The sequence below is a fragment of the Coenobita brevimanus genome, chromosome 55, assembly GCF_032717465.1.
Source record: "Coenobita brevimanus isolate Jiangsu-jjx chromosome 55, ASM3271746v2, whole genome shotgun sequence".
In the NCBI taxonomy this organism is placed as follows: Eukaryota; Metazoa; Arthropoda; class Malacostraca; order Decapoda; family Coenobitidae; genus Coenobita; species Coenobita brevimanus.
Window position 1 is genome coordinate 10,999,572 of NC_137008.1, and position 72,089 is coordinate 11,071,660.

Consider the following 72,089-nt stretch of genomic DNA (forward strand, 5'->3'; position numbering starts at 1 on the left):
GTTCGCTGGTGATGCACTTTCTGTGGATTCCCTCTCATATTGGTCTCACAGCTAACAACACCGCTGACCTCCTTGCAAGGACTGCCTATAGACTGGATCCGCCCACTGTGGATGTTACTAATGCCTCCCCCATTTGCTACAACCAGATAAATAAGGAAAACAGCCCGCACCCCTATTCTCCACCATAGAAATGCTGAGAGGGCTCACAGTGCGTCTATCCAACATTAGAATCACATTCTCTCTCGTCCCCACAGATATCGTCGCAGTGGAATTATGGTTCGTCAACATAATGTGGTGTGTGCCCTCCTCTGACTGGGCTACCGACCTGTGTGGCAGGTGGCTGGGGCGGGCAATGCACCTCATTTCTCCTCCTTTAACTGTGTGATGCACCCAGTGCCAACACCCTTGACCATTATTGCCTGCAGTGTCCACTTGTCTCTGATTTAATATCACACGGACTCACATTAGTGGACACTTGTAAACATTTGTTGGAAGATGATAACCTAGATGTTATTCTCATGCGTCATCCACACTTTGGTGGGTGTTAATTTTTTATACCTCGACAGTGTGTCCTGCGTGGCACGAGTTCCCCTGTACTCACGTCTCATATGGCCGCATGGCACTGTAATAGGTTTGTTGCCTTCGGGCATAATAATATATCAAATCAAATCAACCTAGTATTGTATCAACCAATCAGCAGTAACCTTCAAACTGTTTCTGGGTTCCTCGTGACTAACTTAAGTGAATGGGGTTTACTGAACAAAACCTCATTAGATTCTTTTTGCACATTTGTTGTAAAAAGATTGTCTGGACCTCATTAAAGAAAACTAGACCCTTTGAGCTGACTTTGAAGGTTTTAGAGTTTTGTGAGTGCCGGACAAGAAGGCAATAATAAAAATGCAATATATCACTCATTTAAAGAGCATTGTTCAGAACTACATGCTGCGCTCATACCCTCAAAGGCCACAAAACCAAAATCACTTGAACCAAAATAGTCTGGTAATTAGAATGCTACTGTAATATGGATCTTGGCCAGATTATCGAAGTTGGGTCATGTAGGACTATAGGTATACCATCAGGAGCTGTGGTTATTAAAAAGTTCCCAAAATGACTGGCTAATTTATTGAAAGACGCCCATGCTATATTTTTGGAGTCTAATTGATCCCTGTCTTTCCTAATTTCGTTGGAAAACAAGTAAGGGAGCATCCATTTACCCTATGCCATTATATTTTGCTGAGTTAAGGAGTTCACGGATTTGTACACATAAAGCAGCCTTCTCACCATTCTCTTCATTAGTCTCCATTCTAGCGATAGGAAACTGTGAGCACTAGTCAGCACATTCAAGCATTTGGATGGATCATCAAAACAGCAAAATGTATTTCTCCATACATCCATTCCCTTACTATGCATACTACGCTGTTGCATTATAAAAAACAAAGAGAAATCCCGCATACAAGAGGGCCAAAAGTAGTCAGAACCAGAATGATTTGGATTTCAAGGAAAGCGAAATCTCTGATAAAGGTGGGTAACAGAAATAAAGAAAACAGGGTGGCATCACGATGGAAAGAGAACCCTACAGATTTTTTAGCTATGTAAATAGTTTGAAACCTTCAAAGGTAGTAGTAGACCACTGAAGGACTAATCAGGTGAAATACAAATCTTAGATTTGGATATGGCCAACAGTCTAACCAACTATTTTACTTTGGTTTTTACGATACAATGTGCTCATGACACGGCAAGACCAGTTCCGACCTATAAGGGTGGAGATTCGGTCAACCGCAGATCTACACCTGAGGAGGTGGCAAGAAGAGCTGACAAGATAAATAGTCACAAGTCACCTGGTCAATATAAAATCTACCCAAGAGTTCTTAAAGAGGTGCACATCAGGCAGCTCATTTGCTTGTAGAAATCTTCAGCAAATCACTCGAAACAGAAGAAGTGTCAGAATTCTTGCAGTTAGCAAATGCAAACTATATACAGTATATAAGTTGGGGGAACAAGAATGTTTTGGGAATTACCATCCAAATAGCCTGACCTCTGTTACAATAAAACTGGAAACAGGAACAATTGTAGACGGAAATGTCGAGCACGTGGAAAACTATGACCTGATTATGAACTCCCAGCATGGGTTCAGAGGACATAGGCCCCGTATAGTAGTTCATGGCTAACTAATTTGCTGTATGTTTTCCAGAATTTATTTAGCAAATATGACGAATAAAGAATTAGCTCTCCATTTCTTAGACTTTCCAAATGAATTCGACAAAGTGTCTCTCCGGAGACCAATATTAAAAGTGCATGCACTCAGTACTGATAGGGAAATTACACACAGAATAGAAAGCTTAATTAAAGATAGGAAACAAGTAGTGATCAATGGAATTTCTTCCAAATGAGCTTTAGTTACTTCTGGTGTTACACATGGGTCAGTCCTTGGTCCACTCATGTTCATCATTTAAATCACTGAGATAGGTGTTGGTGTGTTATATGCAATCTCAAAGTTTACAGGTGAAGACAAACTTAGAGCATATCTGAGCAGTCTTGAAGGGGCTGGAAAACTCCAGGCAAACTTCTGTAGAGTAGGGGAGTGGTCTGAGACATGGCAAATATGGCAAATGACACTTAAATTCGAGCTTCGCAAGGTGATGCATACTGGCCACGCAAATCCCAGGTCCTACTACTGACTTTCAGAAAGAACTCTGATGATGATTGATCTCGAATGTTGGTACACGGCTCAATAGTGACCTAATATTCTCCAAACATTGCATCAAACCAGAGAAAAAGGCTCAGAAGTTGCCAGGCTTCATCCAGACACAGTTTCATTATACGAATGGAGAGTTTGTTCTTCCACTTTACTGTATAATTCCTAAATACGGTCGCTTCTGGACATGCGGTGCAGCTGTGGTCATCCATACTTATGAGACATGGATCGTCTTGAAAGAGTCCAAGCTAGATATACAAAACTTATTCCTTCCATCGGGAGACTGAGTTATCAGGATTGCCTGTAGGTTCTGGGTTTGTTTTCCTTAGAAACTCATTGACTCTGAGGTCAGCTCATTCAAGTGTTAAAAATACTGATCAAGCTTGGTAATCTTGACCATAGAAAACTGTTTAGTCTCACCACAACCTCAACATGCAACCATTGGTGGACGTTGGAACTACTGTAATAAGATTATGCCCAGCTTATGCAAAAACTTTTTCACGTCTAAGATCTGCTCCACTCGGAAATGACTCCCAGTGCTTTCTGTTAATAGCACTACGGTAGAGCAATTTAAAAGAAACCTCGATAAGATCTTATACGCAAGAGAATTAGTGTGTCACGGGTATGCACTCCCAAGCAAATACAAAGTTTTTCCCGGGAATGGACCACAAGGTAACTGAGATGCAAAATGTTCCTTGTAAATCTGTGTGTGTGTGTGTGTGTGTGTGTGTGTGTGTGTGTGTGTGTGTGTGTGTGTGTGTGTGTGTGTGTGTGCGTGTGCGTGTGTGCACGCGCAAAGTACCTCCACCTCTCGTTTTCCAATCATATCTTTCAAAAGGATGGTGAGTTAGAGAAAGAACAAAATGTTGAAGCGGTTATTTTCGAGCGAAGCTTACAAAGAGAGTAAAGAAAAGCTATGTCTTGCCCGGGTACTCCATCTGTGTCAACTGACAGCCAACTCTCACCACTTTCCCGCGTTGACTTAAATGGCACCCGAGTTAAGCAAATTGACGTTTCCTGAGGTAAGGTTGTACTTCATTACCCTTGCGTGTATATATCTCTCCATTTAAGATCCTATCTAAAACCCCATGTAAATCGTATCTCATATCCGTCTATTTTGTCAATGTATTACAGATCATCACGTTGCTCCGTCTTGCTTTCGTTATTCATTTTCTCCTTTTACAGACTCTTCCAATCTCTTGTGTCACCTGTTGAAGTGTACCTAATATGTCAGTGACCAAAGCATAATTCATCACTTCCGGGTTGTTAAAATCAGAGGGGTGATAAACAGTATGAATATACAGCAGCTAAGACGTTTTAACCCAGAATCCCTTGAGTGTGTGGTTAATTCAAGTCATTTCCTTCATCAATGATTGTCTATACACATGATGCATAAAACACCGTGAAACGTATGCCTGTAACCTGAAGTCCTGAGATCACATAAAAATATTACATTCCGAGACAGGGAAATTTAAATCATCTTCGTGTACTGTAGTTGTACACTTGAAATTTGTATTGACTAAAAATGACAAGCTTTATATTTCTGTGTACGATTACAGGCCGAGCCGTGTTTGAGTATACTGTATATTCAGAGACCTCAGTCTGACTATTAAAAGACATTAAAAAATTGAACTTAAATGTACTGTGCTTCCTGCATGTTAGATTAGGTCCCGACTGTAATTTCTGTAACTTTTTTTTTACCTAATGTCTTTATTCTCCCCCCCCCCCCAATCCTTCTAATTGAGTGGCAAGGCTCAAAGTAGCTTTTTTGTTTGTTTGTTTGTTTCCATCAGATACATATATTACATTTTCCTACATTACTTCTAAATAAAGAAAAATATTTATATCCAACTACTAACAGGTAAGAGCTGAAAGCTTAATAAGAGTATCCGACATGGAGTTTTCGTTAGTAGCGTTATTGAGAGGACAACAGATCTTAGAAGTGTTTGTCACAGTGGAAGAATTTGGAGTTGTATATTGAAGTAATCAGTAAAGCGATATTTTCGTCAGTGTTGGCCTATAAAAGGTACCGTCAGATATGTCTGCCCCAAGTTTGTATCTTGCAGATTGGAAGCTATGCATCTAAGGCATCAGACATTAAACTGCGAAACCATCAGATCTTCACTGGAGTACCAGGTATGTCTAAGCAAGTAACTGTATTAAAATATGATTCTTAATGAATGCTTTTACCGGTAAGTCATTCTTGTCACTGGTAACAATAGATATAAATGACAAAATCTAGCACGTCAGTTCATATTCCAGTGCCCTTGAGAATTATGGAAAGACCACAACATCCAGCTAACGACCACTTAATATGCGGCAAGACCTCACAGGCGAAATTGTTGAAATTAAGATTCAAGAAAAAGTACCTAGTGCTGATCCACACTACCTACTGTAAACCAGTTTTCACAAAATGAAAGCGTGTGTTATGTTTTGAGCTGCGTGTGTGTGTGTGTGTGTGTGTGTGTGTGTGTGTGTGTGTGTGTGTGTGTGTGTGTGTACGTGTGGGGGGTGAAGGTATAGCCTGTGAGATAGCCTATAAGGAAACCTACTGTTCTGAGTGGAACAACACGTCAAACACCAAGGTCGCAAGGCTTGGTTAAACGTTAATGTATTATCAACAGTTGTTATCTAAATCAGGGTGCAGTCACAGTGAGAGGGAACCAAACATATTCAGACGCAAACTGTCCTATTGTTAGGGCAGGATAAAACCTCTAAGTATTACGCCTTGTTTCACGGACCATGATGTGCACAGAACTGTTTTTTTAATTCCCACACATAATGTAACTGTCAACGAGAAACGGAATGACCAGAAAGTGAATAAATAAACTTTGATTTTCTTCCCATTTTAATCCCAGACTACATGATCGAACAGTTTGCATCAGAAAAGGTACTTTCTGGTCTCTGTGTGATTGCACCCTTATACCAGGCTTGGGGGAGAGATTGAAAGTGAGGCAAAATAGAAGATATTCAGTTTTGACGGGATTCAGTCATAAGCCAAAACCACATCGTAAGGTCAGTGTTCGATCCGTGTGGTTGAGTAATGATAGAATATACCGTTTTTATCCCATTTTACCCAACTTGGTGTTGTTGGCTTGAAGGTCAGAGTCGACATGTCTTTTTCTAATAGGTCGAAGGTCAAAGTTACTATGCAAGGTCAGTTTAAATCGTTTTTGTTACAATTACACCAACCATTGTGGGAGTTTAATATATGGTTGAGTGCTCAGAATAGCTGATTGCGAAGTTGCCGGTTCGTTAGCGCCAGCATCACTTGACTCAGGTGTTCATGCACACTTTCTGGGTTGGCAGGAAAAATAAGTACCCTGAGTCACAGCCAGGAGAGATAACAGTGATAACCTATATGATGCAATGGCTTTATATCCCATGATATTGGATGAAAAACCCGCCACAGCTTGAAAGGCCTATGATGAGGAGATGAGCACGGAGCTAAGCACTTCATGGCATCTGCTCCCACCTTTACCTTTACCTTACATTGAAAGGTAATGGCAACAAGGAAGTATCAAAGCCAAGGTGACAGGGCAAGGTTAACACAGAGTTCTGATCTGATTTGAGCATAACTTGGTGGAAGGGTTACGAGTTAGGCAACAACAAAAAGATTCAGTTTTGAGGACAATCAGTCTGAGGTCAGGGTTAGAGGACAAGGTCATATTCTGGTCCATCAGGGTCTTTGTGTGAACAAAATAACTAACACAATTTTGATCTGATCTACATTAAACCTGGTGGATGACTTTTTGAGAACATTGGGTCAAGTTCAAGGTCAAATGGCAATGACAGTGTTAACAGTTTATCCAATTTAGGTTAAACTTTTTGGAATGGATTAGATTAATGATATATTCTATTTTGAGAATTATTAGCCAAAAGTCAAGGTTACAAGGAAAGGTCAAAGATGAAGGTTACCGGGCAAAGCCAATTCAAAGTGTTTTGATGAAATTTGGACCAAAGTTGGTTCAGGGTTGAAGGTTAGGCTAGGATTAAGTAACTAGAATTTGAAAGTACTTTGTTGCGAGTCGAGGCCACAGAATAACATCAAATACTAAGACCACATACCAGTTGGCCGGTGTGGGTTATTGCAATCTCCGACTGGTCCTTCTTGTAGTTCATTCATTTTGTTTGTTTTGGCTCAAGTAATATGTTTTGTCAGCAGCAGAGACTAGGGAATACGATTCGACATGTTCTTATCTTTGACTATCCATTTCCAGTGCCGCTAGGCATATTGCCTCAGTGATTGTTGTGTGGTTAGTACGCTTAACCACCAAGCTGCCGACCCTATAGTGCCAGACGTCCAATCCCGTTGCTGGTAGCTAGTGCCTCGCGGTTTAGATATCCATTCACCGTCAGTGGGTTAGAAGAAAATTTTTGGTAATCTCGACTGTGCAGTGACCTTGTATTCTAGGACAGAGGGTGAACAATCCACGACAGTCCTTAAGGTTCGAGTTACGGAAATAAGCTCCATGGATAAGTGCAATGTGGTATCTGCCTCAATGTTCTCTACTTGACAAGTGAAGATCAAGGAAAGAAACGCTGTTGCCAATGAGATGACCTTAAAGACAAAACCTTCAGACAAAATTAGGTATAGTAATATGAAGACAACAAGAGATAGCCTACGTATCACCCCACCTGTTGCATTCTGGCAACAAATACAAATTAAGTAGCAGTGTCTGTGAAACAGCTCAAATTTCCTGTAAGTATGTACAAAGAGTTTGTAAGTCCAATAAGAGTCTGGCAGTCATCAGATTAGAAAAAAAAAATGACACAAGAAACTCTTACATTAAATATACAGTATAATTATCGAATAAATCATGAAGACAGTAAAAATGTAGCATAAAAATTACAGAAACAGTATGAACACAATACACAGAAAGAAAGGGAAAAGCAGTTAGATGAAAGAAAAATGAAAACGTAAGGAGGATTTTTTTAATGGCAAGAAAACAGAGATGGAAATGAGAAACTGGAAAGGTAAAAATACCAGAGAATAATAAGAAAGATATGGAAAAATGGGTAGACTCATGTTGGACGGGTAAAAAAAAAAAAAAAAAAAAAAAAAAAAAAAAACAGGGAACGCGAGGTGAATAGAAAAGTTGGTAGAAGGCTGAAAGCGATTTCCGATTCCACGCTGGAGAAAAAAACAAAAAAAACAGCTTCAGTACTTACTACACAGTAAAGGTGCACGCCATGAAAGTGTTTTCGTGTTGAAGGTCCGGGGTCATTTATGGAAAAAATAAAAAAAAGGAAAGGAATTAGTATGCACGATACTATTAAAGTAAAATGCTTTCGAACTGACGCGTTCGTTCGTTGAAAGATTCCCTGCACATATAGTGCAGGCCGGGCCATACATTAGCCCGGTCAGTGGTGTATGGACTGATTAAAAAACAATAAGTGGGGAGGACAGGACCTGGGGATTGCCCAGCACACACGTCCTGTCTCCTGACTGGCTTTGTGGTGTGTGTGTTCGAACTGATGAAGAAAAGGATGTTTTATACTTTTAAAACTGAATACTCACTGCTGCTGAGAGTTCATATTCCTTTCTGTACAATATTCTTCCATTCAAACGGGAAATAATTTGAGAAGAAGAAAAGGAAAACAATCATAAGGGACGAATCGTTCTATTAACAGTTAGTGCAGTGGTTCCCAATCTTTTTGTAATCGCGGCCCGTTTCTCGAAACCTCGAAACATACAATCAGCCTTTCAGTTTTAGAAATTTTTCTTAGAGGGAAAGCGGCGGAAAGCGAAAACAATAATTAGGTCATCAGTTTTTACAACATTTACTACAATATTCCTTGCACATTATAAAATTCGGGGCAATTTTAGTTTGTTAGTCACCTTGCACATTTGTTTCTCACTGCCATCCATCGACACACAATCCATGATCGTCATCACTAATACATCATCTCTTCAAACATGCTAATTGGATGGCTGGGGATGCATCTGAGTAGCAAGTCTTGGCAGGGTGTTTGTGAGAGTCAATCTCATGTCATTCTCTACATCCAAGCTGTTCCTAGTCTTCGTTTTGCTTTGGACAAGGGCTAAAAATCTGGCTTCGCAGAGGCAGGTGGTGGCATGTGGAAGAAGAACAGGGAAGGCCAGCATGCAGATTTGGGGATATGAATGGCAGGTCACTCGCCGGTGAGTCGTTCTGTAGATCCAAGAATTCACCTTGGACTTCGCCGGAGATGATGGATACATTTCAATGTAGCAGAGAAAGTGTTTCTTATCAGCGCCTTCCCTTTTCCTGTGAGCTCTGGGAAGTGTTGCTGGAATTCCTTTTCTAGGACCTCGAGGCTTCCGGTAGTCTCGTCCTTCAGGAACTGATCTAGTTCGCCCTCAGACGCATCCATCACTTCAGGGAGTTTTCCAGACATGCAATGTTCCCGAGGCTGACTTTCCGACGGCAGTTCTGCAGTTTCAGTATGAAGGCTCGAAGATTGTCTTAAAATAAAAGTACACATGTTTCGCTTCTCTGAAGTTTCAAATTCAGCTTGTTCAGCTTGTTGAAAGTGTCTGCTAGTTACGCAGCTCGTTTATTCCACGTTTCATCATTGAAGTGTGCCAGAAGATCTCTGTTTTCACGCACTCCCAGAAAGAACCTGATTTCATCTTTCATCTCTAGGACACGATTCACAACGTTCCCGTTCGACAACCAGCGTACTGCCATGTAGAAGAGAAGGGCCTCACGGCCAGCATGCATGTCTTTGCGGAGTGCCCCAGCTTTCATGTAATTCACAGTTTTGATCACAGAACCTAGTACTTCATGTGAAGACGCAGGGAGGGTCTTACTGATTAGAGGATATCGATGGATCATGCAGTGAATGGCCTTAGTTTGGGGAGCTAGCTTCTTCACTCTTATCAAGAATCATGATTTCGATCCTAGCATTGCTGGTGCTTCGTCCATACAAACCTCGCACACATTTCCCCATTCCAGACCATCAGTATTAAAACAGGTAGAGACATTTTCCATTTTGTCATCAGCTTTTGTAGTGGTTTCAAGTGCACTACAGAACAGGAATTCTTCATTGGTATCGTATAAATGAATGCCCCTCACGAAGACAAGCCACTGAGAAAATGAACTCATGTCCGTTGATTCGTCGAGTTGGAAAGACAACAAACGGAGAGGTTTTGATTTAATCCCAAACCTGCTCCTTCACATTCACAGCCATGTGAGAAATACGCCTCTGAAGAGTATTATTTGCCAGAGGTACTTGCTTTATCTTCTTCAAGCTGGCTTCCCAGAGAACAAGCTTCACCATCTTCAATAAGTAGGGCTTGATAAATGTTTCTCCAATTAAGTAAGGCTTTCTTTTTTTTATTTGTCAGTTTCCAGGGCAACTTCACTCGAGGCCTTCACTGCTGCTGCACTCTGTAGCTAAAAAGATCCACTGCTTTCGAAAGAAATGAATTTCGAGGTTTTGTCAGAGTATATCAGGCTTATTATAATAAACAACTCTGTATCATGATTATGACAAAATTATATATAATGTAACTAAACTAACACATTAATCACGAAATCACTTGATATGATGAATTCCGCAAGGGTTACTATTAATGCATGACAGACACTTCCATAACTTCCCCTAGGAAACCTAAAGCTTCCATACGCATCGACGGATAGAGGTCAGGGGATTTCTAGAATCAGTTCACACATACAAGTACCAAATCAAAATTAGGCACAAGCAATAATAGCGTAACCGTAATACATCGAATAGAGCGAGTGAAAACTATAGCCTACTCCGCCGGAACAACATTGTCTTATGTTCTAGGTTACTGGCGTATTAGTGAAATGAAAGTTTTGATAATGTTCCTGCTGCTGTACCAAGTTCATCTCCCTAGGTTACCAAGTTCTCCCCAGGCTTGTCGATCCACCAGCCAGCACTCTGCACTCGCAGTCCACCTCTCGCCGAGGCAACACCTCCACCGCTGTTCCTGGCGGGACCAGCTCTCCACAGCAGCCGTTTCGGCTGGGGGTCGGGCCTGTCCTATCCACCTTCAGGAGTGCCCTGGTCAGCCCACCAGGAGATGTAGGCCGTCCGCCCTTTCCATGGCCGACCGCCATTCCTCCGCCACTACCTTGACCGGGGTTGTGCCCTTCGTGTCCACCAGGACCGGGCCTACCCTCCACGCTTCCACCTGCTGCTGTGGAGAGCTGGAGCGAGTCAGATGGGGGTTGAGGGCAGTGTTCGGGACTTCGACCTGAGCTTCGGCGCCCTACCATCGGCGCCGTTTTGTCCGTCACGCTCTCGTCCCTCTCTGCCCTCTGTTTAACATCGGAGCAGCCGGCCGCATACCACCACCGAGTCGTTTGGGGGTTTCTACCTGAGCATGCCGGCGCCCTCTCCATCGGCGCCGTGCTGTCTACCGCTCTCCCCCTCGCCTCCTCGATCATCGGGTAGTCTCCATCATCGCCTCGTTCCCTTCCTCTGCCGCCCTTGCCCTGTCTGCACGTCTTCGTCCCTGCTATGCTCCTTAATAGGAGCTTGTTTCCGCATTTTCGCCTGACGGGCTCCTTGTTTGCCCGTTCCCCACCATGCTGTGGGGAGAATATCCCACAACAACAACAAAGCACTCTGCGACCACCTGAGGGGTTACAACCCACAGGCTGGGAACCCATGACCTAGAGGTTGTACCATATTTTGTAAAGGGTGGTCACACACAGATCTCTTCCACAGCGATGTCGTCCATCACGTCTCCCACGCCCCAGCTAGTACAACCCTATCCCTCATATATATTTTTTAAATTTGTTATTCTTTTTTTTTTTTATAGGACCGGTAAGAAGAGAACAAGAGGTTGTACACAGAATTTCTAGTGGGATGAAAAAAATAATTGTATTAGAGTACATATACTGTACATGGTGTTATTTAATTTCATCGCCAGTTAAGTTAATCGATTACTATTGTAGCACCTTCTCTGTATACCTCCTGCGTTCGAGGTGTTTGTGTGTGAATATGTGGTGTTTTTGCGTTCCAGGTAGCTAAAGTTAAACAAACTGTTACTATTTAGTTAGTATACTGATGAGTTGGTGGAGGTTCCCTCAGTTTTTTAAGGCTTCAAGGAACCGGCTATGTTGCTTATTTACGTTTCTGTCCAGCTGTTACACGTGGTTTATGCTCATATCATTGTTTTCTTCATGTTTTTACCAGAGATTATTTGTCGTTTCTTTAAAGCAGGTGATGAGTTTGACTTGCAGTCTGTGAGTGTTGCACCGCTGTGCTCCTGGTATGTGGACATCTCTGGTTTGGTGACATATATCAGGGATGCCTCATGTACTGTAGGATTCCCAGCATTCCCATCCTGAAGATCGTGTGCGTTGGTATGGTGGAGTAATGCATTTTTCGAAAGAATCATAATTTTTACAATGGAGAATTTTAATTCCTCACAGAAAAAAATGTTTTGATAGCATTTTTTACCGCTTTCCATTGCGCTATGTGTAGTTTATATACTTCACTTTCGGTCTGTGGGGAATTAAAAGGTGAACTAAAATTTGGCAACTATTCCAATGTTTCCCCTCTATCATTGCTTCACCGGTGTTTCTTCTTCTTAGTGCTAACAGTGTCAGATTACCTATGCTATTTTTTTTTCACCTTCTTTCATATTTATTTAGTCTGCGTGTCTTCCGTTGTACTACGCACTAATTTTCGGGCACAGTGCCGTTAGTTTGTGGTAGGTGGGGGCGCTCACCATCCATTCACTCGATGTAGTGCTGCTCTCGGGTGTCTGCCCTTTCCTCTCTTCCATCCTTCTTTCCTTCCATCCTCTTCTGTCTTTCTTTCCTCCATTCTTTCCTCTTCCTTCTGCCTACAGGTGACTTTACGCACCTTCTTCAGTCTTTCTTTCCTTCATTCTTTCCTCTTCCTTCTGCCTGTGGGTGACTCTACACTGAGTGACAAGCCTAATGGTTTCCTGTACACCAGGAAACCATTTACTACGCTGGGTGGTAACCACATAACCAAATTTTGTCTCCTGGTGGTTTAGTGAGTAATTACAGCGGTCCAATCGGATTGAGCCGGTGAAAGTTTATATCTCAGAGGTGATTGGGGTTTATTGCTCACATAATGCCACTCAGGGATGAGTAAGGCTGGTCACTCTCATCTTAAATATCAGGATCAACTTGCCCAGCCCCGGGCTCCTACGCTCCTCATGGTGCAACGTAGGATTGGATGATGGATGGATGGATGGATGGATGGATGTATAGTACCGGTATTTACGACGATCTGGGTGGCTTCATCGGCACAGGAAATATCCATACACATTATCCTTTGGTTTGGGCGAATCAGCCATGTAGGTGCTAAAACAGTATTTAAAAGGGTAAGGCTGGTAAGGTTAATGTTTAATATGAGATTGCTGATGTACGTTGTACTAGGAAGTTGCTTAATAGCTTTTCTGTGATTACTGAGAGGCCTCGGTGTAACAGTTTATATATGAGATCCTTTGCCCAAACATTATCAAATGTCTAACTAGTGTCTAGTTATATGAACGTAAAATTAATTCTTTGTCCTGCAGTTATTGCTATTTTCCCGCGCCTATCGTGATCGCTGAAGTTTTTCTTCTCCCATTGCGGAAACACCGCCTTAATCTCAGGCTTATTATCCTCTAGAATATTTTGCCTGGGACCTCCATGACAGAGATAGACCTGTAGTTATAGGAATCGGTGTCTGATTCACTTGGTTTGTGAATCACACTGATCGATGCTTCTTTAACTGTCTATCGAAGTATGCAGTATTTAGCACAGGTTTGGATATTGTGAGCAGGAGGTTCATATATATTTTGTTTTTCCCGCCTAAGACCGTTTTTTTTTTTTTTTTTTTTATTAATCGTTACTAGTAATTAAGTCGTCAGTATTTTCCATGAAAGGTATGAGAGTGAGTTGGTTTGTGATAGTCTATCTGAATTCACGGTAGGATGCGGTGTGATTCTGTGGTTAAGATCGGCTAACAGTTTACCATTTGCTGTTTTTACCTAGGCCATACTTTGTGTTGTCCTAGGGTGATATCCTAAATACTGCCATCCAGAGTCTCCTGAATTCGCGGGCAAATATATAATTACCCTCTTTTCTTTGATCGATTATCTTTACTTACCTTATACAGTATCGCAGTTTTCCTAATGAACAAATTATTCTCTGCCAGAAATCTTTATTTCTTTGTATTGATTGGCTGAGTCTTTTATGTGTTTCCCAAGTGTTTATTTTTTCTGTTTTACGTCTGACTATGGATATCTGCTGGAGATCCTTGCTTTCCTAATAAATATCGAATGTCCATCTTGTTTGTGTGCGTGATCCGGCATTGTGGTGAAAGAGTGTTGGGCATATAGTATAATTATCATCACTTGCTGCTGGGTAAAAGAGGGTTTTGTATACGGCTGTCAGTCCTGCGCGTGTTTGTGGTTTCTTAACTGCGCTATTTCAGGTATCTAGTGCATGTCTATTTCCTTTCAAAGTTTGGGAATTCGGAGTCCATCACGCTTTTATTGATGTCCCAGTTTGCATTTTTCGTGTTGAGTTGCCGCGTAGAGGAGATGAAGATCGGAATGCCAACCAAACTGAAAATAAGCTTAACCTGTGTTATGTGGGTGTTATGGAAGTCTTTACCATTTGATATAATATTCCTATGCCTAGGATGGTGTGAGCTGAGTGTGCTATATATGAAATGAATTTGGATTCTGTGTTCAGATAAATAACTTGAGGTTAGGTTCATAAAGTTTTTCACGATACGTAATAGTCAGAGAGCTCTGATCAGAGCTCCTGTTATAATTGAGATGGCCGCACCCTCATGTAATTCACGACTTCGGTTTTTTGGTAGGAAGTGAATCCTGGATATTTTTTAATAACTCATGTCGAAAGCCATGACTATTTATAAAATGACATCTGGGATTCTTGCAAGCATATACTAATAAGTAAAGTTTATGTTAGTAACTTTTTTCCAGTGATGAACGATATGTTGAAATACTTTTAGAGATGATACATAACTTGTTACCATTAGGATCTTGTCATATTTTATGCTCTTCCTCTGTGAGATTTTGCCCTGGTCCTATCTGATTTTCTTGCAAGCACCTCCGACACAGAGACACAGTGTTTCTCATATCAGTGATGGAGCCATGGGGTGTGAAACTGTTTCGTGGCTGGGAGGTGTAGTTAGAGTCTAATGCTACATGTTGCTCTAAATGCATCGTTCTTTCGGGCCTCTGGTCGCTGACAGTCAAATGCTACTAATCTTTAGGCATATGGTGGAACGGCGAGGGGATTGGAAGGCCTTTGAGAGTGTGTGTTTACTGGGGTGGTGGATATGGATGCTAAAAGAAAATAAGTTCTCGTACTTGTGTGTGTGTGTGTGTGTGTGTGTGTGTGTGTGTGTGTGTGTGTGTGTGTGTGTGTGTGTGTGTGTGTGTGTGTGTGTGTGTGTGTGTGTGTGTGTTTCCTGTTAGACTGTTCGCTTGAAGAAAGTCTGTGATCATGCGTTCGCATGTAGGTTGTGGTTGTCTCTTTCATAGTAACTGCCACCAAAGCAGCAACTTTGAATCCGTTCCTTCGAGCATACTGTTGCTTTTAGGTAACTGGGAGAACGACAGACTTGTGTCACTTCATGTTGACTTTCTTTGCTTTGATGACTGCTTCTCTCTCTGGACAGTTCTTCATTCATTCGTGATTACCTCGGCATAGGATGCATTATCTCCCTTTCCTTTACCTTCGTACCGCAAGTGTTTTTCATGTTCACATACAGAACACACTCTGTATTTGTGTAGATGTTTACATTCGTTGGTGATGTGGGTTTTACGTGGCAGCATCTGTAACACGCTGTAAAACGGATGCATTGTTCCATGTCTATTTGATAGGTTGCACTGATCAGAGGGTATACTTTGAGACTTTGCTTGCATACTTCCGTGGCAGCCCCTTGTGTCATAAACGGGACCTTGAGATGTTGTTTCTTGAAAATCAGGTGATTTTTCCTTACTTTGGCTAATGTCTGTTCCATTTTAGTAATTTGTTGACATCATAGAGCTCGCAGTCATTGTTAGCTCTAATGTATCTCCTACGTTCTAAATTTGGAGGGTTTGGCAGGGAGAACCCGTGGCTCTCTAGGGAACAACAGCTTCTTTGTTGAAGAGTTTGTCATAGGACTTATTATCTGCAATATACAGGTTTAGTGCTCCATAACTCGTTTATGTGTGCAACCACTGATAATCATGTCTGCTAGCTCCCTCAGTATTCTTTCTTGGAGGCTTGGTGGAGTTTCTTTGTATTTACGTTTTACTTTCACTCTCGATGGGCATCATCCTGACATGCTGTATACTTATAATGGGCTAGGCCGCCCCCATGCAGATCCCTATGCCGGCAAGGGAAAGAGGGCCGGAACTTAATATGTCACGTACAGCAAGATTGAAGATTTTAAAGCCAACAAGGTTTGTTCATCTGTCAGAAGGAGAGTACTAGTACTAGGAAAGCAAGAGGAAGAAAAGTGCCCTGTGCAAGGTTATGGGTAGGTGTTTTGAGCAGGTAAAATTAGCTTTTACTGGATGCATCAGCCCTCCGGGGAGAAAGAGAGAGAGAGAGAGAGAGAGAGAGAGAGAGAGAGAGAGAGAGAGAGAGAGTCAAGAATGAAAAAAAAAATATTATCCATAATTTACAGTAACTAGTATCATACAACCCTCCAGTACCGTAATGTGCAGTGCAATAAGACGGTTACCTGAAAACTAAAATATTCATGTTATGTTAAAGCAAGCAAGTATTACCACAACTTGTAAAACCAGTAGGACTAAAAGTTAAAATCGAAATTTAATCGTATAGGAATAGTGCACAGGCTTTACACAAAATACCCAGATACACATAGCCTAATAAAATATGGTGAATCATTATTCAGGCAAGTCATGGTTTAACTCATCAGGGTTTTCCTAGAAGTAATCATTAAACAAATATAGCAGGAATGAGTACATAACTCTCTAAGTTTTTCTTAAAAGCGAACACACTGCATGCCTCCTTTATATGCCAGGATAAAGCATTCCCTAATTTAGGACTCCTATCTAGTATAGAACATGAACCTTAATAATTGATTCTTGGTTTAAAAAGGAGTTTTATTGCCTTATGTTTACTTCATAAATGTTCCTAACCGTTAGAAGTGTAAAAAGCTAATTAGGAAACCTCTCTCACAACATGTTAAATATCTTTATACAGTGCTCAAAAATACATTTCTGAGATACTTTTAATCATTGTACTTTCTCTAAGAGTGGAGTAATGTGGTCAAAATTAAATATACCACCTGCTATCTGGCAGCAAAGTTTTAGTTTCTTTACTCAGCTGAGTTTCGTTGCATTAGTAGTTCATCAGATTGAGATAACATCATTAATAAGATTGAGAGCAGTGTTTAACTACTTTATTTCTGATTTCTTTAATGAGCACATCCTGTTTACTGTTTATATACTTTGGGATCCAGAGACTGTGACTCATTTCCGTTGTGTGTCCCTTATATATAGGTCAATCAAAATACATAATTTCTTCACGCAGAGACTAAGTTAAATATGCACATCTCCAACTTGAATTGTCGTGTTTTAGATATTCTTGATTTGAGTACACTTGTGCCATTAAACATGCACTGATTTTTTTCATTTCATGTTTAGCATGAGACCATGTTTAGTAGTGTTTTACCCAGCTTAATATCTGTTCTACTCTATGATCGAGGTATGGTATGTTTTCATTGATACCCTTGTTGATAAACTTGGTGTCATCGGCTTACTGTATAAGCAAACAATCTTTTACATACTGAAAGAGATCATTGACATATACAGTATATTAAGAAGGACTGAACCTGTGGCATGCCGAATGACGCTTACAGTTTTGATGATAAAGTATTTCCAAAATGAACAGACTGAATTCTGTTACATAGTTAATCTTGAAATCATTGTGAGCCTATGATAAGTCGACTAAACTTTTGCATTAGTAATTCATAACTAACACTTGAAGACCTTTGATAAATAGAGTGTAGGCCGCAGAATTATTTTATCCATATTAATATAAAACTTATTACATGCATACATGAGTGCATTTTTCAAGAAAAGTCCGTGTGTAACGTTATGCTGGCTGTTGCCCAGGAGATTCTGTGATTCAAGATAGTCATCGAATTGGTTAGCTACAGTTTTTAATAATATTTTTGATACCTTTGACAAAGATATGGGCCTATACTTACATCATTAGAGAGAGAGAGAGAGAGAGAGAGAGAGAGAGAGAGAGAGAGAGAGAGAGAGAGAGAGAGGAGGGAGAGGGCGGTTACTATGATGTGGCCATTCCCCATAACAGCTGGAAGCGAGGGGGGGGGGGAGGGCCAGGGGGGGGATGAAGGAAATGATGAGAGAACGAGGAGGAGAATGAAACGAGTGAGGGAAAGTGTGCGATAATGTCCCAGTCTTTTCGATGAATTTCTGTGATAGTCAGTATCGTCTGTTTAACCCACTGGGGTCATCTGGATATATTAAAATATTTTCTCTAGGCAACCACAATATGATTTTGTTTGACTCTGAGGAATTCTAGTTTTCCGATTGTTGACCACTGCCTCAAGTAATCTTGGGAGTGCTGGATGTTTTCTCAGGTGAATAAAATAGATTTAGCCTGAATAGTGCACCCAACTGTGCTCATGGCAACGATGTGGTTATGATAATGCAGAGGAGCAGGTTCAGCTTAAAGGAGAAGGAAAAGGATAAACGAAAAATAGGAAGAAATGAAGAGAGACAGAAATCTCTGAAACGTGTAGGAAAGTAAACAGGAGAGATGAGTTAAAAGAAGTGAAACAGAGGAATGTGTATTTTGAACTATAGGCATAGGGGGAAGTAAGGAGTCACATGTTTCCAAAGGAAGCAAACAATAAGGAAAATAGTAATAGTATGGAGAAAACTCTTTTACAGCCAAGTATGGCAAAACAAGTGGCTGAATAAGATGTGATGCAAACAAACAAAAGCTCAGCTCAGCAGTATCTAGTTCCAGCGACTCCGTACTGTACAGCAATGCGGTTTGGTAATTCTCCTTGAAAGAAATCATGAGAATTGACAAATTCACTAAATTAAAAAGCGGCTGAAGTGTCAGTTCAGATGTAGACTGACGAATTAACGGCCAAGCTGTTAGGGTGGTGTTGGCGTTCGTTAATTGCAGGAAGGCCTATTGCTAAACAGCAGCAATGAGAAAGCATAGTATCAGAAGAAAAACGTGGAAGAACCGACAGGGAAAATAACATTAACGAATAATAACCAAGTATCAACGAAGGAAAATATTTATTTCTAGGCTAAATGTGTTTTCCTAAATTGATAAGCAAAAGTTAACGGATGTAGTACATAAAATAAGGTGGATACTTGGGTATAATTCAGACTCATCTGCAGTACATTCTCACTCTTCATGTACTAACAGTATGCAAACTACAGTTTTTTCTATTTTGTGCGATTTACTATTCATTAAACTGAGTATAATACCTTGTATCTTTAATCTATACTTTATACGATAATAACTATTTTAGTCATGCATGGAGGGAGTTGAAATTTGCGCTTATATGATGGTTTTGGGTGAGCATTCAAATTGTAATAGGAAAGTCGTTTAAAATCCACCCGAGAGCTACTATTATCAAAGACTTGGTAAATTGCACGGGTAGCACAAAACTGATATCGGTGACCGAGATGAAGTCACACCACTGAGAACTAGACTAATAAACGTAACTTGCTGTTATTGTACTTCGTCACAGGATCTTTGGTCACTAAAGTCAGATTGGACTTGGTGCTTGAAGTGAATAACTTTTCAGTTATTAGTTACGCTCGTCAGTTCGGCGTCGTATCTTCTAACATATATTTTAGGACAAAAGTATTCTATTTGGGAGATATATTCCCTCCACCAACGGGGTTGGAGGAGGTTAAGCATTCATCCCTGTTTGTTGCTTGCCGGATTCGAAAGATTCGGCAAGCAAGTTGGTAAGTTAAGTATGTCTGTCTGTCTGTCTGCCTGTTTGTTTGCTCTCTACAGGTTACAGTTTTGCGCCAATCGCTTGGAAAAAAAAAATCAAAAGGAAGATATCCATAATCCCTGGAAGCCTATTGTTTTTCATCAAAATCGGTCAAAGGCCCTGGGCTAGGTGGGGAGTTGAAGCCCCTCAATGGCCGTAAGTCCGGAAATCGTCGAGATCCAGTGGCCGAGGCACCATCTTTTTCAGATTTCTAAAAATCTATATTTTTTCTTACCTAACTGAAGAGAAACGTCTGGCACACCTGGCAATGCAATTTTTAGCCCCTAAACCAATCCTGTGCTTCGTAATGAAGCGCGAAATTTTTCGCAAATGACTGCCTACACGCCGGTGTAAACAAAGCAGACACAGTCGGATCCATCTGGCAAGCGTTCTACTTCCTACACAGTGTAGAAAAATAACCAAACAATCGAATCCATCAGGCGAGGGGGGAAGAGGGGGGAAATGGGGAGTGGAAAAGAGGGGAGGGGAAGAGGGAAGGGGGGAGAGGGGAGGGGAGAAGAGGGGAGGGGGAAAGAGGGGAGGGGGAAAAGGGGAAGGGGAGAAGAAAGAGAGGGTTTAGAGGGAAGGGGAGAAGAAAGGAGGGAGGAAGAGGGAGAAGGGGAATGGTGGGGAGGGGAAGAGTGAGGAAGAAGGGGGCAGCGGTAGACGGCGGAGAAGAGGGGTTGGATCCATCCGGCAAGCTCTCTCCCTATGTTTTTTTGTTTTGTTTTTTTAAATAATAGAACATGGTAAGCAAAAAACAAATGAATAAAAAACTAATCCATACACCAGATTATTGGCATCGTTAGTTCATAATAAATCTGTAACAGTAGGACTTGAACAGCTGTAGGTTGAAGTTTGGGCGGAAACAACTCCAGGGAAGCAAGTTCAAGAGAGATACAGTTAGATGAATAAAAGAATTCTGATAGGCAGAAGTTCTGCAAAATGGCTGAGTGGCTTTCCAGTCATGAGAACTACCAGATGCCTGTGTAGCACGAGGGAAGGCATGGAGAGGTGGCACAATGGACGCAACTTCATCTGAGCATTTGCCATAAAGGTATCTGTAGAATAATGCAAGTGAGGCAACATTCCTTCTTACTTGTAAGGGGGGTAGTTTATTTGTAATTGCAGGGTTATTAATAATTCCAACAGCTTTGTTCTGAATTTAGTCTAGTTGTTTTAGTCCAACCTCTCCACGTTCATTCCACAAAGGTGAGCATTATTCTAGTTGGGAGCGCAAATGACTCTTACAAATTATAGCCAACTGCTTATCAGTGAAGAAATCACGGACTCTGTACAGCAATCCAAGTTTCTTTGAGGTGCTTTTTATATGTGATCTGACATGAGAGGTTTAGCTGAGGGCATTGTTAAGTGAAACACCGAGAATTTCAGTACCTTTGGAGATGGGAATATTAATAGCATTGAAGGTCATATAAGAATCTAGCAATCTCTGTCTATTAGTAAATTGTATATATTTGGTTTTACTAGCATTAAATGAGACAAGGTTGTCCCTATTCAGTAAATTATGTCTTGATTTAGGGAGATTGCCACACAGAGCTGAGAGTCAGAGATATGAAACTTTGTGATGGGCGCTTGAGTATGAATGAACTGTGAAGTGTTGAATCGTCTGCATATGAATGCATGGGATTGTAAGTGACATAAGTTGCCATTAAAATGATTGGGAAAAGGGTTGGCGCCAGAACTGATCCTTGTGACACATTAGTGTTAACTGAGTGAAAACTGGATTATACATCATCTATTTTTACTCTTATTTTTCTGTAGCTATGAGGAAAGCAGAGGAACAAAAGACGTTCGTCCATAGCAAGGGAGTTTGGATAGCAGGGAACGGTGCCATACTCTGTTGAAAACCTTAGAAATATCAAAGTCTACTGCATGAGTTTCTCCATGTTGGTCAACTGAGTGATGGATGGTATAGGTCAGGATAATGAGTATACTGTGGATCTTTTGTGACAAAAACCATATTGTCTCTCACTAAGTTGTTGGATTCAAGGTGTTGCAGTTTGTGCTTATTAACTACAGTTTCAAATAATTTACCAAGAGAAGACATGATAGCTATTGGTCTGTAATCACTGAGGTCAGAGGAACTTCCTTTCTTTGGAATTGGGTGGATATTGGCATCTTTCCATGAATTAGGGAATGAAGAAGTACGTATGCATGGTCTGCATAATTTAGCTAGAACATAGGCAAGTTCTGAGGAGCACTTTTTCAATACAATTGAGGGAATTCCATCTGGGCCTGGAGCATTTTTGGTTGGTAAATTGTCTAGGATGGATTCAACGTATCTAGTCTGTATTTTAAGTGGTACACTTTCGGAAGACTCAAGTTCTAGTACTAGGGCGTTCTGGCTGACATCCTTTAAGGTAGAATTTCTGGTTAATGTACTGGCAAGGATAATCACTCTTCCACGAAGGTCACTTGTAATGTTACCGTTTTAAGATTTTAGTGGGGGAATGGGTGATGCCTTGTTTAAGTTATTATTGAAAGAATTGAGAGTTGACCAGAACATTTTATTGCCATTAGGATTGTTAAGTAGTTTTGATGCTTGGTTTTGTAGAAAGTTTGATGTAGCGAGATTTATTACTGCTTTTGCATGGTTTCTAACAATGCTAAATCGACAAGGTGATTCAGATGTTTTTTGTTTTAAGTAAGAGTTATATGCTAAAGAATTTTGGGCCTTTGCTCTGGCACAGTTGTTTGTCCAAAAGATGCCTCAAAACGTTATTGATGGATTTCAATAAAATTTTGTGGATATGTGGGCCATGAGAGAAGGAAGAGTTGATAAAATTTTTATGATGATCTGAGTTCGAGTCCCGTTTCTTCTCCACAAGATACTTCTGAAACTTTTTGATGAATTATATTTTCTGGATATGTGGGTCATGGGCCAAGGGCGAGTTGATAAAGATGTTGAAGTGATCTGAGTCGTCTGGTATAGGCGTTGGCGGAGGTATGCGCTTTCTGAGTGGTCTCTGCTTTCAAATAATGTCGATTAATTTCAATTTGGCAAAGATCCCTTTCAGCTGAGCTAATTCAAGAAATAGTGAGACTGGAAGTCAGATCTGACGAGTTTCCAACGAGATTCATCCCTGCCTCAACTAAGACTCGGTGAAAATCATGCAACCTAAACTCTGTCATCAAGCAATGAGAGTGTGCCACTTCTGTCGGACGAAAACTAACCAAATATAATGGGTCATTCACCGCTTCAGTGATATTCGTTTTTTTCTAAAGAGATATACCTGCCTAATGGTGGGAAAATAAACATAATACGTAATCGAGTGAGGGGTTCACTTCCAAATTTTACATTATATGTGATAAACTGAATATTTGTGGGAAAAAATGGATCACGTAAAAAAGGTACAAAATATGAAAACCAATTAACTAGCCTTGTTAGATCTGGATAACTCAAGTGTTTAATTTCACCAAAATCCATAAGGTTATACGAAACTGATAATAAACCATGGGAATGTGTGAGTGGCATCGTCAACTCTTTGATGGCCACATATATCTCATATTGTCTTCCACCAAACACTAGACGATTTTCTCAAGGTAAATGGTGAAAAGGAATCAAAGTAGCTTGTTTAAAAAGAATATATGATAGTTCAGTGGAGCTATTTTCATTTATATGCAAAACCGGGAAGAGGTGGTGTACGTTACAGAAAGCAAATTCATCGTATTCGGTTTTGTTTATTGTTTGATAAGCCTGGCTGCGGATAGCATCAGTGTTCATAAAAACATCACGGTATCACAGTGCCGGGAGTTTCTCAGCTGGATTAGTCGTACTGATATTAGATTTTTTTATTTTATGCCAGGAAGAAGGAACCAAAGGCCATGAGCCCGCAATAACAGTTCCCTCCAAACAAAAAACAAAGTACAAGAAAGAGCCTAATTCAAGATCCATTCATTTCGAGATGCCTGGACACACTGCGTTTGAAAGACTGGAGCTCATAGGCAGCAGGAAATACAGACAGAGGGAGACAGTTCCAGAGTTGACATTGTTGCATAAATGAAGGACTGGAAGTAACGGTTAACTCTTGCATTAGAGAGTTGGACAGAAAAGGGACGAGAGTTTGCTGCTAGACGGGTGCTACGCGCCCGTCGTAGAGGTGGAGGAATGCAAGCAGACAGTTCAGAGGAGCAGTGACCATTAAAGTAGAGATAGAAAAGAGATAAAGATGCAACAGTGCGGCGAAGAGACAGAGTTGAAGGGGGTCAGTAAGAGGAGGAGAGTTAATGAGACGAAAAGCCTTTGACTCCACCCTATTGAGAAGAGCTGTATATGGGGAGCCTCCCCACACATGAGAGTTGTACTCCACACAGGGGTGGATAAAACCCCTGTATAGAGTCAACAATTGTGCAGGGGTAAAGAAAGAACTGAGTCGGCTTAGCATACCCAGTCTCTTCGAAGCAGATTTTACAAGAGATGTAATATGATCTTTCCAAGATAAGTCCCAAGTAAATGAAACCCCAAGTAACTTAACTGGGGACTAATACAATTTAGGTCTCTCCTCCCCTCTTTCTAGAGAGAGAGAGAGAGAGAGAGAGAGGAACTAGGATGTTATGATATATTTCTGGGAGAGGCAACGAGGGATATGTGGAACTATCTACGATCCTCCTGTTAAATGGGTGGAGAGATGCAAATTCGACGCCCATCCAGGACCCAAAATTCCACGCTTTTCCACGAGCCATTCCGTGGTGAGTAGCTATTCAATGCAAGGGGACATCGGTTCACTGTATGGGCCAGCCCTGCAGTGACGGCTCCTTGCCTGCGGTTAATGGGTCTGCTGGGCAAAACAATACCAGTTCATAAGAACGAAATCAAAATGTAGTAAAGGGCTTGAATTCTTTTGGCAGGAGTAATACTTCTTGAAGGATACGATTTTTTCCAGTTATTTTTGGAAACTTGTGATTAAAAAATTTTGGTGTCTTACCTTCTTAAACATACTGATTGGAACACTGAGGTGTAAAAAAATATGTAGAATGCAAACTTGTAAGTGTTCAGAAAGGAATAGAAATAAATTCGTTGGACATAACAGGGAAAGAAAAGAAGCACTGTGATGGTGCAGAAGTCCCACCGTACCGTGGGTCTGAAAACTGGTTCATAGTATCGGTTAGCCGGTGTGGTATGTATTTCGTGGTAATGTTAAAACAAGGGAAATAACCACGTAGACGTAATGAATTAAAAAACTTGCCTCACTTCTGATTTGTATATAGCATACCTCGTAACCTTACCCTACTTCGAACTGGATGAGCGCGGCGGGACTGTTTTGACCGATTCATCTCAAAACCGAATTACTTCATCCTTACCTGACACTCAGTCCATCCACCAAGTTTGGTTTAGATGGGATCAAGAATGTTTCATTTGACTTTGCCTTGTGACGTTCGCCTTTGTCCTGTTTTTCTTTAGTTTTACAGATGGTGTTGAGAGGAAGAAAGAGCAATTTCAAAAATATATATACTCCATACACCAGATTACAAATGTCTTCCATTCATTGTTCCGAAAAATATCATGCATTCTTGGTTAGGCAAACTTAAGCTATTCCCCTAACTCCGAAAGAATTTACAAGGAAGGGCAGAAAATTTACCTTGCCAGGGGCCCTTTACCTTTAACCGAGTGTTCTAACATTTTTATCACTTTATCTGTTCCTGTCCTACAGCCACATCAACAAACAATGGTAAAAGTAGCGTACAAACTGTCTGAGTTGCCCTTGTCCTTAGCTTTTTTTTCCACGGCTAATTTTGGCTAATAATTAGTCATCTGTTCCTTCCTAATATATTGACAGACAGAAGGGATAGATGGACACGCAATCTGGACAAAACCATAACACACTCCCACATTCGGGCATATGTGTAATGTGTGGTAAAGAGAGGTATAGTACAGGGATTAGGGAACAAGCGAAAATACAGATATGTTCAGTTTCTCTCTGTGGAAAAGCAAAAATGGTCAAGGGGAGTTTACATCGTTCGTGAAGCAAGAAAAGATGAATGGCCAGCACAGCTACCCAGAGATAGAGGCAGAGAAAATAAGGACAAGATGGAGAGAATTTGCAAATTTGTTTGGGCTGGATACAACAGCATAACAGGCGATTGGAAGAGGCTCCATCTTATAATCGACTGTCTCAGGCTTTTGTTGATGATGATTATGATGGTGGCAATTTAAACCATCGAAAGTGTTACCACCATTTATATCCTCTTTTTCCACCTCTCCCTGTCTCCCGCTTCTCCCGCCTTAACCCCGGAATTCTGGTGATACAAAACACTGAGGCGCGAGAAGCGGAAAACTGACGGCTAACAAATAACTGCTACCGAAATATTCCCCAATTTTTTTTTTTTTTTTTTTGGGGGGGGGGGCTTGCAAAACGCTGCCCGTGAGCCTGAGGCGCCGTATGGACATGAGTTGGAAGGCTGTTACATTACCATAGTTACTTATTTTGTGCTGATTGACGTCAGGATAAAGTTCATCGTGCTTAAGTGATCCAGAGTGCATAATAGCTATTAATAATATTTAAAAAAAAACAAGTAGACAGCAATTAAAAAGTTCATACCACCTTCAACGCCTATGCCAGACAAGTCAGATCACCAGCAAAATTTGATCAGCTTCCATTCCTCTGCCGAGGCTCATGATCCATGTATTCACAAGTTATCATTGAAATCCGTCAATGACTTTTTGCGATAGTTTGTGGACAAGCAAAGTAAAACACTCCTGAATCGGGACTCGAGCTCAGATCACAACCAGAATTTAATCGGCTCATCCTTGGCCATGACCCATGTATCCACAGAATTTCACTGAAATCCGTCAATAATTTTTTGAGATATCTTGTAAAGAAGCTGACAAACAGAGATGAATACATAACCCCCTGCTAGTTTCGTTGGCAGAGGTAACTACAGGATATCTCATAAATCTAGTATTGTGCAGAATGCAATATATATATATATATATATATATATATATATATATATATATATATATATATATATATATATATATATATATATGTACCCCCTCCACAATATGTCTACCCCCGATGTATATATGTCCCCCCCAAATGCATACATGCTCCCACTAAATTTGCTAGGTCAGCATGCTTTCCCACGCCTGAAGACGGCGTTATTGCATCAGTTCTTAGCAGACAGCCGACACGGGCAGACTGTTTTACTGTGAGCTTGTAATAAACTCCTTATCTAGCTGTTTGTACACGGAGTTTCTATCACCAAAGTATTGCAAGTTACATTTGGTAGCAGCGGTGTTTTGAACCATTACATTCTGACCGCCTCCTTGGATTTTTAGTGATACAACAAGATACACGACGACTCGCATCTGCCAGCCTCGCCCCTCCTCCCTGCCTCTATACCTTGGCTGTGCTTTTCGAATGTACCATTTTTGTCACCAGTGCTCACCTCTCAAACCACCGCACCCATACGCCTTGTTCCTGACCGCATGTGTCACCGTCGCCGACCTACACAGCTGTTGCACCTGTTCCCAGCACCTGTTCCGAACTCATCACAGCTCCTGCCCCCACGGTGCCACTTATCATTGTCTGCCCGCTGTCTGCCCACCACCATTCTCTGCATTTGCAATTCACCAGCTCTACACCTGCCTTGCGCCGACGTCTGCCCTCCTAACCCACCACCGGCCTCCACCGTCGCCCGCATCTGGTCTGCATTACGGAGCCTCCTAAGACCGCCACTCCCTGCTGGTGATTCATCGCAGCGTCTCTTCTCCTCTCCGCCCAGCTGTCTCTCCACCGCCTCCCCGCCCCGTCGCCCTGCCCCGCCCCAGCCCCGCTACGCCCAGCCACCCTGCACGTCATCCATCTCAACACTCCCGTTTCTCCTGTGTAACTATAGTATATCTTTCCTTTCTATAGAGATTATTCTCGATTTTCTCTACAGATTGGTTATTGTAAATATTCCATCTCATTTCCATTACCCCGTTTTCATCTTCATCTACGTTATTTATTATCCATCTCATCCTTCGCATTTTATTTAAACCATTCATCTCCGCACCTGCATTCATATTTTCACACCTAGTGTATTCCATTCTCTCATTGTTATTTATACATTTCCACCTACGTATCCATCTGCATCCTTTCTTCTTCCATTGCTGCATTAAATGTCATACTTTCCACGTCAACCGCTTACCACCAGCCCTCTCGACCCGGAAACATCACCTGCTCATACCTCGTCTGCCGACTCTAACACAATCACTCATTTACGAAGTGGCAAAGAGTACCACCGCCCTGTACCTGAGACTCCCGTTTCACTTCCTGCATAATCACTTACTACCCGTCCTACCCTCGTAAATCCAGATACTTCCTCCTCTACTCCTGCCTCTACTCTCCCTTCTTCTTCCTCTACTCCTTCCACTGTCGTTACTTCTCCTGCCTCCCTTCATACCCCGTCTTCCTCGCTCTTAACTGCCACTGCCTTCTCTCTCTCCCACACCTCTCCTGCCGCCATTTCTACACTTCCAGCCATGGCCAACCCTCCACAGTCTATCTATCTCGATGATGCCAATTTGGTCGGTCTATGATTTCCTCAGAGAAGTCGAAATAGAAATAAATAATAGACAAATTACCGAGGAATCGCTCAAAGTAGCTTACCTCCTCGGTCACTTGCACCACGGTAAATCAGACATCGGATCCGCGATCCGTGCAGGACATTTCGATAGCATTTGTACCTTTGCTGATTTTCGTACGGAACTCATCAGCCCTTGTTGCCAGCATTCAAATACCGCGTCTCTCATGGGATTCATTAATCTCCTAAACCAACTAGATGAGGACTTGCGCGTCCCAGCGCAATATGCCAAGCTCCGCGAAGCTGCCGCCGCCATGAAAGCAACTAGTAGCGAGATGCTCCAATTACTGGTAGGCACGAAATGGTTAGAAGACAAGAATGGCGTTCCAATGCTTTCACTCACCAACTTTGCTGACTTAATTGGTTACCTCAGATTCCTTCACTGGCTTACTCCTAAACAGCGAGAGCTAGCCTTGGAAATCGGTTTCAATCCAGGAGATAAAATTATTCAGGTCACTAAAGCCATTCATGAAAGAACAGGTTCGAACTACACGCGTCAGGGCACTACCCAACCCTTGGCCTTCTCAGTCTGTCACACCTCCACTACCCCAGACCAATCTCACTCCCGTCCCACCACACGCGGCAGACCTGCCACACATCGCTCTCCTACCGCAGGTCGTGATCAATCTAGCGTCTGACGAAACAGACAATCTTCGATTCTTTGCTGGTACTGTGGTCATCCTGGACATCGAGCATCCAGTTGCGACCGTACATACAGACGTCCTCACTCCCAAACCAGACAGCGTACGCCTTCCCACTCACGTCGTCCACACTGCTAATACCACAAATCAAGCACGACTCACACCACTGAGGAATGTCGTTACCTCAACCGCCCACAGTCGGGGGAAGCGCCGCGCCTGTATCGGACCAATATCATGTAGAACCAGAAACCCAACTCCCCATCCGCCATGTAGGTCCCATAACATCCTCGGGTTTAGTCATTCTCAGCAGCAGTCATGACATACCAACCTTATTCTTCTTGGACACAGGATCTATAGTAAATCTCATCTCTGAAAATTCCTTACAAATTATTCATCGCCATCACAGCCACGTCAGTTTCCTAGAACCACCAGACATTCGCCTATGTGGTGTTAACGGCTCAGAGTTTAAGGTTAAGGGAAGAGTCACCCTTGAAGTTAAACTCCACAGCGATTTGCCCCCTCTCCTCATTGAATTTCATGTCACTAATGACCTGCAGTATCCCGCAGATGCCCTTATTGGTTTCTCCACCATGGCACAACATTCCATTGCATTATTACCTGCTTGTGGTAGTATAGACATTTCTGGATTCCCGGTTTACACTATGGAATGTCCCCGTCCTGTTCTTATGATCAAATCAGTCCTTCAATTACCTCTGTCCCTATCACTACCAAAAAGTCCAACCCAGCCCAAACCACCACTATCATCATCTGAGCATACAGAGATCATTCCTTTACTGACTGTGAGCAAGGACATAAACTCCTCAATGTCCCCTGATACATCATCTCAGCCCTCGAACATGGCTCTTACATCCTCTCCCGACAACACTATCACTGACTCAGACATGTCTCAGTTACCTACCTCACACAGTCTGAATGATCTTCTCCAACACGCAGAGACGAAACGTGCAGTAACGAATACGTGCACAATTTTGTTACCGCATGAGTTTACCAAAGTCTCTGTTTGTGTTGCTGGTGCGAAAGAAGGCGTGGATGTACTAACCCTACCTGAGACGTGTTGTGTGAATGGCTTGACTTATGAGTCAGCATGGTGTACAGTCTTAGAGGACAGTTTATGCTACCTGTACTTGCTCAATGTCACAAATGCTCCACTAAAACTTAAAAGTGGTGTAAAGATTGGAGACTTCCTAGTATACCCAGCGGCCGTAAAGGTGTGCCAGGATTCCTCAATTCCTACTATTCAGACTGATGATACGCCAATCGGTGTATGTACTATTAACTCTACGGGATCTGCACCGACATATTCACCCGATATGCTCTCACATCTCACTTGCACAGATTTCCCAGAAAATACGCCTCAACTCCTCGACCTTCTGACCTCGTACAGAAACGTGGTTGCCTTACCTGGTGAACCGATGGGTAGAACAGACCTTGTCAAACATACGATTGAACTACTCCCAGGAACTCAGCCGATTTACATACCAGCGTATCGATTGCCTCACAGCCAGAGAAAGCAAACAGATCAAATGGTACAGAACATGTTAGACCAGGACATTATTGAACCCTCCGTCAGTCCATGGAATAGCCAACTTTTCTTAGTACCAAAGAAGGACGGCAACTTTAGACCAGTAGTCGACTATAGTAAGGTCAATTCCGTCACCATTCCAGATCGTTTCCAGTTACCTGTCCTCACTGATTTGCTAGAATCCCTTGGTGACAATAACGTAGCCTTTTCATCTTTAGACCTCCTCAGCGAGTACTGGCAGGTCGAAATGGAAGAATCCTCTTGCCCAGTCACAGCCTTTAGCACCCCTTCCGGACCTTTTCAGTTTAAGAGACTCCCTTTTGGTCTGAGAAATGCTCCTTCCGTGTTCATGCGACTTATCCATTCAGTCTTCAGCGGTATGATGGGACACGCTCTTTTTGCTTACCTAGATGATATCATTGTTGTGAGTAAATCCATCCCTGATCATTTTACCAAACTCCAGCAAGTCTTTGAACGCCTCCAGCTCGCAGGCCTGAAAATCAATCTCAGTAAATGTGACTTCCTGCGAAAGAAAATCAAATTCCTAGGCCATGTCGTAGATGCACAAGGCATTCATACTAATGAGGATAATACTAAGGCGATCATTAACTTCCCAGAGCCTACCACTACCGACGCTGTACGAAGTTTCCTGGGCCTCAGTGGCTATTATCGTCGCTACATCCGGAATTATGCGCAGATCGCCGCTCCTCTGACCCACTTACTCAAGCAGAATGTGCCATTTGTTTGGACTAACGACCAGTCACAGGCTTTCCAAAAGCTAAAGACAGCTCTTGTAAATGCCCCTATTCTAGCATTCCCTGATTATACCACACCCTTCCTTCTCTGCACAGACGCCTCAGGCACTGGACTTGGTGCCGTTTTGATGCAACTCGATGAAGCATCAAGGAAGCGCGTAATAGCGTATGCTAGTCGCACCCTTACAACCGCTGAACGTAACTACAGTGTCACAGATCTCGAAGCGCTAGCGGTAATCTGGTCCTTGAAACATTTCAGAGATATAGTCTATGGTTATCCAGTGCATATCCAAACAGACCACCTTCCACTATGTGATTTGTTCAAGAATCGCAACCTAACAGGTAGACTAGCTAGATGGTCTATCATCATCCAGGACTTTAATCCCACTTTTCAATATGTACCAGGCAAGTTGAATGTAGTCGCAGACGCACTCTCACGTCACGTAGCAGCAGCTATAACATCACTGCAGCCTGAAGTAACTGAAAACACAACACTAACGTCAGAAGTTGTTCAAAACTTTCAGCGCCAAGACCCCATGTGGTCCAAAGTCATTTATTTCCTAGAATCTGGTGATGCCTCGACCTTACCTACTCTGCCAGTATCACTAGATAAGTTCATGCTAGACGATGATCTCTTGTACAGGAAAACACTGCTAACAGGCAAAGATATGCCCAATCACGAAGTACGCCAACTTGTTGTCCCCACTGCCCTGATACCAAAGGTTCTTCATATTGTTCATAATACTCCTCAAGCTTCCCATCCAGGTAAAGACCGATGCTTGCGCCAAGCACGTCTCAAATACTATTGGCCAACCATGCGCCGCAATCTCAATGCCCACTGTGACTCTTGCCTCTCCTGCCACCGCCACAAAGGATCAACCGGCTTACCAGCACCTCTCTTACAATACCCAATCCCGTCACGACCATGGGAAACTGTCTCAATCGATCTCTTAAAACTTCCTCTCACAGAATCTGGCGCTGAGTACTTGTTCGTAGCGGTCGACCACTTCTCCCACTACTGTGTCCTCGTTCCCCTCTCCGACAAGACCGCGAAGAGCGTTGCACGTGCCCTTGTAGATCACGTAATTTGCCCGTTCAGTACCCCTCATACCATTCTTACTGACAACGGTACAGAGTTCAACAATGGCCTTCTCGATGAGATCTGTCGCCACTTTCGTATCAGTAAGTGCAATGTCCTGCCTAACCATCCGGCTTCCAATGGCCTTGTAGAACACCACAACCGAAAAATCTTAGAGTGCCTCAGACATCTAGGCTCCCATAGTTCGTCCTGGGATGACTGGATTCCCCAAGTGGCATCCTCCATCAATAGTTCCATCAATGCATCCATTGCTGAATCTCCCTTCTTCGTCCTCTTTGGTTTTGACAAGGACCTTCCATACTCTCTCTTATCCTCAAAGCCAGAACCCATCTACAACATGGATGATTATGTTAAACTAAAATTGGCCAACTTCCAGACAATCCACCAGTATGTCCAATCCACTTTGGCTTCCTCTCAGGAGGACATGCTGCAGCGCCAACATAAGTCCGCCTCTCCTATCACTATCAATGTAGGCGATCTTGTCTTTGGTCATTCCCATACGCGTTCCTCCAAGTTGGATGACAAATTTACAGGGCCCCACCGAGTCCTCACTCGACAAGGCAACAAATTTCACCTCCAGGACCTGTCCACTAGGGACACCAGATGGGTCCACGTCGATGACTTAAAGCGAGCACCCCGTGGCCTCGTGTTGGAAGAGTCACTTCCACAACCTCCTGCCCCCTCTTCCCCTCCTCCCATCCCTCAGTCTACTTTGTCTCCACCTATCCCTCAGTCTCCTTCCTCTCCATCTCCACCTGCTCATTCATCAATCAATCAATATCGGTCCAAACTGCGCTCTGCCCATCAACCTCTTCACGACCTCCCCCATTAACTCTACCCTGATTTTCTAGGTACGATGTTAGCGATCTCCCTGCTGGCAGTGCTGACCCTCTTGGGGTCTGGGTCAGGTCAGGACGATGGTGGAGTACGTCCCAGGGCCTTGGTCGGCTCGGGAGGCGAGGTAATGCCTATCGACGACATCGCCTCTTTGCGCTATGATCTTGCGCCCCTGGCCGACGTAGCCATTACCCTACCTGCCTACGCGCACGAGCTCCACAGAATCAGGAACCATCTCACGACCCTCATGGGGACACACAACCCGAATGAGTATCTCTATAACCTTTTCCTCCCACTCTCCTGGCAGTTGCAATACATAAGTAACAGATTCACTGAGCTCAATGACACATTTTCCATTCAGACACCCGTTGGTCGTTCTCGTGTGAAACGAGGTCTCTTCGACTTCGGCGGTGAGATTCTGAGTGGCCTGTTTGGCGTTGCTACTCGTACAGCCCGTGACATTTCTGGCTTCGAATCTGATCTCACTCATTTAGCTTCAGCCCTAGAATCACAATGCCGAGTCATTTAAATCCAACACACTATGTTACAGAAGCTCACAACCCAACTCAATGAAGTCACGTCCACTCTAAACAATTTCACCGATATCTTACAACGCCACCTTTCCGATCTCAACGTTATCTCTCAGTTCTTCTACCTCAAACTCAACATGGCTAATCTCCAACTGGCCGTTGACTCTCTCCTGTCTCAAGTCTCTACCTTGGTTCATATCCTAGTCGATGCTATCAATGGACGTGTCACTGCCGACTTAGTACCTGTCTCAACTCTCCGTTCTGTCCTGGAATGGGCTCACTCCACCTTCGGTCTCTCCCCAGTCCTCCCTTACTCCTCCCTTGAATAATATTATCCTGTTCTCGAAGCCACTCTTCTCACCACATACGTCGTCGTCCATATTCCTCTCCGTTCTGCGATAACCTTTCACCTTTTCCACATCATTCCCTTCCCTTTCCGCCTCAACAACTCTTTGTTACAGGTCTCTGTTCCTTCAGAATATTTCCTCCTCTCCCATGATCATCTTTCCGTTGCCTTCCTTTCTTCCACAGACCTCCAGCAATGTTCCTCCCTTACTCCGACCTCTCGTCTCTGTGCTGCCCACCTTTTCGCTATCTTCCCTAGCAGTGCTACACCCTGTGAGTCTGCTTTAGTTCGCAACCATTCCATCTACTTGGCCTGTTCTTTTGTCCCAGCTCCTGACCTCCCGGTCCACCATGCTCACCTCACCCATGTCCAGTACTTCTTCTTTGCTGTTCCCATCTCTGTCACAATCATGTGTCCTGGTTCTTCCATTCGCTCCGTCCCCGCTAGTGGTCTCTACAAAGCACCTGACTATTGTACCGTCAAATCAGAGTCCGTCATCACTTACGCCACTCGCTATCACCAAGCTGTTCTTAAACACTCCTATGCCATCTTTCAACCAATCGACATGCCTTCAACCCTACCATCTGCCAACATTACCATCACCTCCCCTCACTTGCGCATGCTCACCTTCCTCAATGACAGTGATTTCATTATGGATCAATTTTCTCTGGCCTTCAGCCATTCATGGGTTCATCCAACAGTTGTGTTTCCCCCTGTAGTTATCGCTTTCATAGGTTTTCTACTCATCATCTGTGCAGTGCATTGTTGTGTCAGAAAAATGGAACGTCGTCTCCAGGAAATCAGAGTCGCTACCGGCATAGTACGCCCTACCCACGACGTAGAAACTCCCCGTACTTAGTGCCCTCACATTCAGTGACTACCAATGCCATCTGACAATTAACCAAATTGTGAACAGCACTCTGCCTACTAGAAAATGATGGTATTTCTTTCATGCATTACTGAGTGACAGTGTATCCTACAGAAAATACAAAAAAAAAAAAAAATGAAGGAAGAACGACAATAGAACTCTCATATCTACTCCTTGTTTATCATGTATCAAACTATTATTGTGTACTTCCCATTATGTTTATATATACCTTCGACCCTTACTGGATTTGTACCTATTAATCCTTGTATATCTTATCTGTATATATCGTTCTACTTCCCTCCCCTCAACATGGCCATGTCTCCCCTACTGCCCCTGTATCATACTTATCCCTTGTACAAACCTCCCCGGTCCTGCCTTACTACTATAATCATCCACCATTTAACTCCTGGTGTCAGGAGACACCATCTCAGCTACCCGGGGGAGTAGTGTACCCCCTCCACAATATGTCTACCCCCGATGTATATATGTCCCCCCCCAGTGCATACATGCCCCCGCTAAATTTGCTAGGTCAGCATGCTTTCCCACGCCTGAAGACGGCGTTATTGCATCAGTTCTTAGCAGACAGCCGACACGGGCAGGCTGTTTTACTGTGAGCTTGTAATAAACTCCTTATCTAGCTGTTTGTACACGGAGTTTCTGTCACCAAAGTATTGCAAGTTACATATATATATATATATATATATATATATATATATATACCTCTCAACTAACACGAGTTTAAAAAACGCGTTTTCGTTTTAACACGAGCAAATATTTAAGGAGATATGTTTAACTAACAAGGGTTTCTCGATTTAACGCGACTTTACACGGTACGTGATGGTTTCAAATTAGCCGCCCGCCCACTTGGACAGTCCCGAGCTGATAGACCGTGTGTGGCAGGCACACCCCACTCACCAACTATTCCATCCACCTTCATATTACCAACTTTACCATTCATATCACCAATCAAAAACACTCTCATTCCTTCCAAACTTTTCCATGCACACTTCCACATTTGTCCAGAACTCTTCTCTCACTCTTCTAGCACGATCTTGCGTTGGCGCATACACACACACAATCGCCCACATTTGTATTCCAACTTTCAACTTTACCCAGGATTGTGTGGGTAAAGTTGAAAGTTGGAATACAAATGTGGGCGATTGTGTGTGTGTATGCGCCAACGCAAGATCGTGCTAGAAGAGTGAGAGAAGAGTTCTGGACAAATGTGGAAGTGTGCATGGAAAAGTTTGGAAGGAATGAGAGAGTGTTTTTGATTGGTGATATGAATGGTAAAGTTGGTAATATGAAGGTGGATGGAATAGTTGGTGAGTGGGGTGTGCCTGCCGAGATAGATGAGAATGGGAGTGCGTTAGTGGACATTTGTGCTGGGAGGGGGTTGGTGATAGCCAATACCCTCTTCAGGCATAAAATGATCCACAGGTATACATGGCGAGTGATGAGAAGGGTGGGTGGTGAACTGAATGAAAGGAAGGCAATGATTGATTATGTATGTGTGGATGAAAGGATGCGAAGATGTGTAAAGGATGCAAGAGTGTATAGAGGTTGGGGGAGTGGACTTTCTGACCACTACTTGGTGGTGGCCAGAATTAGGATGCAAGTGAGATGGAGGAATAGAAGAAGGGAAAGACGAGAGGAAGGAGTAGTTGCAAGGAGAGTGGAAAGGTTACAAGAGGATGAGATAAAGGCAGAGTATAAAAGAGAAGTGGAGGAACGATTGGGCAAATATGTATTGGAGCAGATGGGAGACGTGGAAGGTGTGTGTAAGATATTTACAGAAGAAATATGTGCAGCATGTGATGTGGTGTGTGGAAGGAAGAGAAGGCGGAGGGGGTGCAAGGAACAGCGTGGTGGACTGAAGAGGTGAAAAAGGCTGTGGCACAAAAGAAGAAAGCATACAATGAATGGGTGAGAAATAGGGGCGTGGAAGAAGTTGAGAGGCGGAAGAGAGAGTTATATGTGGAAAGGAAGAGAGAGGTGAAAAGATTAGTAAGAGAGAGTAAGAAGAGAGTGGATGAGGAATTTGGAAGGAATTTGAGTGTAAAGTGGAGGGACTGTAAGAAAATGTTCTGGAGAGAAGTGAAAAGAGTAAGACAGGGTGGAAGTGAAGTTAGCAGGGGAGTGAAAGATAAAAATGGTAGATTACTAGTGGAGAAGGGAGAAAAAGTGAGCAGATGGAGAGAACACTTTAAGGAATTGTTGAACGTAGAGGATGGAAGTAATGCGAGTATAAGTGGCTGGGGAATGGCTGGGAGAAGGAGGGAGGTGAGAAGACAGGAAGAAATCAGTAGGATAGAAGTTGTGGAAGCAATGAAGAAAGTTAAATCAGGGAAAGCCCCAGGAATTGATGGAGTGTGTGGTGAAATGCTGAAGCATGGGGGAGAGATAGTAGTAGAATGGATGTGGAAGATGTGCAGATTGGCCTGGGAGGAAGGTAGAGTCCCGGAGGATTAGGTCAGGTATAATTATTCCTTTGTACAAAGGAAAAGGGGAAAATAAAGTGTGTGGTAATCATAGGGGCATTTGTCTTCTTAGTATAATAGGAAAAGTGTATGGTAGGATACTTATAGACAGAGTTAGAGAAAGAACAGAGAAATTAGTTGGAGAAGAACAGGGAGGCTTTAGGAAGGGAAGAGGTTGTGTAGATCAGATATTCATTCTTAGACTTTTAGTGGAAAAGTTTCTAGAGAAGGGTAAGAAGTTGTATGCGGCTTTCATGGATTTGGAGAAAGCATATGACAGGGTGGATAGACAAGGATTGTGGAAAGTGTTAAGAATATATGGAGTAGATGGGAAGTTGATGAATGCTGTGAAGAGTATGTACGATGGTGCGAAGGCTGCAGTGCGTGTGGATGGTGAACTAAGTGAATTTTTCTCTTTGAAAGTTGGTTTGAAACAGGGATGTGTCATGTCTCCATGGTTGTTCAATCTGTACATGGATGGGGTAATAAAAGAGGTACAAGGTAGGGTAGTGGATGTTGGAGTGGCCCTGGTGAGAGAGGATAGTGTTTGGAAACTCCCTGTACTGTTGTTTGCAGATGATACTGTGTTGTTGAGTGAAGACGAAGGGGAGCTGCAAGGCTTGGTGGATGAGTTTGAGAGAGTGTGTAAGAAACGGAACCTAAAGGTGAATGTAGGGAAGAGTAAAGTGATGGTCTTTGAGAGAGGTGAAGTTAGTGAATGTACAGCGAGGTTAGATGGTGAGGAATTGGAAAATGTGAGTACGTTTAAGTATTTGGGTAGTGTGATGAGTAAGGATGGAGGTTTGGAGGGTGAAGTGCTTGAAAGGGTACAGCAGGGAAGAAAGGTTGCGGGTTCCTTGAAAGCAGTGATAAGAAACAGGGAAGTGAGCATGGAAGTGAAAAAGTTACTACATGACAGTATTGTGATACCAACTCTAACGTACGGAAGTGAAGCTTGGACATTGTTGGAAGGACACAAGTCAAGAGTGAGAGCAGTGGAAATGAGTTATTTAAGAGGAGCCTGTGGAGTCACGTGGAGAGACAGGCTGACGAATGAGGATATAAAGGAGCGTTGTGGTGTGGATGTGGATGTGATAGGAAGCGTTATGAGGAACACACTGAGGTGGTTTGGCCATGTGGAGAGGATGGAGGGTGAGAGACTGACGAAGAGAGTGTATGTGAGTGAGGTGGAGGGGGGAAGAGGGAGGGGGAGGCCGAGGATGAGATGGAGGGATGGGGTGGAGAGGTATATGAGAGAGGGGGGTGTGAGTTGGGAGCAGGGCAGTGAAATGGCGGGGGACAGGGCGACTTGGAGGCGATTTGTTTGTGGCCACCCCAAACGGGATTGAGGCGTCTGGCAATAGATAGATAGATAGACAATCTTTTTTTTGTCTGTTGCTTAAACTGGTTTTATTCGAACTATAATATTCGAAAATGAAGTTTGGCCCCATTCTAAGCAATTTGGCTCATTTTCGGACAAAATTTGGCCAGGAAAATGATGGTAGATCAAAATTGTTACAACTTGATCCTGCAGAACAGAAAGAAGAAAACCACTCAGACCAATATAGAGCAGTTCTTTATGAAGAAGACAGAAAACTTAAGTGAGTTATCTTCATCACCAGTAGCACGGGAGTCAGAGGAAGAGGAACAGGAAGGACAGCAGAGCGAGGAGGGACAACAAATTTACGGTGGGGAGCGGCGGGAGGTGGGGTAGAAGGATAAGGAGGGGCAGCAGCAGACGACGAGTGATGCATAGATGAAATGAGGTTGTGTTGTTTTTTGTTTGTGACCTACTTACTGTAATGAAAATGTTGCTTTTACTGTAGTGTTTTTATGACCTACTAATGCATTAATAATGTTGAGGAACTTTCACAGTGCCGTGAATGAAGCAGAATTGAAAGAGAATCCACGCAAAAAACGAAAACAGTATGTATTTGGGGAGAAGTAAACAACGCTTCGGCCCAACTTTTTTTTTTTATTTTTTTATGTGTTCGACTCTGGGCATAGGGTTCAGAGCCTGCTCCCAAGGCCCAGTAGTCCTCCTACATACCATACACCTCTACATGTACCATTCACCTCTACATGTCACCACTTCGGCGCTAACACCCACCGTCCATATTGAATACATGCTAGGGCTGTCTCATACAGGACTGGTGTATTGGTATTAGCGGGGGTATTTTTTCGACATGTCGGCGGGTCTTCTGGTAGATCGGTAGTCTGCTTTACATGAAATTCAAATCCTTAAACTGTTCCCTGCCCCAGCGGGGATTTGAACCTGGATCCGGTAGGACTGCAGGCCACCTCTCTACCGATTGAGCCACTGCCTCAAATGTTTTTTATTTCTCCCCAGATATACTGTACTGTTTTTGTTTTTTACGTGGATTTTCCTTCAAATTAATATTGTTGCTTTTAAGTTTAGAGTAGCATAACTCCCCAAATGGGTAGACTTTTCCAGAGTCCAGGAACGTAAACCCCAATATTACCATTCTTTCTTATGGGAAAATTATGTTTAAAAAACGCGTTTTTAACTAATGCAACCTCTCTAGGAACCTAACCCTCGCGTTATTTGAGAGGTTACTCTCTCTCTCTCTCTCTCTCTCTCTCTCTATATATATATATATATATATATATATATATATATATATATATATATATATATATATATATATATATATATATATATAACACAAAGGAATGAATATGCTTAATACAGCTTAAACACGGCTAATAACATGGCTTTGGTCTTGCTGCCGCTTGAGGATTGTATCCAGCCTTGGAGTGCCCTAAGCTGGATGAGGAAGCTAATGAAAGGCTAATCTTAACCCACCTGTTGGAAAGAGGCCAGCTGCCCAAATAAACTGTTTAGGGACACAGAACAATATCAAGAAAACGAGGAAGTTCACATTTCTTGTAAGATCACTTCTTTTGTGAAAACTTGCATTCCATTCCAGCTTAAGGGGATACTCTGTTGAATGATAATACGGTACAGTTGACTAAGATAGAGAGCGACCAACTACTGTATGCCGGTGTGTGGCGATATCTGACAGCTGCTCCGTAGTTAACACTCTTATTTTATAAATGGATTACTCAGAACTTACAATCTTTGTAAGGATGGATGTAATTGGCTGAAGCTTTAAATATCGGAACAAATGCTTTGTCCCTTGTATATTACTGAATACAGCTTTAACAACGTGGCAGGAAGTAATGTATGCAGATGATGTCTAAGTACTAAATAAGCAAGACATAATTACAGTTATTGTAAGAAAAACACCTAGCAATGAGTACCGATTAACTTATGGTAAAATGTTACCATACAGAAGTGTTTCAGGGGTTAGTTTCGAATGGTTTTGATATTTGAAGCAGCGGAACGTGTCCAAGGCAAATAATTGTCTATTTGGTGTCGGTATCTATCGAGATGCAGAGTTTCCTTGCGAAATGGGCTAACATGAGAGGTTAGGCAATTACACACTCTCTGGAATTCTTTAGTGTAATATACATGTGATATAAGATTAGGCATTCCAGTTCAACATCACTAGCAATACAAATTTTGCAAATCGTTTATGCACGTCTTATAATATTCCCTGAGTACGATAAGTAATTCATAATTAATTCATTTCGGTTACAGAAAATTGAATTTAACTAAGAGAGAATAATTGGCTGTTTAGCTAAGAAACTGCTTTAACTAATCCCCTAGTATCATGATTCGTAACCGAATACACGATGCAGTTTAGCTACTTCATTGCAAAGTGATACTGACAGCAGCGAGTGTCCACACTATGAATCTGGTAGCACGCTACTTGCAGTGCCCCACCCGTGGGTAGGGGATCTCAGCCTTGGGTAAATTACCCACAGCACAGTCACTGCAGCCATTCTGCATTAAAACACATTTTTCGTCATACATACGCTAGGTTCAGTGTCTACATAAACGGGTGTATTGCTTGTGTATAGTAAGGCCAACGATCCAAAAATATTTAGAATAAAAAAAAAGAAAAGTTTGGGTAGACTGCAGTGTTCTAGTGGGCCAACCAGGGATCAAACTCGCTATTCTAAACCCGCACCCATTCATCTCCCCTCCATTTCCCTATATCAGTGCACCTCGCCGCATCACCGTCCATGCGACAACAGATATGACTCAGCTACCTTGCATATTGTGATGTTCGTGTAGAAACTATAAACGTCAATTATATGTTTGGATTTCGATATGATTCAGTGTTGTTTTCTTTTATTCATAGGATGTCTGCTATGACAATATTGCTTCTGTCAAACATCGCGATTGGAGGGGTCTAAAAACCATGCTAGGCATACCTCTTCACACCACACATTGTTCCCATGGATCCTTCCTCCATTCTCATCTCACGGTGGTATGTAAAGGAGGGATACCTTTAACTATTATATATCCTCATGCCTGTCATAACACCCATATATATTGCTGCCGGGCATCAGCAGTTTTTTATTTTGTCAACCATCACGTATGTTTATGTAATTCAGAATATAGTAGCTATTTTATGAAAAGGAGGGTAGGAATAACAGGTAAGAAAACTTTAAAATGCCACAATAGAGACGACGAGAATGTTCGGGATTTAACCTTACATCATACCGACACATGAATGTTGCGTACTGTTAATTATATAAGGCTGGCTGAACTGATATAATCAGATAAGAGCCTGTGCTTAGAAATACAGCGACCAAGAAAATCTTGACAGCTATATCAAACACCAACACGTTCACCAGTAACGATTGGACTATATTCAAATATGTGAGATGATAAACTACGGAGAACGATTTAGTGCTTTAATATCAGCTCATAATCACAGTAGATGGCATCATAGCACATAGGAGTCTAGCGGTAGCAGAATTGTTGCGTATCATGATCACTCTTGACAGTGAAACGCAAGTATGTTACCATGCATCAAAACCGTTGAATACAGTTCAGTCTGTATTGCGTGAGTCTGTAATACTGATTAATGAAAGTAATTAAATAAATTATCATAAATATATTGGTCTTGAATAGATGGGGAGGTTGAATCAATAGATTAGATAATAAGAGCGTGGAGCCATGAAGTCTCATTCATTTCCTCACATGATAAACCGATGTGATGACGGACCCATAGATCTCACCCACACTGTCATAGCGCGTCATGGCAAATAGAGAGCAACGTCAAGGTGACAAACTTGCCCTGCGAGGGAGGATAGTGGGAATGAGAGAGTGGCCTATCAAACTGCAAGGAACAATGGCATTCACCGCACCACTGTGTATTACTGACTCAAGCCGTGGGAGGTGGAAGGCAACCTGAGAGATCACCCTAAACCAGGACGGGTGAGAAAAACCACGACTGGAGAGGATCAGCGTATAAGAGAGTATTTTGATACCCATCCATTCAGCAACACGGTGGCAGCTAGAGAACACTTACAGCTGGATGTGTCTGCAGAGACTGCAGTATACGGCAAAGGATGAAGGAAATGGCCTATCGCCACTGAACACCAGCGATCATCCCAGGTTAACGGGGCATCATCGGGAATTACGGCTCCAGTTTGCCCAGCGTTATGTGGAGGAAGGCTTGCACTGCTGGGGAGAGTAGGTTTCTCTGATGATTAAACATTGAGCTCCACATCTCATGGGAAACATCATTGCTGGGTAATATAAGTGCAAAATGGAAAACTGGTTTTCGCAGGAATATGGTTTAGCATTTTCATACAACCTGATCTGTTTCATTCATATGTCATTAGTACATAAAACATGAGCTGGTCTTAAGCCAAGGTCACATAGTTTTTTTTTTTTATTGTGAATATGTTTTGGTGATTTTTTCTTCATCGGAAATGGGATAAAAAAAATCATGATGGGGAAGAAAAAATCATCTTTATTTTGCTCAAAAAAGAGGTTTTACAATGAACGCCCGTACATTTTTATCATGAAAATGATTGATATTTGATATTTGTGCATTGCTAAATTAAATTAAAACATGTATTCTTCATTAATAAACAAATTGCCTGTTAATTTCTTTCCTTAAAAAAGAAAGAAGTTAATCAATGAATGCCAGTACATTTTTATCATGAAAATTATTGATATTTCACATTTGTGCATCACCAAATTAAATTAAAGCAAGTGTTCTTCATTGTTACATAATTTACATGTTCATAATTAGTTTCCTTTCAAAATAAAGAAGTTTAACAAAAGTTTTTTTCTTTCATGCAAATATATCAAAACTCCTTCAATAGAATTATGAGATAATTATGAATTTACCTTCATATTCTTTTCAGTAGTCTTCAGACGAGCAAATGCCATTTCATATGGGAATCTAAAAACGTTTTTCATTATCATGGGTACTTCTGGTTCATAGAATATGTATTCTGTGTCCACAATGTCAATATCTTTCTTTTTGTTCCGCTCAATCCATCTCCACCACTTTGGGTCACTCGAAACATTTTATTTCTGAAGGCAATCAATTTCTACTTGGTCACTGGACCATCAGCAGCAGCAGCAAAAGTTTTAACTATCTTTCCCCAGAAGTAAATCATACGTGGCTCAGTATACTATACTGCGTAGTACTTTCCAACTGGGTCATCTGTTATTACAGGAGTGTCTGATGGAACTGCCTTTTGTGCCTGTACTTCCTCTTCACATTCCATTTCACTTTCATCTTTGTCTACAGTAAAACTGACATCATCAACAGAATCACTTTCCATTTCTTCCAACTCTTCTTCAGTTGTGGTATCAGAGAGTGGTTCAGGTTCCTTCTTTTTCTTTCTTAGCACTCTGTTATACTTTCTTTTTTTCTGTGTCTCATGCCCTGGCATTTCTATTCTACATTCCTCTTGAGTTATGATTTGGCTGTGAATACTAATTTTTCTTCTTGCAACACGTGTCGTTCCACCTCTTCCCCTACGGTGCAAAACTTCTTTTAAAGTAGTTTCTTTTTCCTTCTCTACCAAAAGGATATTGAACTTCATTCCTGTAGGAGCCCTGGCTTGGATTTCATTAACAAGAGTCCTCCAGCTTAAATGTTTGGCATACAATCCACCTCGTTTTTCTTTATCTTTCTTAACATCATCTTGAAGTTCAGTTTTGTTTCCAGTGCCAGTCTCATCCCAGTGACTACAGCCAGGTAATACCTGTTCCTGAAGAGGTGTAAGTGGTGTATCTGAGAGACCTTTCTCTACTTCTGGTTCAGATACTGGTGAAGTGGGAACGTCTGGGGTATTGGCAGCAAAATGTTGTGACAGGCCTTTTTGATTTTCGGATGGAGATGATTGTGAATCCCTGTTGTCTGTCTCCTCATCAGTTGTAGCAACATGCAGTACAGGCTTATTTTCATTATTCCTGGGGCTTCCTCTCTCAATCCACATCTTGTAGGTTTTCATTTTCAAGGGGCAAAGGCGATCACTCTGGTACTTTTCTGGGTTTAGTGGATATATTCCAGTTGCATAAAACCCTGCCTTTTTATTCTCCTGGGAAAGTCCATCCTTCCAGACTTGACACAACATATTCACAAAGCCTCTCCTTTGTAATGGTGCTCGTGCTCCTGTTTGATGCACATGCCGCATCAATGCTGAATCATAGTAAGATTTTAGAGGGGAAAAGCAGGCAACATCTAATGGTTGCACCAGATCTGTGCAATGAGCAGGTAGCTTCATTATGGATATATTTTCTTGCTTTGCTATTTCTACTGTTGCTCTTGATGTATGACTAAGATGGCCATCCAATATCAGAAGATGACGAACATTTTTAGTTTTTTCAGCAATTTTTTTTGCACAACTCCTCAAAAATTACACGGGTCATCCACCCTGACTCAGATACAGCATACTGAGTTTCTGGTAGTGCATCGGTTCCAACCTATGGAGACTGCATGTTTTTATCTTTGAATATGATTAAAGGATCCAGTGCTGTACCATCTGCACAGCATGTTGCCAAAACACTAATGATTTCATGGTTTGAACCACTAGTTATTTGCACGGTCTTAGCTCCTTTTGTATGGGTCTAGTGGGAAACCAGGTTCCTCGAGATTCCAGATACACTCTGGACGATCCATTGTCTCAAGTCTTTCCATTTCCTTTCTCAGAAGCTCGTAGAAGCCACAAATGACGAATGGATCATCTGTTACGCTATTCCTTGCGAGTTGCGTCATTCCACCAGTCTTCAAAGTCATGTTGTGCCTACGCATGAAAAGCGACAGCCCAGTCATAACCTGGCATGCCATCTTTAAACACTGTCTCTATTCCATTGGTAAGTAAATAATCTTTGACAATATCACGAAATTCTAACAGAGTTGGCCCTAGTCCCATTTTCTCCATTCTCTTGACTGTATCTGCAATCTTCCCTTCCAGCTCAGTAGCAAGTACCGTCTTCTTTCCCTGTAACACCAGCAGAAAACATATGTATCAAAATATGTTTTATTACATGAAGTATGAAGTTACGTAAGAAGTTATACTGTATATATATACATAAACAAATAAATAACAGAGAGCAATAACTCACCCTCATATCTTCCTTGCAAGGCTCTTCATTTTCACTTCTTTTAACATGCTTTCTCAAAAGAGAAAATGACATGTGATACTTTCCACTGGTTGCTCTAATGGAGGCACCATCCTTTACTTCCTGCACAGCAAGTTCAGTTGTGGCTTTCGTATATGTTCGTTCGTTCGTTTGAAGATTCCCTGCACCTATAGTGCTGGCCGGGCCATACATTAGCCCGGTCAGTCGGGTATGGGCTGATTAAAAAAACAGTAAGGGGAGGAAGACAGGGTCTGGGGATTGCCCAGCACACACGCCCTATCTCTTGGCTGGCTTTGTGGTGTGTGTGTGTGTTTCGTATATGGCTTTTCAACCTCTTTATATGTCCTGGGCATCATGACACTTAACTCTACTGCTCCTTACTGGCTACTGATCATGCAAGCTCCTGTGAACAAAGGAGAGAGTCATCTGAGTAACATGTTTCAACAAGACAGATCGACTGCCACTCACACACCATATATCACTAACATGTTTGAACACGTGTGACACAGTAGCCTTTGGGGTAATATAAAACCAAGATGGGGTGAAAAATAATAAGTTTTGGGTTAAAAAAAAAAAATAATAATCATGTTTGGGGTAAGAAAAAATACGGATACCTGATCTTCTCTTACCCTATGTGAGCACACCCCTATGGTGTAAAAGAAGATCACCCCCCCTTAACCCGGGGGATGGGGGTAGAGGCAGGGGGATGCTACCGGGGGACTTGTAGGGTCCTCCTGATATCTTTTTACCCCAAACTGAGCTCGTCACCCTTCTTGGGGGAAGATGAAACCAAAGTTTATACATGCCACTAAAAAGTTTTGATGAACTTTTTCTCATGTTTTATCTTAAAATGTGTCCAGAACATCCATGTATAAGACAAATTTTATGAAACATATATGAAATCAATTATACAAAAGTATACTATTTTTACGGGGCATAAGCACATCAACTGTTTTGACAGAATAGTAGAAATGCAATGATTTGTTCCTACCCCACTAATCCCTAGAATTTATCTTTCCCCATTTTTCTTTACATATATATATATATATATATATATATATAGATAGATAGATAGATAGATAGATAGATAGATAGATAGATAGAGAGAGAGAGAGAGAGAGAGAGAGATAGAGATAGAGATAGAGATATAGATATAGATAGACATAGATAGGTAGATAGATATATGGAGGGTGTCTGAAACAACTCTATACATAGTTTAAATGTTTAAAAAATCTCTTTGCAATTCACCTACGTTCTCGTACTGCCAGCAGCACTTTAGGATTAATTTCTTTATACCAAAGCTTTGTTACAATTGTGAACATACGAAATAAAAACCAAAACATATCGTTATACATATTATATAACATGTCTTCTAGGTATAATGAGAACATCTACCAGGTATCTCGCAGCGGTCATGTGACTTGCAGTGTGGGGATGGATATTCCTGTACGGGGTTGGAAAGGTCACACAGACAGAGGGTTGGTTTACTTCAGATAAGTATCTGGATATACTTGCGGATGTGATGATACCCCATGTCCGCTCCTACGCCCTCCCATATCCAGAAACCATTATCTTCAGGCAGGATACCCACCTTGTTCTCACAGCTAAGGTAGTGAAACGGTGGGTTGAGGAACAGCACCACGTTGATCTCTTACCCTGGCCTAGCAACAGGCCTGACCTGAACCCTATAGAAAACGTGTGGGTTAACATTGTGAATATGTGGAAGACATCGCAGGAAAGAACACCAGGGCAGCTCATGCAACACATGACAACGGAGTGGGAAGTCCTAAGGAGGAAACTGGTTCTCATTCACAAGTGCGTGGCTTCCGTCCCAGAGCGCCTTAAGAGTGTAGTCGTGAAGAATGGTGGTTGGACAAAGTACTGAACTGTCCAGTAATATTGTTTTTTGCAACACTCCACTGTCATGTGTTTTACGGTGCACATTTAATAACTCTCATGCACGTCGATAATTCTGTTTCCCCACTAATGTTAGTAAGCAGATATTTAATGTATTTATTTACGGTGGAATAATATGTAGGGGATGGTGAAAAAATAAAAATAAATGTAATGCAGTGGTGTGATTTCTGAGCACATGGCTGCACTGAGAATTACAAGAACGTGTTGGAGCCCCAATACAAACTTCCCTGTGATCAATATTATCTTAGGGTATCATTGATCAATTGAAAATACAGTATCAACCTTCACTGTTCCTAAAGAAGATGTAAATATATTACCCATTACTAATATTAACATATCTTGGTGAACGTGTTGGTGTTTGATATAGCTCTCAAGATATTCTCGGTCGCAGTATTTCTAAACACAAGCTCCTATCTGATTATATCAGTTCAGCCAGCCTTATATAATTAACAGTACGCAACATTCATGTGTCGGTATAATGTAAGGTTAAATGCCGAACATTCCCGTCGTCTCTATTAGCCCATTATAAAGTTTTCTTACCTGGTTATTCCTACCCTCCTTTTCATAAAATAGTTACTGTATTCTGAACTACATAAACATACGTGATGGTTGACAAAATAAAAAACTGCTGATCCCCGGCAGCAATATATATGGGTGTTATGACAGGCATGAGGATATATAATAGTTAAAGGTATCCCTCCTTTACATACCACCGTGAGATGAGAATGGAGGAAGGATCCATGGGAACAATGTGTGGTGTGAAGAGGTATGCCTAGCATGGTTTTTAGACCCCTCCAATCGCGATGTTTGACAGAAGCAATATTGTCATAGCAGACATCCTATGAATAAAAGAAAACAACACTGAATCATATCGAAATCCAAACATATAATTGACGTTTATAGTTTCTACACGAACATCACAATATGCAAGGTAGCTGAGTCATATCTGTTGTCGCATGGACGGTGATGCGGCGAGGTGCACTGATATAGGGAAATGAAGGGGAGATGAATGGGTGCGGGTTTAGAACAGCGAGTTTGATCCCTGGTTGGCCCACTAGAACACTGCAGTCTACCCAAACTTTTCTTTTTTTTTATTCTAAATATTTTTGGATCGTTGGCCTTACTATACACAAGCAATACACCCGTTTATGTAGACACTGAACCTAGCGTATGCATGACGAAAAATGTGTTTTAATGCAGAATGGCTGCAGTGACTGTGCTGTGGGTAATTTACCCAAGGCTGAGATCCCCTACCCACGGGTGGGGCACTGCAAGTAGCGTGCTACCAGATTCATAGTGTGGACACTCGCTGCTGTCAGTATCACTTTGCAGTGAAGTAGCTAAACTGCATCGTGTATTCGGTTACGAATCATGATACTAGGGGGATTAGTTAAAGCAGTTTCTTAGCTAAACAGCCAATTATTCTCTCTTAGTTAAATTCAATTTTCTGTAACCGAAATGAATTAATTATAAATTACTTATCGTACTGAGGGAATATTATAAGACGTGAATAAACGATTTGCAAAATTTGCATTGCTAGTGATGTTGAACTGGAATGCCTAATCTTATATCACATGTATATTACACTAAAGAATTCCAGAGAGTGTGTAATTGCCTAACCTCTCATGTTAGCCCATTTCGCAAGGAAACTCTGCATCTCGATAGATATCGATACCAAACAGAAAATTATTTGCCTCGGACAGGTTCCACTGCTTCAAATGTCAAAACCATTCGAAACTAACCCCTGAAACACTTCTGTTTGGTAACATTTTACCATAAGTTAATCGGTACTCATTGCTAGGTGTTTTTCTTACAATAACTGTAATTATGTCTTGCTTATTTAGTACTTAGACATCATCTGCATACATTACTTCCTGCCACGTTGTTAATGCTGTATTCAGTAATATACAAGGGACAAAGCATTTGTTCTGATATTTAAAGCTTCAGCCAATTACATCCATCCTTACAAAGATTGTAGGTTCTGAGTAATCCATTGATAAAATACGAGTGTTTACAACGGAGCACCTGCCACATAACGCCACACACCAGCATATTTGGTTGCACTTTCATCTGGGCCAACTGTACATAAATTTTCTTTACTAACATATAATGGGCGTCCGCACTGAAAGTGTGGAACGTGTCGAGTGAGCGAGCTAGTAAGTCAGGCAGTGAAAAATATTGTCTTGTGTGACTCATCATCCTTCTTCCGATTTCCTGACATGAAAATACTACAAAGAACTTATTAGATTACATGAAAAATATTCCCTCACACTTCCTAAAACCAAAACTCCTCTTGTATTAATTTTAGGTCTAGAGCTTGGGCCTTAGCAGGTTAATAATGGCTGCTTTTTGCTCAATCACAAAAATTACTTCCACCAAATCTCTCGGTGCGCTCCGATTCAAATCAGAAATAAGAAATTCAGAGTGTCTTTCGTCGATCAGGGTACTGTATCTGTTTGACTCTGATTTAGTTAAAATTTTGAAAAAAAAAAAAAAACAGAAGGTATTTGTTTTGACAAGGGAAAACCTGGTTGCTCTCAGCAATCGTCGGAAAATACTGCTGCGCTACTCACACCATTGACTCACGCAACCTTAGACCGTTACATTTTGCACAGCCGGCTGTTACGCTAACCTGCCTTATAAAAAATCGTTTCCTCGAATTACGGAAAAATTATTGGGAATTACGGGTTATCTATGAAATGAAAAAATTTAATTTTTATGCGATTTCAAAATTGGTGTCTACCTTTCTTGTAACTTCAAAATTGGCTGAGATATCCAAAAAAATTTGCTACAGTACTACAGACTTTTCCTCCCGACCCCTGTCCCCATTTCTTGCTGATGCGATAAATCTTTCGCTCGGGTACATATATCGGAGGTCCAAACTGTGACAAAATTTGCTGATATTAAATGATACGGCAGTTGTAAAGAACAAGTGTAAAAAGAAACTGGCTCCATTTAAAATCATCCCCTTTATTCCTGCGTTTTCCAGATTTGTTTCATTTTCTTTGGGCTTGTTACTAATTGAATGTATTTACTTACAGGTGGTACTTGTGGACCTAATTAACTTACCTTAGTAAAAATATTTCCTACTATCTATCTATCTATTGCCAGACGCCTTAATCTCTTATACGGGGTGACCACAAACAAATCGCCTCCACATCACCCTGTCCCCCGCCATTTCACTGCCCTGCTCCCAGTTCACACCCCCCTCTCTTATATACCTCTCCGCTCCATCCCTCCATCTCATCCTTGGCTTTCCCCTCCCTCTCTCCCTCTCCACCTCACTCACATACACTCTCCTCGTCAGTCTCTCACTCTCCATCCTCTCCACATGGCCAAACTACCTCAGTGTGTTTCTCCTAATGCTTCCTATCACATCCACATCCACACCACAACGCTCCTTCACATCCTCATTTGTCAGTCTCTCCATGTGACTCCACAGGCTCCTCTCAAATAACTCATTTCCACTGCTCTCACTCTTGGCTTGTGTCCCTAAGTAACTTACCTTAGTAAAAATATCTTCCACGTTAGCCATATCCCCCGACTAGGTGGTCCAGGTGGAACTGTTGTTGACTGTACGTAGCCTGAATTGTGGATCCTAACAACACAGTAATGGCGCAGTTAGCAGTCATCAGGCAGTACCAGGAACAATAGCTCTTTAAAATATGAACATAACTACTACATTTAATTTTGTCAGAAGAAAATAAATAATATAAAATGTACCTAGACACTGTTGATAAAAGGTAAATGGGACATGAGAGGAGACATGATGACAAAGACGCTGTACGAGAGATGCGATAAGAGAGAATAAAAGAAAATGAAAACAGAGAAAGTGGGACTGTACTATAGAGACTAAGAGAGTGAGGTGGACAAGAGAACTGCAGAGTGACAGATGATGGTAAGTTGCGGCGGTTAAGGAGGCAGAGATGAAGCATGAGAAAACCCGAGTGAAAAATTTACTAAAAAAAAACAATAAAATGGGCATGTTGTGTGTGTAAGAGAGACAGACAGACAGACAGACAGAACATGAAAGTATTCAGAGAGCGACAGCGCATTGTCGGAAACCCGTAAAAGACGGAGAAAAGAAAAACGAGATGAGGAACGAGGAAAAAAGGCCGAAGGCAAGACCCGTCAAGCGGACTAGAAAAACGGAGAAAGAAGAGGGAAAGTCGCTGCTAGAGAAAGGATATGTAAGAGGAGAGATATTGTGATCGGAATTACATGGCGATAGCTGAAGGGTCGAGAGTATATAGTTCACAAAAACAACCTAAGAAAAGCAGTCTTTGAGTCGGATGGAGCATATCTATTTTATTTTTGCTATATGCCACTGATTCTACTCACTTTAGGAATCTTCTCAAAATAGAAGGGTAAGATACAGCGGTCATTAACCATTTTACCGTCAAGAGTTTTCTATACCGAACAATAACTGCCTGGTAGTACAACGGAATAGACATGCTTGGTCGCTTATATACACACTCGCCGCAATCACTTACCCATGAACATTGCTACGCTGACACGCCTTCACTCAAATGTCAAACCCCGAGGGCAGAAGACGTACTCTGTAGTTTCTTTTCAGTATTTTATTCTCGGATGATTTAATTCTACTTACATTTTTAGAAAAGAAGGATTTGGATGAAACATTCATTTAATACGTTACTGACAGGCTCTTAACTGAATAAAATGATGATAGCAGTAGTAATATATTTAGATGAATTGGTTTATTTGAAAGGATTAACCGTGACAGGCAGGCGCGAAAGGTGGAGCCTGAAGGTGTGAGGACTCGCGTAAAAAAGGCATACAGCTGGAATATCACTGTAATCTCAACCCCCACCCCCCCAGTGGTGTATTTTTAATTATTTTTTTGTTGTCACCAAATTATTTATTAAGCTTAGGAACACCCTTTCTCAGTGAAAGGGTTATTGACGATTCTGTCTAGCCTGCCTAACACCGAATCTCTCTCCAAAGGATACTTAAATTGCCTGTTGATATATACAGCGTACTATTGTAAAACAGACGTCACCTGATATAAAGAGTTAAGCAAGAGGAAAAAAAGAGGAGGGCAATGTGAGACAATCGCGCTTTTCCACAGGTATCAGTGTTCTGAAACATGATTACCAAGTTACTGAGGACTGACAAAAAAAATCAACATTTGCTGTTATTTTGCATTTTATATTCTTGGTGTTTTCAGGTGATATCATTACGCTATAGTATTGACTTCTTGAACAGGTGTAGATAGATACAGCTTTTATTAACCTCTTCAGTAGGAAGGCCTTCCGTGTGATTTATAAGTTCTTTTAAAAGAAGCACACACACACAAAAAAAAGACAGCACCGTATTTGGGGGAGGCTGTGGCTGAATCGGTAGAGAGGCGGCCTGCTGTGCTGACGGACCCAGGTTCGAATCCCGGCTGGGGCAGGGAACAGTTTAAGGATTTGAATTTCATAAAAAGCAGACCTTCCTGATCTACCAGATGACCCGCCGACATGTCATAAAAATACCCCCGCTAATACCAATACACCAGTCCTGTATGAGACCGCCCTAGCATGTATTCAATATGGACGGTGGGTGTTAGCGCCGAGGTGGTGACATGTGGAGGTGTAGGAGGACTACTGGGCCTTGGGATAGGCTACTATTCCCGAGATATAGGCCCTGAAGCCTTTGCCCAGAGTCGGACACATACAAAAATATTAAATCAAAAGACTAAGATGACTTTGGAACGAGATGTGTCAAATATTCTAGAAGCCTCAAAGTATACAGATGTTGAATTTGGAAATGTACTATTCCATTTTCCTTCTCATGACCAATTTTGGTGGCTTGTTAGCATTCGATTCTTTTCCGTCATTAATACCAGAGATTCAATGATAAATTTCAGTGCAATTTTCTTCTCCTTACAGAAATTTGTATTCAGTTCTGAAGAGGCTGCGTGAGCTCAATGATTGTGGATATACAAAAACGTTTTACTGTGTCCCCTTCCCTGACATGAGGTTCTCCTACTCCAAATAGTATCGTCTGGTAAACAGGCAGGATGAGGAAGGGAGGTGGGCAGGAAGGACTATATACAGTAAGGTACGGAGAAGCATAGTGAAAGAGGCAGGAAATAAATCAGAGAAAGGCTGACGGGGTAAGGCAGACAGAGGTATTAAGGCAGAGAGAGTAAGGCGGATGGAAGAATAAAGCTCGGGGAAGGAACTGGGAGCAAGATACAGAGAGTGAGGAAGAGGGTGTAAAGCAGAGGGGGTAAGACAGAGGGTGTAAAGCAGAGGGAGTAAGGCAGAAGATGTATGGCAGAGAGGGTAAGGCAGAGGGTGTATGGCAGATGATATTTGAAAGAGAAAGTACGGCAGAAGGAGTGAGGAAGAGGATTTAAGGTAGAGGGTGTATGGTAAGGGAGGTAAAACAGAGGGTGTATGGCTAAAAGAGTAAAACAGGGGGTTTATGGCACAGGGAGTGAGGAAGAGGGTGCAAGACAAATGGTTTATGGCAGGGGGAGTGAGGAGCAGGGAGTAAGGCAAAGGCAGTATAGCAGAGGGTATACGGTAGAAGGACAGAAGGATTAAGGCAGAATGAGAGAGAGAGAGAGAGAGAGAGAGAGAGAGAGAGAGAGAGAGAGAGAGAGCAGTGGGTGTGAGGCAAAGGGAGTAAAGTGGAAGGAGTACGGCAGTGAGTTTAAGGCTAAGGGGATGAGATGGACGGAATCAGGCAGTAAAGGATGCTTTCGGGAACATGACCTAAAATGCGAATTTTTAGTCAGACGACTGCACAACGAGGAAATCTTTAAAAGGGTTTTTGCTATCTGTAACCAGTTTTATTTCATCTATTAAAAGAGACCACATAGTGAAGTGGAGAGAAGCATCCGTATCTTCTTGTTCCCATCAGATGAAAATATATCATTTTAGGGCAGACCCTTACCAGTGAAATTGTTAATGAAGGTTTTATTTGAAGTTTCCAGTCCGAAAAGTCTCACCCAAGCTTAAGGGATGCAAAGGTCTGCAGCAAGAATAAAATAAATGTTTCACCTGAATGCCGTGTGTAAAAAAAAAAATGAATTTAGGAAAATGTTCATAACGTGTGATATGATAAAAGTGGGAAAAAACTGGATGGCCGATTTTCGTGGACGGTTATCGTTCTCTTTGCATGGAGATTATTTACGGATTAATGTATAATAGTTCGGTCACACGATTTTTCATTGGTCTCTCAGAACTCCTAGTGAGTAACGAACAGGGTGGCTTTATGAGTGGCAGAGGATATGTGGACTAAATATTTGCAGTGTGACAGATAGTGGAGAGGGCTTGTGAGAAGGACTATAAGGTGTCTATGGCATCCATGGATTTGCAAGAAGCAAACGACAGAGTGGATATAGATGGATTGTGGAAGGTTTTGCGCATGTACGGTGTAGATGGTAAGCTGCTAGGTGCCGTCAAGAGGTTTTATGAAGGTAGTGAGGCATGTGTAAGGGTAAATGGGCATGTATGTGAATGGTTCACGATCACTGTGGGCGTGTGACAAGGTGTTGTGATGTCCCCATGGTTGTCCAGTATATATATGAATGAGATGCTGAGAAAAATAGACCAAAAGTAACGGAGAGAGGGATGGCATTGGTAATGAATGGTGATGGATGAAATATCTCAAATTTGTTGTATGTTGATGATGCAATGCTACTTCCAAATACCGGACAAAAACTTCGTAGGCTAGTGCAGAGTTTTGCTGATGTCTGTGTCGTGCCTTGAGAGTAAATGTAGAAAAGAGTAAAGTGATGGTTATCGAGAGAGAAGGTAGCTCCCAGTGTGATGTTACAGGGAATGGAGAGAGACTGAAATTGGTGAGAGAGTTCAAATACCTATGTACAATGATAGAAAAGTGAGGAAAATGTGCAAAAGAAGTGGACAGTAGAGTGACACAAGAAAGGAAAGTAGCTGGTGTTATGAAGGCCTTGATAAGAAACAGAGGCTTGAGTGTTGCAGCTGCGCGAGGCATACATGAAGCAGTGTTAGTGCCAACTTTAACATATGGATGTGAGACTATGGTGTGGCATGAGAATGAAAAGTCAAGAGTGACAGCAATGGAGATGGGACTGTTGGGGAAACTATGTGGAGTACAGAGAGTGGATAGGATACGAAATAACGTGATTCGTGGAAGATGCGGAGAGAGAGGAAGTTTTTGGCCACCAGAATTGAAGTGAGTGTACCGCGATGGTATGGTCATATGGAGAGAATGGATAACAATAGAGTGGTGAAAAAGGGATATCTGATCGAATATGAAGGAGGGACGAGGCGAGGTAGGCCAAGGAGAAGGTGGAGGGATATGGTGAATAAGTGTGTGAGGAAGAGAGGTATGGAAGTCGGTGAGGCTAGGAGACTGACAAGAGATCGAGCTGGCTGGATGAACGTTGGGAGAAGAAGCGCATGATCAAAGATTTGGCACCACCTTTTTACGTGACAGTTTTCGAATTGACTCTATCGGATACGTTACTATTAAGTTACAGAATGTGGTGAAAGTTTTTGGCGTATCAGATAGAGCCAGGATTCCGGGGGCTTGAAGATGAGTGAATAGAAACCTGGCCCATTGAACCGGGCAAACATGGGCTGTCTGGACGTTGCTACTCCTCCCCCTGCCCTAGGGTAGGAAAGGAGGTCCGGATTATGATGATGATGATCATTCTATCTCTCTCTCTCTCTCTCTCTCTCTGATGATCATATTATCAATAATTAAGGATAAGAAAATGGCAGAAATGAACTGTAGTCTTTATCAAGACGAGAATGTCAGCAAGACGAGAGAGAGAGAGAGAGAGAAAATTGTGTGTGTGTGTGTGTGTGTGTGTGTGTGTGTGTGTGTGTGTGTGTGTGTGTGTGTGTGTGTGTGTGTGTTTGTGTGTATAGTTCCAAAGTTCTTACCATCCTAAAGAGCCTTCATGACAAAGTAAATACTCGTGTGTCCGTAGGTGGGAGCAAATCCGAACCCTTCAATGTAGAAGTGGGTGTAATGCAAGGATGTGTCCTGGCCCCTGTTATTTTCAACATCCATCTCACTGCAGTTTCCCTTTTAAGTCACCAAAAAATGTATCCTGATGATGGAATAAGATCGAGATCCGTCTGGATGGTAACTTATTTAATCTCAGACGTCTCCAAACACAAAGACAGAAACATCCCAATCCATAATGCTGCAATGTGCTGATGACTGTGCCGTCTTTGGACATACCCCAGAAGCCCTACAACAAATTCTCACCATCGTTTCCAAAATATACTATGCAATGGGGCTCTGAATAAATGTCAATATAACTAAATAATAACTTGGAGAAAGAACGCAGCTGGGCCTTTTGAATTTCAAGTAGATGACAAGAATGTAAAACAGGTGGTGAATTTTACCTTCCTTGGAAGTGTGCTCACAGATAAACGTGACATTGATGCAGAAGTCCTTTCACAAATAGACCAGACTTTAGCCTCTTTTGGGTGTCTCAGATCCAGACACTTTGAAAACATCATCTTCAAAATCGAGACGAAGTTATCAGTGTATACAACTGTATGGCTATCCACCCTCTTATATGGTGCTGAATCCTGTAGTACTTACCAGCATCACTTAAGACAGCTTGGATCTTTTCACATCTGATGCTTACAGTGAATTGCAAGACTCACATGAGAGGATAATGACACTCACTCACAAACTCTCAAGTGGGCAAAGCCAACCAGCATAGGTAACATGCTAGCAAAAAAAACAGCTTAGATGGGTCGGAAATGTGTTTCACATGCCTGAAAACTGCCTTCCCCGCCAGGCTTGCTACGGCCAACTCCCTGTAGCAAGTCGCAACCCAAAGGGACAGAAGAAGAGATATAAAGTTCACATAAGAACATCTCTGAAGAAATGCAACATCATACCAAAATATTTTGAAACTAGTGCCTCTGACAGAAAACAATGGCAGTGAAGGAAGTATTCATCTTGAAGAAACTCGGAAGCTGGCTAGAGAAGAGCATGGACAACGAAGGCACAACCAAAACGGAGTTCTCCCAGCAGTCCCGAACTTGACATTCCAACTGTGTGGCAAAGTTTGTCGATCCAGAATTGGTCTGCACAATCACACACGCTGACAGCAAAGAATGAGAAGTACACCATCTTGGTATCTGTAGTAGAAGGACTGCTTTAAGTAAGCAGGTAAGTGTGTGTGTGTGTGTGTGTGTGTGTGTGTGTGTGTGTGTGTGTGTGTGTGTGTGTGTGTGTGTGTGTGTGTGTGCGTGCGTGCGTGCGTGCGTGCGTGCGTGCGTGCGTGCGTGCGTGCGTGCGTGTGTGTGTGTGTGTGTGTGTGTGTGTGTGTGTGTGTGTGTGTGTGTGTGTGTGTGTGTGTGTGTTCAAATCTGAGATATTACCTCATGGGGCACGCCAGTAATATACAGAATTGATGGAAGTAGGCGCGATAAATTGGTCTGGTATATGATTTTCTTTATGGTGCAAATTGATATTTTGAAACCTCTCTCTCTTTCTCTCTCTCTCTCTGTTTTTTGAGGTTGCAGAGTAAGATACGCTCAGTAATGGTCCACTCCCTATGAAAGATTCGGACTAAATAAATATTACTTATTCTTTTTTCTCTCGTAACAATATTCTTTTTTTTTTTCTATTTTCAAATCATCTTTTTATTGCTTTGTCGCCGTTTGTCTCTCAATATGTGCTTCAGACTTTTCTATTTGCTTCTTTGCCTCAGCCATGCTCGCAGAAGGACATGTTTTAGAATATTAAGTTAACTCTGCGGAGGATGAGAGGTATGTAACCCGCTGTTTTAAAACGGAGGCTTGAGGTATAAAATTTACTGGAAGCAGATAACAGTAGCACTGATAAATCTAAAGAAATATTTTTTTTCAATTCGCAATCACTGTGAAGGATTATTGGATTACATTATTAAACTGGACTGTGTATTAATGAAAGTCATCATAGGAACATAAGAAGAGTAAGCGCACCCGTGAGGGATATGGCTGTTGAATCTGAAGTTGTTCTTGCATATTGACTAACACAAGAAAGGGCATTCAGAAGGGCAAAAACAATCTTGTACTACAAAGCAGTTCATGGGCCAACTATTTGACTTTCCCCCCGGGACTTTAACCTTTCACTAATTGTTCCTAAAACTGATGTACTATGTAACTACTTCGCCCTTAGCCATTCCACTATATTTAGTGCCCGTCAGATCAAAGCTTCTTCAGAAAATCCAGTCATTTCATCTTTGGTTGAATCTAAGTCATTCCACCTTGCTGGATCCAACTCGAATAAAATCTTTTTGACCTACGAAGTCAAACGTTTGACTCTGGTGATTTTGATCTTTGACTGTTATTTCTCATATTCATATTATATCCTTTACTGCTATAGCCTGAAACTTTCAACAAGATTTAGTTTAAATAGGAAAAAAAATTTAGGTGAAAATAGGAAAAATTTTGTATAAACAAACACGTTTTTCATCCAGAATCACTGATTTTTTTTTTTTTTTCAAGGTTCAGTTATACCATGCATTGCTGATTGACACAAAATGCTAGAAAAATGTGTTACAAGTAGGACTGGAAGTTTGAATTCATCAATCACTCAGCAGTCTTGATTAACGGCAATGAAGCATTTTCACAAAATACCTATGCGTTCAACTTGTACAGTTAGGCTAACCTTTACTATAATATGATGAGGTACAGATTCCTGATTTCAAATGCCAGTCCAAACATGAGATAGGCTAGGTGAGCAGATTTTACAGACCTAGGTTTATTGTGTAATCTTTAGGAATGTCTGAGTGCTTGTTGTGTTAGTTATCCAAGTGCATGTTTGGGCTTATTTACTTCCTGTATGATGGGTTAAGTACTGACACTCGCTTCATCTACAGTTCACTTTTCTCAAGTAATCGCTTTATTGTCTCCTGCCCTCCATTCTAGTGGCAATGATCGCAGTATTTTAATGAGTTCCTCGTCAGTTATACATCTCTTTAATTACATACTTAACTTCTGTTTAAACCAAAATGTTAATAAGTAACGACATATAGATGAAACAATTAAAACGTACGTTCAAGGGTCCAGTAGTGGCTCTTGCAACAGTCGTTTAAAGCGTTTTTGCTATCGTGGAGGAAAAAATGAAATGCATTTGACATAATCAGTATATTAATATTTTTAATGGTCGCAGAATTTGTAAGGTGCCCTCAGGCCTTTCTGCTTTGAGTCTGTCTCGTGAACATTCGAAGCTATGCATGCAAGGTGCATATCGTGTTTTTCCACTTAGATTTACAAACTGCTGAACACCGCGCCATCTGTACACCACAAGGTTTCTCTAAATAATTAATTTCTAATTAATGATAGAAGCCCTGAGAAGTACTTCGCTCTTGGACTTAATAACATTATACATTTAGTGGAAGGCACTGTCTTGGTACTTCATATTTCAGGTTCCTTGTGAATTATACTAAGATCATCCGATCATCCTCAAAACCTCCAAATATATGCCATCATTTCACAGACAGAATTCCTGAAATTAAAAATTCAAGAAAAAAATAGCTGAGAGGATGAGCTCCATCAGCTTGCTAAAAATGCTAATGAAGCTGGAGAGGTGAAAAACCAAGTGAGTGGAGATGAGGCTGAGAGTATCAGATGCATTGAGGAAGGGGCAGTTAACGATAACCCTGCTGTGTCCTATGACCTTCATGGTTCTACGGGCCGCAATGGCCTTTAACTCATGTATTTTATATTGGCAAAAGTAATAGGAATTGCTGGTAGCTGATGCATACAAACCTTTATTGGGTTGTTAAGCAAAATTTACAAAGGTTCAGTCGATGGCCATGATGTGGCTGAGCAAGAAATAGCTTTTCGTCTCTCAGTTTGTTCCTTTGTGCTGTAGAGGCCACAATTATGGACCAACTTTGACGATTTAAGTGTCGGATTCATCGGCTCTGGCTGACAGTGGGCCATTGTCTTAGTAGCCAACACGTTCAGATCAACCCTGGGGTCACACTGACTTAACCCGCCCCGTCCCGGAGACGTGAATTCACGTCCTCACATGATGTGCACTCACATCTCGGAGATGTAAATTAACACGGCAACATTGCAAGGTCCCTAATTTGCACAATTTTCAATTTTTGCGAGTGATTCTTGGCACGTTTACATGGGACACCTTCCTCTACAAGATGCAAGGCAGGGACAATGCCTTACCCAGCATGACCTCCTCCCCCCCCCTGCATGACCTTTTCTCAGCAATTCACCTGTAATCAGTGACATGGCCAGTAAAGCCATGTCATGCCACGGTACGAAATTCAGGGCCACAGTGATTCCCCAATCGATGACAATGTGGAGGACAAACATTAGAGGAAGAAACAGTCAGAAATGATGATCAGGTAGTGTGGCAAAAAAAGGTCAGGAATGATGATGAATAAGTGAGTGAAACAATGCTTATAATGCCTATATTACCGTTTGAAAACCATTATACTCTCGTAGTACATATAAATTCGTACGAAATAAATAAATAAATACCGTTTATGAGTGGTGTAGAATAGTTATCCTCCCATAGAACTCGTTTTCTTTGCAGTCAGCCTGATAGAGAACCCAGTAAGGTAAGGAGGTACTCCTACCTGGATCGAGTATTTTAAACCTCAGGTGAGCGATTTCTCTATGAATTTTCGATGTTTCTCACCAAAAGCGGATGTTTGAGCCAAAAAAAAAAAAAAGGTCCAAAAATGTCGGGACTGGGGCGTACCACTGCCCAGAAAACGTCGGGATGGGGCGGGTTAAAAATGGTCTAGCCCAGTCTGGCTGAAATCTCCCTGTCACAGGTATGTTATACAGAGAGAGAGAGAGAGAGAGAGTATACATTTCGGCAACATTCGCGGCCCTTCCTCTAGCTTTCTCTCTGTTGAGCACCACCTCTCCTCTAAATCTCACTTTCCCTTCCTGAGACTGAACTGTCTGAGGTGACTGATAGCAAACCCTTCTCTGTATCCTCCTACTTTCTCTGTACTCATATCAAAGCCATAGGTGGCTGTTGTGTACATGTACAACAACGACGTATCTTGTTCTCATGTCCTGAAATTGAATCTTCTGAATTCCCTACTCTCTGGTTTCGGCTTTCCTGTCATTCTCTGACTAAATATTTATTTGTACTGTTTACTTATCCCCTAATTCTACTGACTGACAAATTCTTCGACTATCTTACTTCCAAGATGGAACACATCCCATCTATTTCTCCTTTCTATTAAATCACCATTCTAGGGGATTTCAATGTTCACCACCAACTTTGGCTTTTTTTTCCTTTCACTGATCCACCTGGTGAACAAGCCTACAACTTTTCAATCCTTAATGACCTAGAGCACCTGACCGCCTTGGAGAGAGCTCCAACATAACTGACATCTTCCCTAAACCTAATCCTTCTGCTTAAGCTATTAATCTTTCCACTCTGTTGGGCTCCTCTGATCACAACCTTATCACCGCAACCTGTCCAATCAGTCAAGTAAGGCCAGACCCTCCCAAGAAGCGTCAGTTGTTGAACTTATGAACTGCTGATTGGGAGGTCCTCAGGCAGTATTTCTTTCATTTTCCCTGGAATGAGTATTGCTTCCATAGCCGAGAGTCATCTGAGTGTGCCTCGCGCATTATGGAGGGTATTCTCTGAGGCATGGAAACATATATTCCTTTCTCAATCCCTTTGACTAATGCAAAAAAAAGCTCTAGATTAATCACGCTTGTTCTAATGATGTCCTCAACAAGGAGAAGGCATAAAAAAGGTACCAGAGCCAACCCTGTCCGGAATCTTGTCTCTTTAATGTTTCTACCATGAACTGTGCTAAGTCTGTTCTTCGCGCTGCTAAAAATATTTTCATTTGTACTAAATGCTTTGAACTCTCCAACTCGAATTCTTCCCGTTCCTACTGGCATTTTGCCAAAATCTTCTCTAACAACTTTGTCTTATCCTCCTTCTCTCCGTCGAACTCTATGTATTGCAAACTACATGGACTCCTGGATGCAGTTACTTATTAATATGGACAAACAAGAGCGGCTTGATCATCTGTGACTCACAGGCGGCACTCCATGCCCTCTCCTCTCCCAGGCCTGGATATCAACACCTCATTATGCAGATACTCCATCAATTGGCCACTGCCCGCGATTGTTCGCTGGTGGTACACTTTCTGTGGATTCCTTCTCATATTGGTCTCACAGCCAACATCACTGACCTCATTGCTAGGACTGCCTGTGGACTGGAGCTGCCCGCTATGGATGCTACTAATGCCTCCCCCATTTGCTACAAGCAGATCATACGCAGAGCAGCCCGCTCCCCTATTCTCCACCGTAGAAATGCTGAGAGGGCTCACAGTGTGTCTATCCAACATTATGACCACTTTCTCTCTCGTCCCCATAGATATCGTTGCAGTGGTCTTATGGTTCGTCGACATAACGTGGTGTGTGCCAGCCTCAGACTGGGCTACTGACCTGTGTGACAGGTGGCTGGGGCGGGCAATGCACCTCATTTCTCCTCCTGTAAGCTGTGTGACGCACCCAGTGCCAACACCCTTGACCATTATTGACTGCAGTGTCCACTTGTCTGTGATTTAATACCACATGGACTCACATTAGTGGACACTTGTAAACATTTGTTGGAAGATGATAACCTAGATGTTATTCCCATGCATCATCCACACTTTGGTGGGTGTTAATTTGTTTTAGCCAGACAGCATGTCCTGCTTGGTACGAGTTCCCCTGTACGCACCTCACATATGGCCGCATGGCACTGTAACAGGTTTGTCGCCTTCGGGCATAATAAATTAATCAGATCAAATCTCTTTCCCTCCTCTTCTCCACTCTGATGGTTATGTAGCTATTTCTTCTACTGATAAAGCAGAACACTTCATTCAGCTTTCTTCTCCAATTCCACATTAGCTGATTCTGGCGCCGTTCCTCCATCACGTCCCCCCTCTGACTTCCTTATGGCTGACATGAATATTCTTCAGCTGATGTATTTTCTGGCATCACTGGCCTGAATACTAACAAGGCATATGCCTGAAGGGGTCCCTCCTGTTGCCCTCAAGAGGTGTGTTTCTGTGCTTACACCCTGCCAAGGTAAACTCTTTTGCCTTTGTCAACTTGCACCTTTCCTTCTTGCTTGAAGTTTTGCTCTGATTCAGCATAACCCAAAGAAGGGTGACCATTCCCATCCCTCTAACCATCACCCATTTGCTTAAACATCCTGTGCTTCTAAAGTTTTCGAGTCAGTTCTTAAAAATAAAAATTAAGCATCTTTCCTATAACAACCTTCTTTCTGATCATCGATATGGGATCCACCAAGGACACTCCACTGGCGATCTCACCTACCATTCCAAATCCTGGTCATCCTCTTTTCGGGACTTTGGCAAAAGCTTTGCCATTGCATTTATCTTCTCAAAGGTTTTCGATCGAGTCTGGCATAGGCTTATTTTCCATACTGCTCTCTTACGGTTTCTATCCTGATATCTGTGCCTTTATCTTTAGCTTCCTTTCTGGTCATGCTGTAGCTACTGTGACCACTGTTCTTCTCCTAGAGCTATCAGTAGTGGCATTCCTCAGGGCTCTGTCCTATCACCAACTCGATTTCATTTATTCATGAATAACCTTCTAAGCTGTACATCTAACCCTATCCACTCATACACTGATGACTCCACCCTTCAACATTCCATTCGGTTCCCCCAGCTTCTATCTCAGCAGTTACTCCAACAAACAAGGGACGAAGCTATGGCACACCCAATGTATGACTTGGCTCATATCCCTGATTGGGGTAAAAACAATCTTGTTTTTAATGCATCAAAAACTCAGTTTGTACATCTATTAACCTTACAAAATCTTCCACAGGAGTACCCACAGTATCCAGGTCAATCCTACATCATCTTGAAACATGCCTGGGGTTTCATTCTCTCAGAATTAATCTTGAAAAAAACATATTACCTCTCTTGTAAAATTTGCGTCCAAGATATTAGGTGTGCTAAGCCTACCCCATGCCTTCTGTACTCCTGCACAGTTGTTGTCCTATACTTAAGTTTTATTCGCCCATGTAAAGTACAACTCTCGTGTGTTGGAAGACTCCCCACGTACAGCTTGTCTCAACAATGTGGAATCAAAGGCTTTTCATTTCATTAACTCTCCTCCTCTTAATGGCTCCCTTCAACATCTGTCTTTTTGCCGCACTGTTACATCTTTATCTCGCTTCTATCGTTACTTTAATAGTCAATGCTCCTCTGATGTGTCTGCTTGCATCCCTCCATCACTACGGCAGGTGCTTAGCACCCATCTAGCAACAAACTCTCATCCTTTTTCCGTCCAACTTTCTAATGCAAGAGATAACCACTACTCCTTATCCATCGTTTATGCAACAGGTCAGCTCTGAAACTGTCTCACTCTCACTGTATTTCCAGTTGCCTATGATCTCTGGTCTTTCAAATGCAGCGTGTCCGGGCATCTCAAAATGAACGGATCTTGAATATGTAATTTTTTTTTGGGGGGGGAGGGGAGAGGAGAACAATTTGCAGGCTCCTGGCATTTACTTTCTTCTTCCTTGCGTTACACACACACACACACACACACACACACACACACACACACATATGTATATAGTAAGCAAGAACATGTTTGTCTTACGGTAAGGAATTAAAAACGGTAACGTACACAGAGATCATGCAGCTCAGTCTGTTGCACATCATGTTGCTCAACTTGGGTTTTCGTCCTGCAGTGTTTGTACCACGTTCTTCTGGCAAATCATGGTGACAGCGAGCACCGCAATGTCCTCAGTAATCGTCTGGCTTCCGATGAGAGTGGTTACTGTTTCCACCTCAACTTTTTCCTATTCTTTTTTCATTTTAGGCACAACATAGTTCCAAAATGATCCACATCACAGTTTCTTGAACTGCTGCTGTGTTGGTATCCGTTCTCTTCCTCCTCGCAGGTCAATGTTAACAAGTGCGCACTGCCCATTGTATGGGTATGGACATCACCGTCCTCAGCAAAACGAGTTGGGCAACATTATGCACAACAGAGCACATGGCATGACCCCTAGAGTGGACGGGACTCAAAATATACCGAGTGTGACTTTGGGTTGAATGGCAGACTCACAAAAGTGTTAGGGGAATCAGCTGAGGTAGTAGGGAAAGCTACTACATATATAAGACAATGACCAGGCACTCAGATCAGCGTGAAGGAATTGTCACGCGAATGCAATTTATTAATGATGCTGTCCTGGATCTCATGAGAATCAGTAGCACAAGAAACAATTGACATAAGGGCTGACTTAGAATTTGAAAATGTGACAAGTGAGTCATGCCTAGAATTTAGAGCATAGTCTATGGCTTTGTCAATGGCAAATAATTCAGAAGCAATTAAAGATGCATAAATCGGTAACTGAGTCCTGACAGCACATTCGGTCGACCTTACACTATCACTCACACATTCATTTGACTTGGAGCCATCAGTGTACAAATGGTGGGACTGCAAATGGTGTACAATGGTGCTGTGGAACAAAAGGTGGACCTCCACCTCTGGCACTTTGGTTTTTGGTGCTGAAAGCCATGAAACCTCAACAGTGAAGTTGGGTGGCTCACAAGGTGCTATATTTAAAAATACCAACTTTGCACAATCATTGAAGTCCACATCAAGCTCCTAAATCATCAAGTGGAGACGAACAGCAAGTGGCCGACTAACCTCCTGCATAAGATGGCGGTGCTGATGCTGGGGGTACAGGCCACATTGCCGATAGTACATTTTTTAATGGTTCGTATGCCGTATGAAAAAAACAGGTGGTCTTGGGGAATATGAAGGGGAAGTACATTCATTCTCCACTTCCATACGATCTTCACGTGTACACCTTAACCCGCCACGTCCCGGCAGATTTTTCACCAATGACCCCCCCCCCATCCCAGCAGATTTTCGAAAAAATTTTTTTTGGCTAAACCCTCTGCTTTTTATGAGAAACATCGAAAATTCAGAGAGAAAGTGCTCAGTTAAGTTTAGAAATATGGTAGAAGAAAGAGTATCTTTACCTTGTTACCATGTTCTCTCAGGCCAGGCTCGAGAGAAAAAGTTTTCTATGGGAGGGGTAGCTATTTCAAACCAGTCATAACTGGTTAGATATTTATTTATTTGGTACGAATTTATATGTAGTACAAGAGCATATTGGTTTTCAGACAATATTATATGCTATATAAGCGTTGTTCACTCACCAAAAACATTAACATATGGCACCTTCTTTTACAACGTTACCGCCTCATCACTTCTGCTTGTTTCTTCCTCTGACTTATTTTTGCCTTTGTCCTCCACCTCAGGAATCACTTTCACCTTGAATTTCGTCAGTGGAGAGACTGTAGTGTGACATGTCTTTACTGGCCAGGTCACTGCTAACAGGTGAGTTGCAGAGAAAATCTCATGCAGGGGGGAGGGGGGGGTCAGGTGGGGCCAGGCATTATCCCCTCCTGGCGTTGGGTAGAGGATGGTCTCCCACATATGCCTACCAAAAATCACCCGTGAAACTTGAAAAATGTGCAAATGACGGACCTCACAATTACAAAACTTATGGATACTTTGTCAGGTGTCACCGTGACTAAACGTGGTGACATATCCATACGTCATTAAGGTTAAGGCCCAAAGACACATTGACTAACACTCTTATTCCGCAACACATCCAGCCTCCTCAATGTGGCATCAGATGCCGTCCCATACATCTGTGGAATTGAGGGAATTGTACACCATTAATAAACATTTTCTTTCAGCTCCCAAATGGTGCCCAGTAGGTAGGTGTAGACGTTTGTCAGTTTATCACAACGAACACGAAAGTTGTTAACATGATATTTAAAGTTCAAACTTCGATCAAAATGCAAGCCCAGAAATTTGACAGAATTTTGGAAAGTACCGCCTGATTATCCGGTCAACCATAAATCAGGGACGATATGAGTGACTGAAACTACAGCAGCACACTTTGGGACCGAAACTTAAATCCCCACTGCATGGCCCACTAGTGGACGGAATGAAGGGCTACTTGAATCCTCCCAGCTAAAAATTGTTCATTATGGGAAGAGTGCCATATTACACAATCTTCAGCACAGAGTGAGTATTTAAGATTGCTAGAGAAGGGAGCTGATGACAAAATATCATTCTTTTACCTATCTATCTATCTATCTATAGCCTGACTCCCTAATCCCGCAAAGGGTGGCTGCAGACAAAACGCCTCCAAGTCACTCTGTCACCCACCATTTGACTACCCTACCCCAACTCAACCCCCCTCCCTCATATACCTCTCAACTTCATCCCTCCACCTCATCCTCGGTCTACCCCTCCCTCTCCCTCCCTCCACCTCACCTACATACACCCTCTTAGTCAGTCTTTCATTCTCCATTCTCTTCACATGTCCAAACCACCTCAGTGTATTTCTCCTAATCTTCTCAACTACATCCACATCCACCCCACAACGTTCCTTCACTTCTTCATTCATTAACCTGTCCCTCCACGTCACTCCACGTGCTCCTCTCAAGTAACTCATTTCCACTGCTCTCACTCTTGACTTGCTCCCCTCTTGCAAGGTCCACGCCTCGTTTCCATACATCAGGGTGGGGATCACAATACTATCATGCAGTGACTTCTTAACTTCCATACTCACCTCCCTATTTCTTATCACTGCTTTCAGTGTACCAACAACCTTCCTTCCCTGCTGTACCCTTTCATGCACGTCATCCCCCAAAGTTCCATCCTTACTCATCACATTACCCAAGTACTTGAATGCACTTACAGTCTCCATATCCTCACCATCCAACCTCACTGCACACTCTGTGACTTCATTCCTCTCAAACACCATAACTTTACTTTTGTTTACATTAACTTTCAGCTTCCTCCTCCTACACACTGTCCCAAATTCATTCACCAAACCTTGCAACTCCCATTCATCTTCACTCGACAATACTGTATCATCAGCAAACAGCAACACTGGAATCTTCCAAGTCTCACCCTCATTCATTAGAACCACCCTCACATTCACTGCCCTACCTTGCACCTCCTTTACAACCTCATCCATGTATATATTAAACAGCCATGGAGACATCACACAACCCTGTTTCAGTCCCACACTGAGATCAAAGAACTCACTCAGCTCACCATCCACTTGCACCGTAGCCCTACCTCCCTCGTACATACTCTTCACAGCACTCAACAATTTCCCCTCCACTCCATATATTCTTAATACCTTCCACATACCTTGCCTATCTATTCTGTCATAAGCTTTCTCCAAGTCCATGAAGGCAGCATACACTTTCCTTCCCTTCTCTAGATACTTCTCCACTATACATCTTAGAACAAATATCTGATCTACACACCCTTTTCCCTTCCTAAATCCCCCTTGTTCTTCTCCAACTAGCTCCTCTGTCATATGCCTAACCGTATCAATGAGTATTCTACCATAAATTTTACCAGTCACACTAAGAAGGCAAATACCCCTATGGTTACCACATACTTCTCTCTCCCCTTTTCCTTTGTATAACAGAACAAATATACCTGATTTCCAGTCCTCTGGAACCCTTCCCTCTTCCCAAGCCAATCGACACAACTTCCATATCCACTCCACAACAATCTCACCCCCATACCTAAGCATTTCACCACACACTCCATCAATTCCTGGGACCTTTCCCAACTTAATTTTCTTCATCGCTTCCACTACCCCCGCCCTACTGATCTCTTCCTCCCTCCTCTCATCTCTTCTTCTCCCAGCCATTCCCCAACAACTTATACTCGCACTGCTCTCACTCTCTACATTCAACAAATCCTCAAAGTGCTCCTTCCATCTCCTCAATTTCTCTTTCTTCTCCACCAACAATCTATTATTCCTATCTTTCGCTCCCCTACTGTTTCCCCTTTCACACTGCCTTACTTGCTTTACCTCCTTCCAAAACAATTTCTTACTCTCCCTCCATTTCACAATCAGATTCCTCCCAAACTCTTCATCCACTTTCTTCTTACTCTTCTTCACCAGTCTCTTAACCTCCCTTCTCCTGCCCACATATACCTCTCTTCTATCTCTCATCTTCTCCCCTACCTCTGCTCGCTAACCATTCACTATATGCCTTCTTCTTTTGTTCCACAGCTCGTTTCACCTCATCATTCCACCATGCTGTCGCTTGCACACCCTTGCATCTCCTCCTCACTCCACAAACCGCCTCACACGCTGCACCTATCTCTTCTGTGAATATCTTACATACGTCTTCCACCCCTTCCATCTGCTCTAGCTAATACCTTCCCAATCTTTCTTCCACTATGCTCTTATACTCTGTCATTTTCTCACTATCTTGCAATTTCTCCACTCTTCTCACAGGAGCTGCTTCCTCCTGTCTTCCCCTTCGTCTCCTCAACCACTTTCTTTGCAGCTCTACCTTGGCCATCACTAAGTGATGGTCCGAGACTCCATTCCCCCACCCTCTCCACACTCTTGCATCCAACGCTTGTCTTCTCATTCGCTCATCCACACACACGTAGTCTATCATTGCCTTTCATTCAAGTTCACTATCCATCCTCCTCATTACTCTCCATATATACCAGTGGATCATCTTATGACGAAAGTAGGTGTTGGCTATTGCCAACCCCCTACCAGCACAAATGTCCACTAAAGCACTACCATTCCCATCTACTTCAGCTGGCACACCCCACTGACCAACCACTCCATCCACTCGTACATTCCCAACTTTGCCATTCATGTCTCCAATCAACAGCACTCTCATCACTATACTAAACAAAGTGGGACTAAGCATACTTCCCTGAGGTACCCAGTGTTCATGAATAAATATATCTGATGTAACGTTACGGGGCAGTTTGACAGAGAAAGCTCTGTCCCTTTAAAAAAAAAAGGGAATAAATATAGGCAAATTACTTTTAAACCATAAGCACAGAGCTGCATTAGTATTACTTTTCACCAAAAACACCCCTATCACGAAATTTTTATAGGCAAATGCCTCCGAAACGCAATGCGTCAAATTCTTTAAATGGTATACCATAGTGAAGTTCTGTATTTACAGAAACCACACTGTCTTTATTTTACAATTTCTTCGACTCCAAAACAAGAACAAGCCTATTATTAACCATCCTTTCCATGACCTTACATGGATAAGATGTCAACACAATATGGCAAAATGAAGTGGGATTCACAAGACGACCAGCCTGTTTGGGTATCAGTATGACGTGTGCAAAGTACCATAAGTTTGGGATCTTTAGTGATACCCAAAACATATTGTAGCCTACAGTCCTAAAAGCTTAATCAGGCTGTAGGCTACTGGTTAAGATGCTGAATCATACCGTACATGATTGTATCTAGTCCAGAACTGGTGTCTTTACAGGATACAAGGGCAATAAGTTTATATATTATAAACACTTGGTTAATTAGGCAGTCTAGGTCTTCTGTGGCAAAGTCTAATATCTGCAGCTCAGTGGTATGTTTATGGTCTTGAAAATCCTTGTCACAATTTGCTTAGCAATATACATGAGAAAAACTCTTGGCGAAGATGTTAGCTACGTCTACGGGATGTTAAAGTTGTTCACCTGCACAGTGGACATAGGTATATAAGGGCGTTTATTATTAATATTTTAACTATGGACCAGACATTACTGAGTAGGGATCTATGATTCACCATGAACACAAAATACTACCATGGGTAACGCTTAACCCTTCTAATTATTATCCTTGTTTCAGCCCTTCCCTGTTTGTATACAATAGTTTTCCTCGGTAGGCTGACTCAAATATCCTGTATCTCCTATTACGTTTCCTTAATGCTTCTCGGTGATCCGACGTCCACCAATGAGCTCTGTGCTTCACATGAACTGGAGAAATCTTGGGAATAGCAGCCTCAGCTGTGTGCAATATGGAATCAGTCAAATTTTGGACTTTCGCATCTATGATCACCCGATTATCTAAATTGTCGATTCTAGTGAAGAATCCCAATCTGCGTTCTTAAAGTTAAATTGAAAATGGAGGACACGAAACAACGAAGCGTGATTAAGAAATAAACAGGTAGGTAAATTATTACTTTCCAAGGAGTCATTACGACGAATCTTAATGTATATCTGAGAAGGCCAGAGATAAGTCAGTAGTCGAAAAGTTACCAGTTCGCTCATCTGCTCGAATTGCTCTACCAACGTTCTGAAGACAGAGCTTAGGACTGGTCACTCATCTTAAATGCCAGGACCAACATGCCTAACCCTGGGCTCCTCCGCTCCTCATGGGGCAACATAGGATTGGATTTTATATATATATATATATATATATATATATATATATATATATATATATATATATATATATATATATATATATATCATTCATCATCCAATCCTACATTTCCCCATGAGG

At 42.1% G+C, this 72,089-nt stretch overlaps 1 pseudogene; it reads right to left on the reverse strand.

Moving 5' to 3' along the window:
• Positions 1-9,222: 9,222 nt before the first annotated feature.
• On the reverse strand, positions 9,223-47,267 carry LOC145401254 (uncharacterized; annotated as a pseudogene).
• Positions 47,268-72,089: the final 24,822 nt, after the last annotated feature.